The sequence below is a fragment of the Hyalella azteca genome, unplaced genomic scaffold (genome assembly GCF_000764305.2).
Source record: "Hyalella azteca isolate HAZT.00-mixed unplaced genomic scaffold, Hazt_2.0.2 contig13161, whole genome shotgun sequence".
Classification (NCBI taxonomy): Eukaryota; Metazoa; Arthropoda; class Malacostraca; order Amphipoda; family Hyalellidae; genus Hyalella; species Hyalella azteca.
Window position 1 is genome coordinate 183456 of NW_025943092.1, and position 66660 is coordinate 250115.

At 39.3% G+C, this 66660-nt stretch overlaps 1 protein-coding gene across 1 annotated transcript; it reads left to right on the forward strand.

Annotated features, from left to right (window-relative positions):
* Positions 1 to 37616: 37616 nt before the first annotated feature.
* Positions 37617 to 55698, forward strand: LOC108675140 (DNA-directed RNA polymerase II subunit RPB1-like). The gene is made up of 6 exons (XM_018163129.2): positions 37617 to 37962; positions 52801 to 52913; positions 53143 to 54253; positions 54468 to 54573; positions 54901 to 55256; positions 55673 to 55698. Exons 2-6 carry the CDS (start codon positions 52860 to 52862, stop codon positions 55696 to 55698), a joined length of 1653 nt encoding a protein of 550 aa, XP_018018618.1. The 5' UTR covers positions 37617 to 37962; positions 52801 to 52859.
* The last annotated feature ends 10962 nt before the right edge of the window (positions 55699 to 66660 follow it).

Sequence of the window (66660 nt, forward strand, 5' to 3'; positions counted from 1 at the left end):
AAAGCCAAATAAAGGACATAAATTTATGTATAACTTTACACTTTCAATTGAAGCGCAATCGCAATTCTATCTTTTAAATACGAGAAAATAATTTCCGACTATTCTTCCTAAACCGATTGAAGACATCGTTGAGGAAATGGTTATGTTGATGGCATTGAAGACCAAGAACGTCGTGGAGATCGTACACGATCCTATACGACGATTTAATGTTATCATTTAGCGTAATTTGAAATGTTTATTCAAATGAGTAGTCACTTCTGATGAGACGAGTTCTTACGACCAAGAATATATCTTTAGATCGCGTCTCGTTTGTTCGGACCTCCATGTTGACTCTGAGCTCAAAATGAACCACGCGGACCTCGTTTGTATTCATAGGAGGTCGTGTGAGTAGCGCATCACTTAAGAGAAAGTTCCTAAATTAATTAAGTGCATTACTAAAATATCTTTAGTAAGCATATGTACGAATAAATTTCATTGAAAATTTAACGTTTGTACTGCATTTCGTTTACGTTAATCCACATAGAGTACACAACGAAAACACAGCAGCAGCACCTACCATAATATACAGCTACCTGGGTGTACACTATTAAATTTTAATCAATAAATCTAATCTTTACACTATTGTTGACGGCCACAGACCGGCCGTTCTCCGTCATCTGACAATAACGCTACTGAAACGTACAATGAGCACCGTAAAATAGGTCAATGAATACTGAGGTAGGGGATGGGCTGATTGCTGGGATAAGGAATGGGACGATAACCAAGATTGTATTTGGGCCGATGATTACTGAGGTAGAGGATGGGCTGATAACTGGGTAGGATATAGCCAATAACGGGGTAGGATATAGTCTATAACTGAGTAGGATGTAGCCTATAACTGAGTAGAATATTGCCGATAACTGGGTAGGATATAGCCAATAACTGGGTAAGATATAGTCTAAAACTGAATAGGATATAGCCGATAACTGGGGTAGATTATGGGCCGATAACTGGGGTAGATTATGGGCCGATAACTAGGGTAGGTTGAGGGCCGATAACTAAGATAGACAATGGGCTGCTGGGCTACTTGTTGCTGCCTTTAAAATATGTTAGCCAGATTATGGACGGCCACCTATAGGCCAGCTGTGAGGCTGACCATGCAGGACTCATCAAGACAACTCATCATTTGCGCAGATTTAAGCGACACTAAACTCGCCGCATAATCCACCGTTTATTCATTAGCTTCCATTAGACGCTATTTCCTCCCGCAGTCCAGGTCTAATGACACACAACTGCTCCACTTGCCAGTAGGATGGATGACTTGCTCACTAACTTACTCCTAGATGAGCAATAACCTGCATAAATAACCTAACTCGAGCATGAGTAAAGAATTCTCACTCATCATTATTCAAATCGGCGATTCCACGAGAATGGCACTTGAAGTGAGATATACGACATGAAAGAAATTTTAAATTAAGTGCCCAATTAAAAAGCTATTTTTGATTGAAGTAGATATATCTATAATAAACAAAATACACGTCAGAGTTTTCGTCTACCTAATAAGAAGCAGATTACCATTACCTAACAATCTTAATCGGATGGCAATATTGAGATATTGATCTTCGCCTTTATGAAGCTTAACTAATTTACAAGAAGCGACTTTAAATAGGTTAGGTTTGAACGTAGAGATGAATCTCTATTAGAATCTCTGAGGCTGAGCTTTTCTGCTCATTCATGGACTGAATTCTGGGCTAGAGTAAAGTTAGGCAGAGATCTCAGCATCATGCTTGCCTACGACATATCATGTCTCTGCTCACTCATGACCAGAGTTTGGCTCTTTGCACTCCGTATTATAGTTAGAATATTAATAAAAAAATTTCCTGTCTGCGTTCACACTGTGTTGAGAAAATTAATTATGTTTGAAATTAATTGGTAAATCCTGCTTTTGTTCCACAAGAACCGCTGAGAATGAAAATTATCAATTATATCAAATATTCTTAATTATTAATACCTAATATTATTGATTCATTAATGAAAAAGAGATTTAGCAGAACACACTCAGTCAATTATGAATCACATTTCATTCTTAACGTTACCGATGAAAATTATTAACTAACAATTAATATGAATTCTTTGATTATACGTATTAGCAGTCAATTCATATTAAAATTATAATATTATTATATTAATATCATTAATGAAGGGTGAATCACCTTGCCATTAGTAAACACTGAACTGAACCTAACCTAACAACCTAACACTAGACCTAACCTCGAGCTCAGCCGCCATGCAGATAGTGAAGGAACGTCCATGCGTGTTGTGCTTGTTATGCGTTTCATGCGTGTTATGCGTGTCAAGCGGCTCGTGCGTGATGAGTTTTTCTCACGCATGAGGAATGGAATCCCGCCGTCATTCATGCGTGACTGTCGTGCGTAGTCACATGCGTTCTTCCGCAAACTTAGCTACGTGGAAAATTGGCTACGAATTTCATAGCTACTTATAAATACATCAAAATGTCGCACAAAAAAAAGAAAGACTACGGTTAAAATTAATTAGATTGACGAATCATTGACGAAACAAAATTAAAACAGAAGTTTTTCATTTTCTCTTAGTAACATATTCATATTAAATAATTTAATTATCTCCTAAACTAAACGAACTAAAGTTAAACGAATTTCGAATCTAAAATGTCATCAAAATTCTTAAAAATTAACGCAAAAAATTTAATAGCAAACAAGGATTGGGTAACAGAATTTAAAGAACGACTATCATTAACTAGCCTACATCTCGTGTACTTAATACAGAAACATCCTTGGGATTCATAAATACCTATCATCAAATGCGTCAGCGCTATTGGTATGAGTGACGGTGATCTGAAAGATCATTAGGATCTGAAAAAACATATATATATAACGGCCGCCTTTAAGCCAGCCTACATACCCACTCGGGAAGTGTTACTATTTCAAATAGAAATATTTGCTTAATTTGGTACTGCTAACAATTGCAACGCGAATTTCTATTTGCCGTCTCACTTCAGACAGGTAACTTGAAAGGGCTTACCTACATAGAATAATTGGTTGCGAAGATAAAGTAGCAGCAGGACGCTGAACTTCATGTAGAGCGATGCGTGTCATTTGTTTCTCTACCTGTAAACACTTGCCAGGATAAAATGTCTGTTAGAGTCGGCCGACGGGCGTCGGTATATCAGTAACTTCTTTAACGTAATTTATACAGTGGTATATGAACAACGGCATTGAGAGAAGTGCTCGCAGAATTGAAAACATTATTTCAATATTATATATATATATCAATATTATATATATATTTTCAATATTATTTTTATTTCATTGTTATTTCAGGCTCATGGCCGTCACTAGGAGAAATGAATGAGTTTAATTAGCCATATAGTGACACACTAGCTAATTGTAGCACTGTTATGCATTTTTTGCGAGCCAAACTGCGCCAGGATGACACACACACGTACAAGCGCAAAAAGTGCATCCCTATATTTGGACAAAGTCACACTCATTTCTTTGAGACCATGCGACCTATAATCTTCCTGTCATTTTTAACAGAGTTACTTGAACGAAAAAAACGCTTGAGAAACGCCGACCACTAAACGCGTCCCACTGAATCAATTAAATTTTTTATGGACTGAATAAAGCAAGGCTGGACGGAGCGTGTTGATTTTAGCACAGGGAACATCAGCTGTTAGCTTGCAGCTAAGATGTACATGTTGGCTACTCAACGAGGCTGAGTAAACCAGGGGCATGACATATGGGGCTGTGCGAGTTCCGCCGCACGCTTTCTGCTTGAAATTTGAATGACATTAGAGCTTTCTTAATGACGGACATCCACTGGCCCCATATACAACGCGTGTGAATTTGATTAATTATAAAGTTTTCGTGTGACCTCATTCTTTTTGGGCGCAGTTCTGGCCATGAGCGACATTAAATCGAAATATCGGTACTTCGCATGCGTCATCAAAATAATTTTTCCGATATATATGGCTGAACAATTATATTAGCAGCTGATCGTATACCAGCGTCCAGTATATTTTAATTGTATTGAAATGTTCAGCCTTACTGAAGCTTGTGATATGAGGTCGAGTTGTGGGCTTGATTCGACAGTCTCATTTGGCGGGTTAAAAGGCACACTCATCGCAAGCTGCATTGCAGGGCACACTTCGTCAGTGTAGTTTCGTTCATTGTCAGTGCTTCTTTCGTCATCTTTCTTTCATTGTAGTTGAAACTCCGGAAAAAGTAGTCTGCACTGTACACTGAGTCCTTCACACTGCGTAGTTGCCACTGTGTGCAGTGATAATATAATTCCTTAATAGCCTTGATTGATATTGATTTTTGGTAAGATAGAAGTATTCGATTAACACTAAGTTTTCAATGTGAGGTGGCATGCAGAACATCGTACAGTTTTTTTTTGTTGGAGTGATTGGGAAATACAATGCAGTCCCCAACCTGCTCTGTGCGCAGTATAAACGTTGCAGTGTTAACTCTGATGTGCATGCAGTGGGAATGGTGTGCTGTGCTTACTTCTTTACTGAGTGCAGTGAATTCCGGGGACAGAGCACACTGTGCAGTGGTGGGCAGCTAAGTATACTTTGCATTTAAGTAGATTAGTGAGAAGAATTTCCTGTGCAGTGTTCAATGCTCGATCTGCTGTGCAGTGTACAGCGCTCTGCATGTCTGCTGTGCAGTGTGCAGCGCTCTGCATGTCTGCTGTGCAGTGTGCAGCGCTCTGCATGTCTGCTGTGCAGTGTGCAGCGCTCTGCATGTCTGCTGTGCAGTGTACAGCGCTCTGCATGTCAGCTGTGCAGTGTATCGCTCTCGTCTGCTGTAGCTGTCAGCAGCGTTACGCTTGATCAGTTTCTTGTGCGCATCAAAGCTTGCATTTGCTCGCTGTACATTGTAGAATTCCGAATTTCCCAGGCTTCGTAAAATGAGAATATAAAGCAATTGCGGTCATAGTTGTTTATTAACCCCATATCTTATGCTCTGAATTTTGCATGGTTTGCTCCTATTCGTGCAGAATAATAATTTGCCTCCCCTAATTTGTCAGAAGTAACTAAAATAGTCCTGGTAAATATTCAAAAAGTGAAACGTGAAGAGTAACGATATAGAAAGCATTGAAATGGCCAGATGAATTTCTTAAGAATGTTCGAGCAAGGCAAGCCTATCCAGACAACGCACAATGACACTATTATTTAAGTCGATCATTCACGGCATTATGAAAAATACATTTCAATGGATCGTCTTATTTGATAATTATTGTTCTTTATTTGACATTGCACATCCGGCAAATGTTATTTTGTAGGGACAAAAATAAATTCGCATAACGCTACAATATTAATATATGATATTGCCTACCATTTCGGTATAAAATTTCACTGAGTCACTGAGGCGTAAACCATATACACGCTGCGTTAGATGCCCTATGAAGGCCTTTTCTTTTATTCAGATGAAGTCTTGCCTCTCGTCGCATCCCGGCAATTCATGGAAGAAGATTATGTCCACTATGTCAGTTCAGAATGACAAACGTTCACAAGTGCGGTAAGTCGTTAGACTTTTTACCACACTTGATGACTTGAATGGCAGTCAAGACTTGCTCAAGCGTAAGAGCGTGCTGGCATACTCGGAAATAGCTCAGCGCTCAGCAATGGTCGTTATGCCGAATTTAGCACCAAGTCAACATTCAGAATCCCTCTGTACAAAGAATTAGCCGTGTGCTCAAATTTCGCTCTGAGGCAATAACACACACGCTCGTCTAGACAGATGAATGCGGAGTGTCGCTCGCAAAACAATCGAGCGCGTATCCATCTCAACTAAGAGCTTTCTCCTCGCCAGGCACCCAGCCTGATCGCTTTTTCGAAAACGTCCAGGGAGGTTTTCCAAAAGGACCAAAGAGTCTTCACTTGCACTTGGTAAAATTAGAGCTGTATTACGCCGACTGTTGGCCAACCAAAACCATTGGTAATATTTATTCGCATTAAGTGCTAAAAACTGTTAATTTTTTGGCGATACAGCAAGCCCGGGATGAGCCTGTCGGCTATCAAAGATGAAGTGATTGAATTGTCGGCAATGACGAGCGTCTTTCAGGCGACCGATGAACAGATAAATGGCCTGGCGATGGTCAGGTCGCTGGAAGTAACGCTGTAGTAGCACTGAGCAGCGCCGCCATCCATGCGGTCGTGTGGCGTGAGATTTTGAGGTGCGTCAAATGATTAATTAATACTTTTTTGTTCAAGGTACCTTCAATCATTTTCAACTCTTTCTTTCGAAATAAAGGGTGAATGGTACTATAGGCCATACATGATTCAGCCTTAAAACCTCAGCAATTTTTAAGCAGGGCACTTGACGCAATCATGATTTATATGAGGATAATTAGGATAATAGTATAATAAAATTATATCTCTAACGGTTGTCTGCTTTTTATCGTTCACCAAAAAAAGCCTTTGACTGTCTATTGGGTTAATGTTCCTTATACTGCAATTATAAATTCGCCCTGTAATACCAAAGAGAGACATGGATCAGCAATCTTTCTTTTGCAGGGTGGAGAAGCGCCTCGTCTTGCCTGGGCAATTAGCTCACTGTGGCTGGTTTGCACAATGACACGTGATTTACAGGTGTTTGTTCTGCACAGGCAAGTAATTAGGAAGTTCATTAGCACCGACAAAAGCTTCCATGCAGCGGCTCCAGTTACAAAAGCTACACCGAAACACAATCCTAATGCTGCAAAGCCAATGACAAGTGCAGCCACGGTCCCAAACAAGAAGGCGATTTCCAGTTTTGTGGGAAACAGTCTTCTTGTATTTCTTAATAATAAAGATGGCTCTTCTGTAAAAAAAAAAACTAATAGGGCTATCTAAGCCACAAATCCCACACGTTTAAAAATTTGAATGAAAAGTAGTTTTGTAGAATACACGTTAATTCAACGTTGTTTTCAGTGTCATTTGCCTATTGGTTATTGTGTTCATTACCAGTATCATCTTACTGTCGCGTTTGCCCTTAAAAAAATATTAGCAATGTTTTTAGCGATTTCAATTCGGAAACCAAATGCACAATAAAAATGACAAAGAACAATCTTGTGTAAGTTGTCGAATAATAAACGTGAGTAATAACGGTACTGGATATGTTGTTGAAATATTTTTTCTCACCTTTTTCCTGCATAGATATAGCTACCGCTATATAAAGTTGATAGTTGAATATGACCTCTTAAGAAAATATGACTGTTTTATGGCAACTTTTTTATTTCTATATTATTGATTAACCTTTGAGCGTACGGAATACAACAAGAAACTAGTTCCCAAAAGCGCATGACAACGAAACAAATGAAATTGTTATTCAACATCGTCGGTATAACCCACATCGTAAAAGGTCCTGGAGTTTGAATACAAAGGAGATATCAGCAAGGGGTGTGACCTTTAAACAGTTATTCCACAATGACGGATGAAGCCCTCCGAAGGCCTGAGAAAATTACTTTTACTCCCTGCGAATGTTTTAAGTGTGCCATTTCTGCGCGGTCTGTGCTGCTTGCTCGAGCTAATCTCACATATGGTCCTATGGCCCATCCATCTTGTAACTCAAGACCTACGCTTGCCTTAGATCCTCGTGCCTACCATAATATAAGGCGACAATTGCATGATTTTCAAGTTGCATTTCACTAGGGACTTATGAAAGTTTCTCTCGGAAGGTGATTTGTGAACTTGGGTGATTGACAGAATTGTGGTACCTTTGCATTCTGGGATGACTTATTCGGCGTATGTGTTTGTTGACGTTCGGTACAAGAAACGCCTAACGTTTGGGTGTTTTCAGAACAGTTATTGGGTCAAATGTTCAAATTCATAACAAGACCCGAGCTTTATTTAGGTCTTGGCAGTGTTTGCCTCACCGGTCACTGCATGTCAGGAAAGACTTATTGAACTTGCGATTGCTGAGACTCATTAACTCGAGAATTTACGAATGATCCAAATGTTCTAAAGATTTCAAGAAATTCGTTCCTTACTCTTTAACTTCATTATGTTGTTTAGATTATTATTTCAGGCATAATTATAGATTATTTCTGGCTAGAATTACAGGCATGAATGCAGGGTAATTCTCTTTGTTATTATATTTTTAAATAAGATATTAATATCTGCAATGGAAATATTTGTAACTTGTATTTTTTATGCCGTATCGAAAAAATCGAGAGGAATCTCACTCTAAAATAAGAAAAACAAAAATAAATTATCAATAACGGTGACATCAGCGAGGTTTTGATAATTCAGTCCCAGGATGTGGTGTCAGGGCTCTACGAACTTTATAATGAATTCGCTTTAATTTAATCGAGTTTATATTCATGAAGCACGTCGTGAGCAGTGAATTACGTAGCCAGGACCTCTGCCCTCATGCACCTTGGGTCTTTACTAGCCACTGACGCGCTTGCTGATTTCACTTAGTCCTCATTTACGTCATTTGATAAAAGGTAAGTGGAGATGGAGCATAATTGTTGCCCAGTTCAAGTTGAGGAACGACTCGGTGATTTCGCGGGCCGAGTTATGTATATTAGACGAGTTTTGTTCAGTGGAAACATGAGCTGTATCAGCAGCACTGGCCATATTTCGGCCTTGCATAAGCCACCGATGTTTTTTCAATAAGGGATAGTAACACATGGACGATTTCTTTAAGTGATTTGCTCGGGCGTTCGCGGGAAAATGTTTCCCTTGCATGCCGCGAGAAAATACATTTGAGTCGACGTTGACTTATGGCTTTGTAAAAACCCTGCATTTCAAACGCGAGCGTTTATTTACCAATTGCATGGCATGAGTTTAACGATTTTATTCGCATTCAGCATGCGAGTGTAACTTATGTTTTCATCGGTCATTGAGCCAACAAATATTAACGCAGATAATTCAATTAACTATTTTATATTTATAAGGCTCTAGTGCTAATCGCAGTCTGGGTAAAAAACGCATTTTTAATAAATTTTACGTAAAACGTACATGGCCCAATATTTACAAGCAGAAAAAATTAAAAATCCATTAAAATTTAATTGAAATATTAATATTGTAATGGAATTATGGTAAATAAAATTGACATTTTATTTGTTATATACATTTACGGTCCGATATTTGTAGCTTAGATTTTTTATTCAACAACTTTGAACACAAAACATTGCGTTGTACCAGAGAAAGTTAAGAGGAATTTGTTTGTAGGCGTCATTAGTAAATGATGGCGGCGCGAAGAGTCGCACGTAATGTCGGGGTGCAGCGTCCGGGAGGTCAGGACACTGAATTATAAACACACCCTTTTTGCCGACTCTAACTTGAAGAAGAACTGTTATTAGGTTCGGACATTTGCATGCTTATGCTTGCGTGCCACAGAATCACGCAGCCCAAAGATCCCGAGTTTCGTGCCCATGTAAAAATATTCGCGGGGATATCGATGGCCACGGGGAAAAAAACGGCGGTTCGTCCATGACACGACCTTAATTTTTACGTCTGACATCAACCTTGGAATTTAAAGCCGCTCCAGCGCCGGCCGACTGCCAGCCATTCATCAGGCAAACGTCAGAAATTTTTTAAAAAGGAGAAAATGTTAGCGGAATTTCTTTGTGGTGGAACGGAAGAACGATTAGCATGCGAACGTGGGAAACGCCGTAGCAAACTGCATGGAAAGTTTTGGGCAAGTTGGGAGAGACAGCCGTCACAACCTCACGACAATTCCTTTAAAATTAATATTGTTACCACAATTATTTTGGATATTAAAATGAAGAAAACATGTTAAGACCACGAATTTTGACGGTATCTCTAATCAAATTGTGCATTATCGCATTAAATCTTCATTTAACTGAAACATTAACTTACTGTTTTTTTAGCGCATTTTCTCATTTATGGAAAAAATGCACTATTGTGCTCGCCATGTCCGTCTGTCTGTCTGTCTGTCTGTCCGTCCGTCTGTCCGTCTGACCGTCTGTCCGTGACCTCAAGTTTTCGTCGACGAGAAAATGCGCTCTTTGTCACTCACTGCAGTGAGTACTGAGTTATATTTTTTTATATTAAACTCATATGCGGCGTTTTTTTCAAAAATCCGAAGCTTGCTGCCTTAGAGGCATTAGAGTACTCCATCATCAGAGCAAATGTTTGTCGATCCATGCACGTCACCACGGTGACTATCATTGCCTTGCAGAAAACGTTCACATTGTGCCGACTATTCAGCAGACTCCGCAGACAAAAGCAACGGAAACTCCTACTTCATTACTTGCCTCACTCTGTGAAAGAAAAACTCTTTCTTCGTTACCGTTATAATTACTTTAATTTTTACTCAGTTTTACTCCGTGCAAAGGAAACTCTCACTTCATTACTTAGATTAACTTCAGGAACAGGGGCCTTACTTTTAAAACTCGCTAAGTGAACGTAAGTACTTACGCTCTATTTTTTGTCTATGATTGGTGGATTTGGCTTGAAAGGCCGTCAATGATTGGCTGATGAACTTACAATCTCCTGAATTTTTTTGAAAGTATAGGCCCAGGAAACTCATGCTTCATTACTTAGATTAACTTCATGAACAGGAAACTCTCACTTCATTACTTCGATTAACTTCATGAATAAGAAACTTTCACTTTATTGCTTAGATTAACTTTATGAACCGGAAACTCTTGCTCCATTACTTAGATTAACTTCACGCTTATTAACAAAAAACTCTTGCTTCATTACTTAGATTAACTTCACGCTCATATAAACAGAAAACTCTTGCTTCATTACTTAGATTAACTTCATGAACAGGAAACTCTTGCTTCATTTAAGCATAGATATACTCCGTACAAGGGACAGTCATGCTTCATAAGTTGGCAAGCATAATTTCAGACAAAGAAAAATCTCACTTGATTATTTAGCTTTACTTCATGCAAGGGAAACTCTTATATTGCCACTTCAACAAGAAATCTTCTTGGGTGGCCTCACCTCATCAGAGTTAAGAGCCATGAGAAAAAAAGCTTCAGGCATTTGGAGGTACCGCAGGAATAGCCGTTGTTCAGGCAGATGCTATTGACGAACTAATGAAATTAGCATGCGCTGCATATATGAGCTCCGGCATCTTCGTCTTGCGGACTGAAATGTGGACGCGCTGCCTGTCCTTTTTTTAAATCATGGACACATTAAGGGAGGAGGAGGAAAGGCTGTCGTTCCGGCGGCGAAGATTTGCCTTCAATTTTGTGCTGCGGGTCATTTTGCGCTGATGAATCTCCAGACATTTATGCATTTTCTGCTTGTCATTAAATCTCATTAGAAACTCTATACTTGTTACCAACCGACGGTTAATCAGTGGACGCCTAAAGTCGGTAGTATTTTCTTTTTTGTTGTTGTTGTTGCTCCTGGATTCTGAATTTACTATTCGTGCTCTTACGTACTTCAGTGCTGAAGCTTCCTTGTTCACTAAATGATTGCATTCGTTGAAAAATCATAACAAAATTATTGATAAAATCTACGAGTTTGAGTGTGCGAGTGTTCGGCATCAAAATAAATGTATCCGTGCTTCAAAATTTATGTCAAAACCGACCTCAGGTCATTAACTTTTTTTCATGTTATTTTTATGCTATTTTTCAAATAACATAAAAGAAAAAAACATTCCACGTGTCCAAGTATTTAGAAAATACTCTTTAAGAAAGTTTATTGGTCACGATGTCTTTAATTCGCCATTAAAAGGTTGTGTTGTAGTCGTGTCAGAGGAGCGTTTGCCAGACGGCAACTTAGCGTGTATCGTGAAAACCTCGTCCATTGGAGCTGCAGGACGCCCAGTGATTCTGCAGATTAATAACGCGCCGCTCAAGCTTTCCTGGTAAATCATTTTACGAGATTTTTTACAAAAACTGCGATGCAGAATCTGCGTCGTGGGGCGGAACTATACCGAGTGGCATTCAACGCTCTCGCTAACGCATAATTTTAATAAAATTTTAATCGTTTCTTTGTGGTGGGAGGCTCGCTGGAGACAACGAACTTCCTTCGTCGCCTCGCATTCTGCTCAAAATGCTCGTGTAATGATATGGTCCGAATAAATTATATTCAGCGTCGGACGTATTGCTGATAACGTAAGGTTGTATGGGAAGAGATATTCAACTAACATCAAACATCATTTTGATAAAACATTTATGATATGTCAAACGGGGTAATGGAAAAAGTTATTAAACTTATGGAACAAACAAAGTATGGATCAAACAAACTTTCAGCATCGCGCTTGAGAAAAATACCATCAACACCGTGTAAAACTTAATTGTACTTTATTGAAGCCAATCTTTTTGAATATTTTCAGAATTCATGTCTTTCTAGGTGCCCATGCAAACTTGTAAAATAACAACTTATAGAAAACAGGTATTGAATTTTAAGAAATCTTTTTGACCATATTTGTAAAACGTACAATATTTCAAATAAACTGCGTATCCAGAGAATTAAAAACGTGCTTAATACACGTTAATTTAAGAACATGGAAAGCCACGAATGTTAGTCAGGCAGAATATTTCAGTGCCCTCTCAATGCCCGGGAATATGTCCATGTGTTCGGATCTATTCCTGATAATAATACGGAATTATTCAAGTAATAAGGGTGGGTGCATTTAAATTGTCGTCATGCAATTTTGAAGCTTTAATTACACAAAAAGTATCGTGTATTAGGGAACGTGTCTCTGTATAAATACAAACTGAAAATCACGAGCAAACAACTATCTCAGCTTGACCCTCCGACGCAATATATATTAATGTCCCAGCCACAGATTTTTGGCGCCTCCCATTGCTGGCCATCTGCCAAAAGACGATAATTTTTGTACGGAATAAACACTTGAATTACAGAATCCAACATACAATGAAGAAAATGAATTTAAATCGTGATCTCGTGAAAGAGGTGCAGCAGTCGCCGCTGCGTCAGTCACCAAGAAGTCGTGATTGTCTTTAACTTGTCAAGAAATGGAACACGATCGACATCGCTAGAAATGCTCGCACGTGCAATAAATCTCAGAGCTACACGAACAAGACATCAGTGGGCACAAGGTCTCAAATGAAGCCCATTAATATGGATTACAGTCAAGAATTTTTCCTAGCAAACTTTGAATGACCAGTGTCGAAATATCAGTGTTAATGGTTTCCAAAGGCAATTTTTATTATTGAATGCCTCCAAATTTCCTGTTACGCCACAAACCGTGAGCATGAGCATTAACCAGGATAGGGGAAATGTATAAGTTATAAGTCTTTGTTTTAGAATCACGAGAGCTGGTAAAGTCACTCACAGATCTGAACTCAGATTGACAGCACATAACTGCATGCAGACAATCTTCAGAGCATGGGTCGGGACTCTTGGCACTTCATTTATATATTTTAATATATTATTTTTATCAATATTTCTTCAATTTGTCAATTTCTTGTTAATGTTGCTGAAAGCAATGAACTTTTTTAGCTTGTGTGAATATATTATCATGATAGAACTGCAATACAAATAGGTACAGCCATTTATGCCCATACGGAATTATTAAATCAGACGATATTAATTAATTAATATTGAATTATTAATATCAGAAAATATTAATTTCCATCTTCGAGTCCTGTTCAAATGGTCAACTGCAGTTGACCATTTGAACAGGACTCGAAGACGGAAATTAATATTTTCTGATCACATGTTACAACAATTCCAATCAAGATTAAAACATCGGATTATTATATTGAGTGTAGGCTTTCTATAACCAAATTCTAGAAGCCTTGTTTTTTATGATGTATGAACTGACCCAGAATCGGATAGACTAACCACCAGCCATTTGCTGCCACCCATAAATAATATGACAATTCTTGTTAACAGGAAGACCCGTTCAAAAAAACGTAAAGTATAATTAATTTTTGCCCAGGTTCAAATAAATTCAAACATATTGCAATAAATCCGTTGTCATTTCCTGTAGAGTCACTAGATTAATAATCGCTCCAATTTCCAATAGGGTTTCAGTCGCTCTGAGTTATAGTCGTCAGCGAACTGTAAAAATGCGTATATTTCAACTTTAGAGTATAGTACCACATCATCCACAATCCACAATCCACATGTACTAAATAGCAAGTGAGAGAAATAACAAATCTTTTATTGCAGCCAAATTGCAAATGAGGATTATGGAGACAACCTATAAGTACTATCAAAGTACTAGTTCAACCATGAGTTAAAACTGTCATGGTTGAACTATCATTTCAATATGTTTTTACTCATGTTAGATCTTCCAATTATCTCTTCTATGTAGTTATATCTTGTTTGCCTGAGCATATGGCACAACCTCGGATCTTTCCAGCAACCAAATGCAGCAAGAGACACAGGCGTTCACCGTCGGCACACTCACATCAGTGTAAACAGTTCACCGCAAGGCGCTAAATTTCCGTATGAGAGAAAGTTTCAATTGTGCGATATGCCGGTCCCTTTATAACTTGCATTTGATATGTTTGGTTTGAATCCGCAGGTTAGGTTTTCACCAGCAATTGAAAGGTGAATTTTGATTGATATTCAGAAGGTGTTTTACTCACATATTACTAGATTATGTTAACGCGCAATGCCGACATTGATATTGAAACATGTATCCGATATTGTAAAGAAATCATCCGATTGCCGATCAGGCTTGTATAGCCTAGCCCTCACTTTTGTGTTTAGTTTATATCGTGGTAGCCAGACCGACATTTGTCATAAAGTTATATCGTTGTAGCCTGACCGACATTTTTCGTAAAGTTATTTTTATTTGTCGTAAGGTTATATCGTTGAAGCCAGACGTACGTTTGTCGTAAAGTATTATCGTTAGAGCCTGAATTACGTTAGTCGTGAGGCGGTAAAGTTGTCCTTCGCTGTTCTCGTTCCCTGACACAACAAACGTCTTGCACCTCGAGAAAGGAGAGAAGTCTGGAGAGCAGAAATCCCGACGGCTATTGAGCCGAAAGTTTAGCCAGTCCTCGACAAAGTATCCCTATAATCTAAATTTATACACGGACACACCAGCAACATACATTGCACTCCTAGGGAAAATGTGATGATCCTGCAGGATGCCTCCCAGTTTTACGACACTCTTTGTTCCACAGCGGAGGTGCTAAGTGCCTGCGCTGTACGAAGCGTCTTCGGACGTTCCACCAGCTCACCCCTATGGAAAATAGCGGCCAGGCCCAGCGTGACCCACGGTCAGCCATTAATGAATTACCCTTAAAAGACATACTGTATGAAAATTAACTAAAGTCTGACGCTGAAATAACGTTAATTAAACGTTGTTCCTGCAAAATCAACTCATAATCAACGCCGTTTCAACGTAATTTACCTGTAGGTTATGTACCAGCAGTGCGGTGCATCTATATTTTCTTCACAAACGCACCAACCTCGACTCCTTGTGAAGAAGACCAACCTCGACCTGAGAAGTCTAGCCAAGGTATGCGCTTAATTCCATGCATGCCAATTAAAAATTAAAGTCGGATCAGGGAGCTGCCGAAGTCGTTTATTTAACAGCTCCTGATTTAACCTTCATTAAATTTTTATGCCTCCTTAACGGCCGGAAGATCGTTAAACTTATGTGGGCGTTCTTAATTTTGATTACAATATTCTAAATTATATTTGTAATTTCATTAAATAAAAGTTATTATGTCCTATAAAATCCATCGAGAAATCAAGCAAAAATTAATTTACGATTTTTGTGGATCTAGCTTCCGATCGCGAAGAATTTGTTGAATTCAGACTCAATAGCTACACTCTCTTTTGCCATTGTTATGATAATCACGAGGATACAATCATCATTGTATTTATACTTCGCTATGATAACCCAGAGTTTACAATCATCACTCTATTCTTACCTTGTGATGATAACTACTATTTTACAATAATAGTAAATCAAGGTATCGTTTCTAAGACTTGCACAATAAATTTAGATTGACATGTGGGTCATCAGCTGATTGCATGGCGATCAGGTAGGTATTCAACTAAAAGAAATTAATTGAAAATAGTTATACATTTTCGGCAAGTATTTGATCGAAACAATGAATTCGAAACTCAATTTGAAGTTGATAAAAATTTTTTATTGCCCTTTATTATCCATTGATGAAAATGGGGGATGTTCGGCTAGTTTGTATAGAATTAATGGAAATCGAATTAGAGAAACACATTGCTGAGCTAAATAAGCCACACAAATGAAAAATAGTCCCGTTTGCCGTAAATAATGAGAACTTGACTTCATGATATCGTAAAATAACCATGAAATCTATACATTTCCGCGAAACGGTATCAACTCACAGGATTGTTTGATATCAGCCTTAATTTGACTTCCTAATTTCTAAGGCGTAATATTTTGTAAACATTTCTGATAATTCCTATTGAGTGACAGCTCACTAACTGCCATGGACTTATGTTGATGGATATCTCGCCTGTGATTGCAAAAATTAATGAGAAGAGTCACTTCGATTATAAATTGCGTGCCGCAAATGAGTTGTGTCGAGACAACTCCCTTGGTCGTAAATTGATGCGGAACGCATATGTGAGTGGTTAGCTGTGAGATACATGCTTCTTATATTGGGCTGTCATGTAGGATACATCAGAGTGATACATCAGAGCAGAGAACGGGAGTGTCGCATGACACTTCATCGATTATTGCAACGGCAGCGAACAGCGGGAGGTAAGGGCACTTGAAATTAACGCGGTGTTCATGCCGATGAAATTAATAAACGTTACTGCGTGCAGGTGGCTTAGTATACTGAATGCATATATGTAGGTGCCCTTAAATATTGAGGGGGTATTTAAAAAAGCAAGCGGTGTTAAATATAAGCGTGTCTTTAAATGAGGAGGGCCTTCAAAAAGGAAGGGATGCGGGATAGGGCACGTGTATTTAAGGGATGTATTTAAATGGGCGTGTGTGTATTTAAATATGTGTGTATTTAAAGTACGTGTAATTAAATATACGTGTATTTAAATAGGCGTGTGTCTTTAAATAGGCACCCGTCTTTAATAACGATCGTGGGGTCTTCAAAGCAGTAGCTAGGGATCAATAAGTAAATAAGTGTATTTAAACAGGCAAGTGTCTTTGAATCAGGAGGTGACTTCAAAAGTAGATGTCTTTAATTAAGCATGGGTTTTCATGAAGTGAGGAACCTTTTAATAAATATATGTCTTTGAATAACGGGTGTTTTGTAATATGGAGGTATATTTGAATAAGGATGTTTGAATAAGGACTTGTTTTTGAAAAATAATTGTCATATAAGTAATAGCAAAGCAATCATTTCTTGGTTGGCCTATGCTTGCAAATTGAAAGATAAATGGTTTATTTTTTTCAAATTGTTTTCCTTTCCCAAAAAAATTAAATTGGCACCATGCATAATATAAAAAACTTCGAAAAAAAGATTCTTATCATTAACAAACATTAAAATAGCAAAGCAATCATTTCTTGGTTGGCCTATGCTTGCAAATTGAAAGATAAATGGTTTATTTCTTTCAAATTGTTTTCCTTTCCCAAAAAAATTAAATTGGCACCATGCATAATATAAAAAACTTCGAAAAAAAGATTCTTATCATTAACAAACATTAAAATTAGTATAGGCGAATCCATTGTAACGTAGAAGGTAAAAACCTATGATGCGGCACCCTTCCATACCTTCGTTGGCAGTGAAGTCGAAATAATTGGGAATTCTATTGCCATTGCAATCGTGCCCACGACCTCTACCAGGAAAGTTCCTGACCAGCATCGGTGGGCTGAGTACTGTCACCAATTTATTAAATGATTCATTGAGAATGTTGAGGCCTTAAGGCATTCATAAAAGTTAGCAGAGTCTGCCCTCCGCAACGCTGTATGGCGAGTCGTTAGCAAATTATGACGGTCATTAGAGCTGTTCTGGTAATCATGGCTGGCATCCTGCACCTGTGATAGGACTCCAGACCTTCGTAATGGTCCTGAGGATTCCTAATTCCACAGCAGCAAAACGCATTCCTTTGATCAGCGTTGCATCTATGAGCCGAACAGTTGAGCCACGTAGTTAGACCGAACTGTTGGGCTGAACAGTTGGGCCCAACAGTTAAACAAAATGGTTCAGCGGGACAGCCAGGCCGGACAGTTGGACCGAACTGTTGGACTAAACAGTTGGGCCGAACAGTTAAACTGAATTTTTCAGCAGGACAGCTGGGCCGGACAGTTGGACCGAAATGTCGGGCCGAATTAAATGGCCGAACATGAGCCGAACAGTTAAACCGAATGGTTCAGCCGGACAGCTTGGCCGGAGGTTTGGACCGAACAGTCGGGTGGAATAGTTGGGCCGAATATTATGGCCAAAAAAGAGCCCAACAGTTGGGCCGGACAGTTGGGCAGAAGATAAATGTCGAACAAGAACCGAATAGTTGGGCCAGGCAGGTTGGCCGATTTGAAAGGGTGAACAAGAACCGAACAGTTGGGTCGGGCAGTTTGGTCAGGCAGTTGGGCCAATGGAAGGAGCGAACAAGAACTGAACAGTTAGGGGGAACAGTTGGGCCAGGCAGTTGGGCCAAATTGAAGGGGAGAATAAGAACCGAGCAGTTGGGTTTAACAGCTTGGACGAACGATTGAACGATTGAGCCGTACCGAAGCTGCTTGATATTCAACTTGAATATATATAATATTCAATTTGAATATCAGCAGTTGAACAGCGTAGTTGCAGCGCCGGGAGGAATGATCGAGTGTCAATGATACATGACCCGACATTCAGAAGATTTTGCACTTTATATGGCGCCCCACAATAAAATCGCATAATAATGGCCAAAACTGGGATCTTTAAGGTTCTTAAATGGCCCATAACTACGCATCAATTTATATCTCGCTAGAAAGTAGTGGTTCAGTTTTATTTATAGACAAGATCTCTAGCCTATTGAAGGTTTGCGACATGAGTGTTGTAGCGTCGTTAGTGGCATTGAAAGTTGCAAGCACGTTCACAGAATCAAGTGTTGATCTTGAATTTCCCTGCTAAAATATGTACGCTAATATATGCCAATTGATGACGCAAGCATGAATTTTAGTATTGCCAGGTGATAGCCATAGCATCACCCGAGAAGAGAGAAAGGCTGAATGGTTCTTCAACAATGCCTGATTGTATCAACAATCGTTTGAGGAGTAAATTGTTCGCATACTGCATTTGAGCCCAATAAGGGAAACGGGATTCTAAACCTCATGGTATATTTATCCTTTTCAATATTGGGTAAAGCTGCAATTGTTTGCATGATCAGTAATTAAGGAAAAAATTTTAGAGCGTTCAAGTACCGGCCGGGACAATTGCTCACTGAAAATTCTGGAGGTTGCATTGAAATAAAATGAAGTTTTAATAAAGAAAATATGATACTTACCAATCTCATTTGAGCTCTTGTATTTACTGAATGTAACTTCGGGGAATTGAATCGAACCAAAAACAAACTCACCACAGTCAATGTCTCTAATACATTCAACCATCAAGGTAAACTCATGATGATAATCACCAGACAGTATCTGTGATACATTCTTTTATCACCGCAAACTTATGGCTATTACCAGCCAAACAAAGCGAAAGTGTGGCATAAAGCATTTCTGATGACCGAAAACAAGCCTAAAGCTTGAGTAGATCATAGGATCTGTGATGTTTGCTATTAAGAAGCGGCCTAAAAAGCATCGTCAGCGTGTGCCTAGCAGCACATCAATCGCCCACTCATCATTACCTGTCCATTAGAATGTTTGCTTAGTGAGATGCATGTGCATAGACACCATTGCACGCGATAGTTTTACGAAGCCTCTGCGTCTCTCTATCTTATGAGTATTTGTTATGCAAATGGCTTTTGGCTTTAGCAGAAGATTTAAAGTGCCATCGGGTGCAAAAATGACGTATTGTTAGGCAGAGCAAAGCTGCTTCTGAAGAGCCCTGGCACCTGGAACAATAGGTGCTTCATTGCAGACGCGTTGCGACAAAGGAAGCGTCAGGCGGAGTAGCCTGATATTTTTGCTGCGTTTTGTGCGATCTGTCACACGGCCTTGCTGAGCGCCAACGCCCGCGTCATGCGTCACTCAATGCCATGTTATTCCAGTTTACGCGTCATTCCATTGAAACATGTTATTCCATTGTAACGCGCTATTCCATTGAAACATGTTATTCCTGTGTACCGCGCTATTCCAATGAAACCTGTTATTCCATTGTAACGAACCATTCCAGTGAAACGTATTATTCCAGTTTACCGCGCTATTCCATTGAAATGTGTTATTCCATTGTAACGCACTATTCCATTGAAACGCGCTATTCCATTGAAACGTGTTATTCCATAGTGACGCGCTATTTCATTGAAACGTGTTATTCCATTGTAACGCGCTATTTCATTGAAACGTGTTATTCCATTGTAACGCGCTATTTCAGTGTAACGCACTATTCCATTGTACCGCGCTATTTAATTCAGTTTAACGCGCTATTCCATTGAAACACGTTATTCCATTGTAACGCGTTAATTCAGTTTAACGCGCTATTCCATTGAAACACGTTATTCCATTGTAACGCGTTGTTTCAGTTTGTCGTGCTGTTACATTAAAACATGTTATTCCATTGTAACGCGCTATTTCAGTGTTAGGTGCTATTCAAATGAAATATGTTATTCCATTGTTTTGGAATACCCTCATCCATTAATTGTACCCCCATGGAAGAAGCCCATTCGCAACAATGGGGGACTGATATATGAACAACATGTGCTTCACACCGTCTTAAAAGTCATAAATTTTTCCTAATATTACCTGCAATAATAAAATTAATATCGATGGTATTATGTGCTTGGTAGGTTAATTTAGATCAGGAATTGATTGATGTTTGTTTGCTGATTTTTTTCGTGAATCTTTTAGCCGATAAATAAGTTATGTTTAGACTTGATTTAAATGGAAGAAACATGACAGACGATTAATTTCCTTTAACATGCCTAAAACTTTTAACAGGTTATCGCAAGACGAAATATGCACGCAACTCTAACCCAGCAACTATAAATCCTTAAATTCGGTGCTTTGTACCCTTTGAACAGCAACGTAATCGCATTCATAAAAATGAGTGAAAATTTATCCAAATAACAATACTTTTTTAAGGTTTTGCGGGTCCTGATTTATTTTAGCTCAGAGCTATGTACTGTAAATGAGTCACTATCTGGACAATATGATTTATAAATTTTTTGAGAGCGGATCGCCATCCCATCGTCTCAAAAAATTTTTTTTGCCAATAAATTAGACTGCTCTTCTCGCATCAGCACTAAACTTTTCGCACTCAATGTTCCCATTTCCGTTCCTCAATTATAAATTAATTTTCACAAATCGATTGTAATATTTTTAGATTACCTTAATTTAATTGATTAGGCTGTCTTTTTTTTCTACAGGAAAAGTACGAGAAGGCGGCATTTGGATCTGGGCAGCGCGAGTCTGATCGAGGTTCTCACGCCCTCGGCCGGCCTTGCGCAATCCAGCGCCGCGAGAGCGACGGCAGCGAGCCGACCTTGCAGCGCTTGCATGGCTGAAAATCTTCCCTTGTTTTAATGCTGGCGAGTGCACGGCCACCCATACGCCGGCCATGACTCACATGCTGGTAACATTCTCAGAAACGCTCGCTACAGTCCTAAATTCTACGGTACTCTTAAATTTAAGTTTGATGTCAACAATCGGAAGAACAATTTCATAGTAGAGATTTTATTTAACGATTTAGATACTAAAGCGACATTTTCACAGAGTATCTTATCTTTAGTGTTATCTTTAGTTCTGGAGGATTGCTCGTTTTATTGACCAGCTGAAGCAGGAATGCTGATGAAGTAATAAAGCTGGTGTGATAATGTCGTTTGTGAGCATGAAGCATGGTGGGGTATGAATGCTGATGTATAAGGGATGATTGTAGCGAGATTTGTGTAAAATTAGCTTGAATGTAACATGAAATATGATGTGGCAAGAATGCCGTTGTGAAAAAATTTCGTGCTGTAGCAGTGCAGGATGGTGGGAATGCTGTATTTTGTGAAATAAATTGGTTGCTAGTCTGTAGCAATGTTGCCGATGTGAAAAATGTTGTTAAGGCCATATTGATGGTGGTTACTGAATGTAGGCATGCCATATCATTGGAGATGCGGTATAGGCATGTTGAGGCAGTATAAGAAGGCTATTCACATTACCACATCTGTTTAATAAAAGTGCAGCTGCACTGAATTTTTTATCAAAGTATCCATGGCCTCCCATTATAATTTGATGTATTGCTCATTTGACATTAATATTTGTTGCATATTTTATTATGAAATAATATTTGCCTTAATGCTCATTAGACATTAAGATTTGCTTTGCATCCCATTATTCAAGCTAACAAGTTGCCCACAAAAAATCATTATAAAAATAAAGTTTTAGTTTGCTCATCTTTTTGTAATACATTTCTTGAAAAAAAAAACAGACGACGGCATCGCCAGCGCTCGTGACGAGTTTAGCAGGCGAGCGGCTGATCGAGGGACGACAGACGCGAGGCGGGAAATTTCGTGTCGGACATTCGATTTCTCCAAATTATGATTATGCTACAACTTAATGATGATGATGCAAGCCAACGATGATACAAGCAAGGCACGTATCACGGAGTGTCCGATTATGGGTCATTATTTTATATTACATTGATGATTTTGATAACGGGGCACGAGATACGAGCGGCGCGAGTGACGGATGAGAGGTTATATTGAGTGACGGATGAGAGGTTATATTGAGTGACGGATTAAAAGTTATATTGAGTGACGGATTAAAGGTTATATTGAGTGACGGATTAAAGGTTATATTGAGTGACGGATTAAAGGTTATATTGAGTGACGGATTAAAGGTTATATTGAGTGACGGATGAGAAGTTATATTGAGTGACGGATTAAAGGTTATTTTGTCTCACGTGTATGACTGAAGACACAAGCTACGCTATGTGTGTTTGTGTGACTGGCGTTACTGCCAAGCTGCTCGATGGGTGTTTCTGTTACTGGAGCTACTGCAAAGCTAAGTGTGTGTTGTTTATGTGATTTGTGTCCCTGGTCCAAAAGTCAGGCCCATATACCTACGAGAGCATCACTAATACCGACGCGACGTGTATTATTTGTGTGACTTGTGTTACTGCTTTGCTGCGCCGCCACACAAGCGTCGGATTAAGGACGCTGCAAGGGGTGGCCTCGAGATCGTGTTTACACATGCCTGCGACTGCCCTAAGCCACCCGGAACTGCGAGGGCCTTTATTATTAATGACACTCAGACTTATCTCGGGCGGACTTTGTTCAAAAATAAATTAGTCTCCGGAGGTGCAATGAAATGCGCTGCGAGCGATGCGGATGCAACGAGGCCTATCGTAACGAAAGACGCGCTCGTGACGCTGAAATATGGTGATGTCGTCATGGGTGAGTGTCGCTATTCACCGGCTCGACTGAAAATCTGCACGTGAGGAGATGAAATAATAGAAAAGAAAAGTTATATGAATAATTGTTTGACCACACACGATAATTTTTCAATATCAGATATTGTTCTGCCTAATGGCATGCCTTTTATCACCAAAATGAGCAATTCCTGTGCATGATGATGTTATATCTAGCAATAATATGAAATATTCCTCTACTTTATGATTTTATTTATATCAACATTATCAACGATTCAGTAACAAGTATAAGTTCAATCTATCACTTACAGAGTAACAGTCTTCGTGTCATTGACTACCAAAAATTTCCACAATTGGTATCCTGAATGCTTCTCTTGAGGCAAGATGAATAAGTTCGGCTGTACATAAGCACGAGAAATTTGCAAGTCAAGGCGCTCTCTCAAGTAGCAGGTCTTGACTTGGGCGTCTACAACGTCAAGGTAAAAAAGTCTGCTGCTCATTTGTGTTGCACATCAAGCGAGGCTTGCATGCAAAACGTGGGAGGCTTCCATCGACTCCCGCAAACTCGGCAACATGACTCCTAAGAGATGGACACATGTTTAATTAAATCTTGATTTGGTTAATTATCCGTGGCTGATATTTAGCCAATTTGTAACCGTTGATAATTCGATAAACATTTAACAGAAGCGCAAAAAAGTTAAACAAGGCGCACTATCGGCCGTTTGTTAAAGCCAGATATCTTGTTGATTTTTTTTATAAAGAATGAATCGCACGAAGAGAGATCCTATAGCGCGTCTTAAATTCATAGGGAAATGGACCGGTTCCAGGAAAGTGACTCAGCAGTAAATAGAAATCTAGTCATCATATTTTGATGTAGATTTCAAAGGAGCAGGAAAGAACTTCTTCAAATGGAAAGTATGACACGAAAATATTATGTTGGAAAAGCTAGACCTTACGATAAAATTTCGATTTGAGGTTATGAATAAAATTAACGCTTTTCGGAATCATTATTTTAAGAATCATTGTTTATGCTGTTGCTGTCTTCACTATTTGTTCATGGCACTGAAGCGGAACGATGTTGATTTCTGGCGCCCTGGTTTGGAAAATCAAAGCTGGTATATTGGTGCGCTACCAGAGGCCAACGTTAGGCCGACTTTGAAACTCTATATTTTCAGCAGGGTAAGAGATTGCATCGAAAAGTCTGGTTTCCTGCTTGGCTTGTTGATGAATTTCTTACAACGTTAGACTAGCAGAAGCGATTACAAGCTGAGGGATGATCACAAGCAAGAAGTTTGTTTTGAGAAATTCATGAACTTACCCGCTATCGTATGCCAGTCGGGCTTACAAAACGCCATGGGCTGCCTGGCTGAGGTTCATTCACATGTCTTCTTTTGAATTCAGAGTGAATTCTTTTGAATTTTTTCGATAATGTACACATTTCCCCAATCATAGCATTAAAACACGAATAATGACGAAATGAAATCCATTTAAATCATGTAATGCTATCTCTCACACCTTGTCCCTGTCAGCCATCAAAATAAAGCCTCATGTTTGTGTAGTTCCCCCTACGATAACATATAATTTCACCCTGGCTGTATTGTGCAGTAGAGTGTCCGCCAGTGGGCCGAGGATAGGAAGTCGCATCATCACGATTCTCGCTGACCGCATGACTTAACCAAATCAGAAAAAGAAAAATAAATGATGTTATTGGGCAAGTTGCTGTCCTGAGGGGCGTTAGTACGGCGACCCACTCACGACTTTTGATGCTTTTCTCTTGCAGTTGTAGTTTCTTGGGCTTGATAAGCATCTGCAAATCCATTACTTTGCGCTGCACATTGCCACCTGGTCATGATCTTATCTCAGCGATAAGACGTGATCACGAAGAGAACACGAGGTCTTCAGTGAAATTCAGTTCAGAAACACGGAGGAGTCGACACGTTGAATGTTATATGTGGCCGATTAAATATCTTTCAGGTGGTTAAAGTGATAGATTTATGTGAAATTAGGAAAAGAATGCGGCTTTGAGGAATGACACTGAAATCCACGTCAGAGCTCCGGAGTTAGTGCGTTGATAATTAACTAACTTCCTGTAAACCAAATAGAGCGTCATAAGCTTCTGAAGTTTATTAAAATAATCGATTAGCTTGCAGTTATTGGCATGGACTATCTTATCTATTCAAGGCTTCAATTCATTTCAGATTTTAATTGATTTTTTCCATAGCTTCTTTGGATGTGTTTTCGCCGTAGTACGGCATAAGTTGCATTTTGATTTGCCAATAAAAAAAAAATTTAGAATTTTTTTGCAATGACCGTACGGAGAATTTTTTTTCGCAGGGGGGGCTGGAGGTCAACATGCGGGAGGGGCAGGAGGTCAACATGCGGGAGGGGCAGGAGGTCAACATGCGGGAGGGGCAGGAGGTCAACATACGGGAGAGGCAGGAGGTCAACATGCGGGAGGGGCGCGGGATCAGCGCGTGATGGGAAGGTCACGCGCGACGCGTGGGAAGCTCGCCGTTCCAAGGCTGCCGGAAGGGCCGCTGTTGCTGCTGCTGTAATCCTGCGCATCCGCGTCTGGAATAACAGGATCCTGGAGCCAGGATACCGCAGCCATTGGGACGAGCCTCGCCCCAGGATGTCGCAATTATTCAGTGAATCATCGGTACACGAGACTGAAGCTATTCATGATGCAGGGTGGCATATAATACAGCTATCATTATGCAGCCATAGAGAAACACATGTGTATCCTGCTGCGGAACTCTGCAGTTTGCATTCAGACGTATTGAACTACAGCTTCTTTGCTTTGTTATTGATATGTAACACGTACGTTTTCAGCTACACATTGCAATACTAAACATTAATATCATCGCGCCATTTCTAATCCGATGAACCATGTCCTTTGAACTAGTAGCGCTTATACCATAGATATATTAATAATATCCTGATGCTTGATATGTAAGAGGTCGTTATCGCCGGATAGAGGAGGGAAGTCGTTTTCTCCTGATCATTCGATGGGTGTATTGTTATTTCTAACTCTATCGCATTATAAATAATTTTAAAAATATCAGCAGAGGCTAATACTCGACTATCGTTTACTCAGGCATCAACTAAAATCTAATATTGTAAGGGTGTAAATGAAGTTCTAGAAGGCACTGAATGGGAGGCAGCAACAGTAGGAACCGACCGCGACATGTCAGTTGCAAGTCAGTAGTAACGTTTACAGTTAGTGAACAATTAACAACATTGTTAACTTGCTGTAGCCTACCTTAGTAACTTTATCATAACTGACAAGCACTGCCTTTATTAGTGAGTTATGCCACCAATTTATTCTTCGAACTCAGTATTGAATCAAATGATTGGTTATAATTGGCATGAATTAGAAGTCAGTTCATCAGCTGTGATTGTCATTGTGTATTTGCCAAACAAACTGGCCATTCTTGGAATGTTATTTGTTTAACGTGTAAGGATGCAGAACTGAAATTCGTGTTGTGCTGCTGGAGAGCGGATCTAATGCCAGATTGAAGTCCGTTTAAAGAACTCGTCTGAGGTGCTCTCGTGTCAGGGAGGTATCCGGATCACATAATTTCCGAGGCGATGAAGCCGTGATTAGGATTGGGCATCCCTTTTACCAAGTGTAGATGTGTAGTATTCAATTTATTATGTTCCATTGTTTAACTGTGGTAACTCTTTCCATCTGTTATATAAACCTTTACTGGTTGATTGGAGCGTTTCAATTAAGAAAGTTACCGCACACGAGTAAGAAACAATCCGAGGAAGCAACCAGCTACAAAACAAATATACAAAGATTGCATGGCTGTTTTTTTAGAATATTACGTGCCTAGAGTGTCTCAGTTTTGTTTTCTGTCATCGTTCATCAACAAAAGTTTGTGTCTAATTAAAAAAACATATAGAAGTGAATGATGACTGTAGGTAGAGAGGTGCATAATGTTATTTATGAAATTGAAGTTGAGAAGTTGAAGTGAATGAAAATATTTTGATGGTGAGATGTAGTCTATATTGGTGCGGCTTTCGTTGACTTCATCGTTCACTCGACTATTTAGTTTTCAGTCCTCTTCTACACGGTTGTGTAGTAAACTGCTATTTTATTTTTCATTGAGCCGGATTTTAGGGAATACATAAATAAGGAATTATTTAATAAGGCTAGAACTTGGAATTATATGCCGGACTTTTCTTCATTTATTGGCCACCTGTAGGTCGCGGAAATTTTTGCGCTGCGCCAGCCGTCCCAATTGTACATTTCCGTTACATGTGAATGGAGGCTGCATTACATCTGACCATTGTAATTCTTTCATCTTTTCCCCATCTAATGTTGTTTATTGCGATCAATGCTTGTACTTATAGAATAGATTTCAAGCTTCGCGTATTCGCATGAAAATAAAAATATTTTCTAGATTGATCGTACCCGAACACGGCTGACCTCGGCCGTGCTCTACGGACCACAGCTTTCAGACTCCGTAGCGCGTGAAGGAACTCAATGAGAGGCCGTTAGATGCGCGATAAATGAGTCGTTCGCAGACACTGACCCGAGGAATTCTATTTTCGCGCAAAACTCACTCACGATTGTGCGACTTATTTCGATAACATTTAGAAACTTTCAATGGTTTTCAGTTTCGTTGTGAAGGCCACACGCGAGTGTTTATACCTTGTAGGGGGCAGTAGATTTACTGATTAGAGTGACTATATTACTTTTTGAGTGAGGTCTCTCAATTATATGTTGTATGAGGATGCTGATATTGTGACTGAAGTGACATATATCAGTTTTTGAGTTTAGTCTCTTAATTATATGTCTTTTGAGGAACCTGATCATGTGACTGGAGTGACTTTTATCGCTCATTGAGTTAACTATCTCACTACCATGAGTCATATAAGACATCTAAACTTATGACAGTACTGTTGGCTTATACTCCGTGAGTGGAGTTTCTTACTTGAGTGATGAGAGGCAGCTGATCTGTAATAGAGTGACATCTTTAACTCTTTGAGGGAAGTCTTCTACTAATATTTTAATTAATAATGCTTATCTTCTGACAGAGATGACTTCCATCATTTTTTGAGCGAAGTTTCTCACTTATTGGGTGTAGTGAAGGGTTATTTGAGTACACCTTGCACTGAGAACTGCTGGTCCAGGTTCAGGCCCGAGACGCCTTGTGTCTCGTGTGGCGGTGAACTTCAGGGGCAAGACACTTGCATGTACAAGTCGATATTTATCAATGAATTCGTAATTACTGAGTAGATAAGCTAGTCGACCTCGGCTCCTTTACGTTGTGAAATCATCGAACCAAACTTGGCACAGGGAGGAATATACGTAAGATGATATGGAGCTTGGCGGTACTGCTGCATAATCAATACATGGCATTACCTTTGTCTGGGTGTAATCAGAGTAGCTCAGAGCTATAAGGATAAAGCTTAATAGGTGTTTGTGGCCAACTAGATGCTTATTCCCATCTCTTACATGAGGCGGCATGGAAATGTCGCCCAGTGATGCTCCCAAGATATTCTCAGGCTTTTTCACGAAGACCGTTCAAAACAAAGATTGTGTTTGGATAAATATCATATTAAGAGCGGAAAACATTTATGAGTCTTATCTGAACTATTACATATAGTTTGAACTCAATCTTTACTCTGCAGATATCCCATACTCACCACAAGCGCGTTTTTCGCTTCAACTTCAGCTATGTTTTTCATAGAAGTACTTCATTTCTATCAGTACTTAATTTCTTCTTCATTTTCATTGACCGTGGGTTCAAGCAAGTTACTAGTCTTATAAAAGAGAATAAAATTACAATATAATTACTAAGAATATTATTTACATTTGGCAGCAACAAAATGTCGGAGGATTATCATCGGACTTGTTAATCCTTAGCGAATTTATGCACCGCATTTTATGCTGTTTGGCATGTAGGAAACAGCGTAAAGTGAAAGAAAATCAGACTTGTCATAAATTTTTTGTTTGTTTGGTAATACGGTATCTTCCATTTATACATTTTTCTTAGATGAAAAGTTGTCCATTCCCTTAGCATAGGTTGAATTTATCAAACAAGTGAAATTTGCTGTTTTAGGTAAGAGAGAGACTCTCAGCGAATTAATTATAATGCTTGTATCTCACAAGTAGATTAACAAAACAGGCGAAAATTAATTCATTAATTATTCACAATCAAATTATTTGCATTCGAGGTCTTAAAATGTTACTCTCCTTTAATTAATCTGATTTTTTTCCGACATATGTGCAGACATACTCAGAAATTAGTTTCTGATATACTCGTATCATTCATAAACATCATGAAAAAATATACATAATATTTATATAAACAATTACAAGAATATCAAATGCGCTTGCTAATTTTCTTAGCGTCTTCACAAATGCAGAAATTTCATCAAATACACGGTAATATCGAGCGCTTCGAGCTGATTTTGCTTTCTCCCAAACCTACCTCACTGGCGCTGCCAAACAGCACCAGCAACAACAGTTTCCTATCGGCCCCGGTCATTTAGCGTCTTGTTGAGAACCATGACTGCAATCATGACAATCATAATAATAATGAGTGCGCAATAGCGGCGTGAGCTGCAGTCCAGTTTTTGTGGCGTCTTATTTTAGACAGGGAGCCGCGCAGCACGCAACCATTTCAACTGCAAACGCCACTTGTGCGCCAAAAAACCTGCGCATAACCGTACGCTTGCATGGCGCTACCGCCTCGACTTCTTGTGCGAACGCGTTACGTTCTGCACACTAACATCGATGACGTTACCGTTACTGGCGTTGTTATGACATTTAAGTCCTGATGCTTGAGTTTATTTTAGCTAAAAATAAATTTGTCCAAGGAAGTGTATTAGTTTTCAATTAGAAAAAAAAATTTCATTGACATCCGACCTCCATGCGTCGGGCTCTGTCGACTGATATATTACGTGGTGCACCAAAATAAATACACTGCAGTTGGTTTTCCTCAATAAAATTAATAACATTTATTTTAATCATTTAAAAATTTAATAATAATAATTATAATAATAATTTAATAATAAATTTAATAATAATCGGAGCAACATTGGTTGTATTAATGCAATCTGTTCAAATGATGGCCCATGCTTGTGCAGAGCAAAATTCTCCGGACACCCACACAAAAACACAACACAGTAAAGACAGTGAATAATAGCAGTCGGTTGTGCTGCTGGTGATGAAGAAAGAATGTTGACGATTCTGATGTCCACACATAGCACAATAGTGACGGACCTTCCAGCTGTTGCATCAGCCGAGGCATCGCATAAAGACCTAAAATGATCGTTCGTATTTGCGCTGACTGAATAGCGAATCTGTAACTAAAAAAAATTGTCAAAAGGCACTTGTAGACATTCCAATGCAATAACTTTATTCAGGGAGCTGGTGGACAAACAATGATACAAGATGGCACCGATTGATACCAGTTGACACAGACGTACAATTTGAAAGTCCACCGTATTTTATGTCCAACGTATTATACAAGCATTCTGTATAAAAATTACCAATTAATTATTGGACTTTTTAGGACTGTCTAACGTAAATTTATTGGCAATCACTTAACAAGACTAAACTTATCAAATCACGGGCTATTTGTATTCTCAAGCACTCAGTGCCACGTCTCTCCTCCAACTAACTTCTTCAGCTTCATCTCATTGACCTACGATTAGCGTTTACTGGCTTGACCCTTCAGAATAAGTCCAGATTATAAAACATTTTACAACACTATTTACTATGGGTAGATGAATATTATAGGTCTAACACATCCTTGTATAATGTAACTGGAGGTGGCTATATGGAAGTTGGCCCATATGGATAGATACAAAACTATAGGTAGATATACAAAGAGGAAGCTACACGAAGATATAGGCGCCAAACGATACATATAAACAACATTTAAGCTATCACAAACTACGTAGCTACTCTTGTTGATTTACTGCTGCAGAATAAAAACAGAAATTTTTGAGGGGAGATTTTGATTTGAGCATTCAATCTTATTTCCTCGGACAGCTTCAAGGTTTATTACTGGTGCTTGGAGAGCTTCAAATAAATCCTTATGCGAGTTACGACGTAAAAGTTTGTATTTGTGCAGTCGTTTTAAGATGGACCAAGATAAAGGTAGCTCGAGGAGCGCACTTGTTAGTATTCTTCGTTTGAGCAAATGCAGTGGGAATAATTGTTGCCGATGATTTGTGGAGGGACATAAAGAAATGTACGGAACTGTGTTTAGCAGCCACGCCGTCTCACTTATCACCTCTGGCATCAGTGCAGAACCCTATTGCAAACAAAGGATGAATCAAGGACTGCTGAGGACCGGCCAGTCAACGACATATGAGGATTATGCCATTTCAGAATGCTGGCGTAGTGAGCAGTTCTCAAGAAAGGAGTGGGCATTAACTTTCAGAATGCTGGCGTAGTGAGCAGTTCTCAGGAGAGGAGTGGGCCCTTAACTTTCAGAATGCTGGCGTAGTGAGCAGTTCTCAAGAAAGGAGTGNATACACATCTAGATGTGTATAAGAGACAGGTTCTCAAAAGTGGATTATGCCTTAACTCTCAGAATGCTGGCGTAGTGACCAGTTCTCAAAAGTGGATTATGCCTTAACTCTCAGAATGCTGGCGCAGTGAGCAGTTCTCAAGAGAGGATTATACCTTAACTCTCAGAATGCTGGCGTAGTGAGCAGTTCTCAAGACAGGATTATACCTTAACTCTCAGAATGCTGGCGTAGTGACCAGTTCTCAAAAGAGGATTATGCCTTAACTCTCAGAATGCTGGCGCAGTGAGCAGTTCTCAAGACAGGATTATACCTTAACTCTCAGAATGCTGGCGTAGTGAGCAGTTCTCATGAGAGAAGTGTGCCCTAACTTTCAAATGGGCTAGCGCTGTGTGCAGCTCTCAGGAGCTGCGGCTAACGTCCCCCTGTTTCTCAGTGAATTTGGGCATCTTTGCTGAATGGACGCTCTCATCGATGGCTGATTTATTTGCCGATTCTCGGTGTCTGATGACCAATTTTGGTGCGTCTTGTGTGCGCTTCAATGTCCGATTGTTGTTGAATACTCGATGCCTGATCTCATGCCAGAGCTAGTCTTGGTCTTCCTAAAAAAAGGGAGTAAATGCGATCTTTTATTTTACAAAATTCTTGCCAATTTATGATTTTTGATAAAAAAATTCTATCAAGAAGAAAAAACGTAAACGTGATCGTTATTTTAGTTCTCTTGTTGATTATCTTGTTTGTCAAGGGTGTCAGTACGACTAAAATCCGCACTATTTTTGACCTATGGAAATTCTTTTTAATAAAGAAAAAAAAAAAGATAAACCGTGAAACCGTTCAAAACGAATACCCATACATAAGGAATGCGACCGATGATTTTCTGTTTATCTTCGCACAGCTTGATTACTTTTAAAATCCAGGTAAGGATAACAGAATCAAATAAAAAGATTTTATTTATATTACACACTAAGATAAACAAATGAGACTTTGACCAAATAGTAATTTTTGCCATTGTGTTGGTAATCTGAACAAGATTTTCAAAAGTATTTATCAGTGCCTGCTCGTGCTGTGGTTGAGCAAGTGTGTCGCTATTAGGACAACATGACATATTCATTCTTCTGAGTGTAGGGTTACGAGGCGTGTCATGTTTTCCCAGCCCTGATTGACGTTATCGGAGGGAGCGGCGCAGGTACTTAACAATAAATGACACAGCATATAAATCAAGTTCAGAGGGCCTCATATTGGAACTTCATTAGATTCAGATAACAGAGATAATATATACTTCCTCTGCATACGCCACATGCAATCGAAGGAAACTACTTGATATGATATCATATTTACATTCTGAGACAACTCAATCTCACTCAATGGTTGTCAATATTCTGATATAACTTTCACGTAGATATCGAACTCATGTTGACTTTGTTTTTATGGCGAGAAACTCATATTTTTGCAACGCATCAACCAATCTAATAATTACTACGAAAGTTACCCTTTCAAAACTTCCATTGCAGCGTTGATCATAAAGCATACATGGGTTTTATGGAGTAGGGAGGAGGGCAATTCCTGCATGCTAATGACAGGCTTCTTATACTCCGTCATGCAAGGCAACTGCATTCCGCTACCAGCCATAACTCACGGCCTCCAGAGCAGGGCGGTCACATGTCATCTAGTTACCGAACTCTCCTAAATCCTAATTCCTTATTAACTAGTCCTGACATTACACTTCAGATTTACATAGAACGAAATCGGACGAGGCCTCACACACCCAGCCCGACAAACACGCTTGACAAATCGTGTATCAGACGCTTAGCATGAGCACCGCCCAACGCACGCTGCCATCAGCTTTTTGCTTCTCTGATAAACAGTTGCCGCTGAGTTAACGATAATTAGACTGGAATTTCATTGAAAGTATCAATGATTTTGTTCGACGAAGTAAACATTAAGTATTTTTATTTCATCGCCATAGGTATAAAAAACTTTTCTAATCACGTTACAATTCTCAATTTCTGCTTTGTGAGCCAAACTTTTTTGCTTAACGAAGTAAAACCGTAATTTTTAGGGACCGAGGAACATTTTTCATCCTGTTCCGAAAGTTTTGTAGCAAGACGTGTGCGAAATGTGTTGGTTTGCTCACGATGTCGAACTATCGCTCACAGGCGCTATAGTGCCGCGCGGAGATTGACGTGCATTGTGGCGAAAGCTTGCGTTGCGCCCGCGAATTGCCGAGTCCTTTTATTCATGTGCCACGAAAGGCACTTGGCAGGCATCATCTTCCTCTCTGTCTCTGAATGAAGCGATGCGGACGCGTGAGCTCGATACCGCAAATCGCTCGTAAAAACGTGAAAAGAAACCATGAAACTGAAGATGCAGTGACGCGCGCGGCTGACTGGCTTTTCGTCGTCCCACAATAGAACAGAGCTGAAATGAAGGGTTCACACCCGCCCAATTCCTGCACACCTAACTTGACAACTGGCAGTACAACTGCACTGTACACCTAACTATACAACTGTGAGTACGACTGTACTGTACACCTAACTAGACAACTGTGAGTACGACTGTACTGTACACTGAACTAAACAACTGTGAGTACAACTGCACTGTTCACCTAACTAGACAACACTGTGAGTACAACTGTCCGGTACATCTAGCTAGACAACTACGCACAGTGCATATTCCTGCGTGTGCACCGCTGCACTAAAAGCCCGAGCCTTGTGATTGCATGACTAATTTTTCGTTTAGGCTTTGATTGTTGAGATTATTTGCTTAATCATGATTAGTATAAAGAAATTCTCAAGTACTATACAGTATATTTGTGTTGAGAAAATCATATCACCTGAATTTATTTATGCTGAAAAAAATAAATAATTTACGAATTTATACATCCACATGCATATTTTGTTTCATAAATCATCAACTCACCATTCATCAAATAGATAATGATTGGTTTCAATTCAAGGAGATTCTGATTCTTTCTGCGATTATTTAGAAAGTAAAGAGTCTGAAGTCAACAATTATTCATTTAAATATTTTCATTAGATGAAAAGTGACAATCAATTTGTTATTCGCTAACAAACTGCCACATTAAAATCTATTGCAATGACAAGATACTTGCACTTGGAGCAAAGCCTATCATTATCCTCCTTGTATTCATTTGAACAAACCTGTCTAGACAACTATAACTAATATAATATAAACGTTTAAATCATAGCTATTGAATTAGTTCATGTTTAACACCGCAGTTTTCAATAGCGCCTATTGAGCGGCAACCATTACGGCAATTGCTTCCTCGCTTTAGACACGCGTTGGTAGGCGAGTCTTGACGCAGACATTCGCACTGCGAATGTCTGCGTAAAATATTCGTATTTTACGCATATATATACAAGCTCCCCAGCACATGTTTGTATTATACACACCACCTTTGCTTGTAGGTGAGGTACACGAAATATACGCATGCATGTTAAACATTTTTTTTGGCGCTGGTATTGATGCAATCTAGATTGATATACATTTACATATCTGGACAAATATGACGCACTTCATTCGGAGCTTTTGGTTGAGGTCGTGTTGTTATAATATGAAATTTGGGCAATTAATGGATACAATAAAACTTTAAAACTCATTTCAATGGAATTTATCGAGTCTATAAAACTATGTATAATGATGACAATCTACTTGCTAAAAATAATCTTGGATGGAGAACGCAGTAATAAAATTGAGATAAACTAGCCATGGTCATGTAAGGAGATGATAATTAGAAGATCACTGCAAAGTGTTAAGTCTGTTAAAAGATTCTAATGGCTAGCAATTAAGAATTAATGCTCTATATATGGGCTACCTTGTACATGATGTGACTTAATAAGTCTGGCACAGAAACCCTGTTGCTGCAGCTCATGGATCGAACAAATTGACAACAAATGTTTTTCTGGAATCATTCGGTCCACTGGAATGTAAATACGATTTGTTCACAATTTAAGTTGATGTTATCACCTTAATAGAAATTTGATCGGTATAAGTCAACAATATTAACAAGTATTTAGATCCACAATTATTGAAGGTAGCGTGAAGAGAACTCCCGTATGCAAAAAAATACAATATTTTTGGGTTTGAGCATGTCTTGTTGCTTAATATTGTACTCAATAACAATTATATATATGGAGAAAACTATACGCTGATTGCATTCGAAACATCAATGAAGCATTCGATTGCATTCACATCAATAAAGCGAAGATAGCATAGAGAATTCAACGTCGCCCAGGTAGTTATCCTGACACCAATAGTGGGAGTCTTAATTATTGTCGATAATTTTTGCTTCAAATTTAAGCACCCAAGATTACAACTGAAACCAAATCGAATAAATCGCATTACATGTTAAAATAAAGGTGCGTTAATAATTAATTCGTTCGAAACCTGAATCACTTGTTCAAGAACTGCTCTATCCGAATTCGAGCGAAGTCGCATTTTTGAATTTCGATTAACCTCGTTTTGGCATTTCCATCATCACCGTTGAGATTTTTCGTGTAGAGCTTAAATCAGCAATAGGCTGCTTTGTTTAATTGCCTTTCATCAAATGTGAATGCATAAAAACACAAAGATACGTCGTTATTTTCTAACTGCGCCAAACTATCAACTAGCCCTCTCAGATAAAATTTACATATACTGACTAAAATGTCTAATTTAAACTTTGGATTAAGCCCTTATTTCCTAATTTTGCTGTTCCAAAATATATTAAATAAAATCACAAGTACAGATACATGCATGGTTTATAATATATGATTATATCCCAAACGGTTAGTATGTATCGTGGATACGCGCCAGTTCTACCCCTTGAGTTACCATGTTAGCCCGACCTTGCCCACAGGATCAAGAATATAGTCACTGTAATGTTTTATTCAATTTCCCAAATACTGGTAATAAGAAAGTAATTTGTGCTAATTAATGTAACCTGTTCAGACACATGCTTCACATGGAGAATATAACTTCTATCTGTCTCCATTTGAAAAATGTGGAAAATTTGTGATCTGTCATCTACACTAAAATTTTATTTTTGGTCCTGTAATTCTTTCCAGTTTTGCGAGGCCTTACTATCATCTTTTTATAAATAAATATTCATTTCCAGGTAATATCCCGAAACGATAAGTATCGAGGATATATGCGGTCCCAAAATTCAAACACGCAACTCACCCACATAAACAAACTTTGTTCAATATTTCAGACATTTTTCAATGCAATTTATGAGTTGAGAATCTGCCAGGGAAGACTCGGAAGTGCTTTATTCTCATAAATTGTCTGATCCAATCGACCTTCCCTCTCCGCGCGAGCTGACCTCGCTCACCAGCGCCCAGGGTAATAGGCTTTAAGTAGGCTTCTTGCATTTTAAATAGGCTTGTATGTTTGTAAATACATGCAATATCAAATGATTCTTGAGTTGTCAACCACGATTAGAATGAATCAGTAAACTTACGTATGTCCAATATTATTTAGGACATCGGTAATCTAACAGTAAATAATATTATGATTTAGAAAAAAATTATAATTCTGACTGCAGATCCCGGATGCCGATCATCGCTGAAATGGAAATTTTCGTCATCACTCATTTTTCCCAATTAAGCATTCGGCCTCTACTGCCTGACACACGAAACAAAGATTTTTGTGTAAGTTGAAGCACCCAATGAGAGGAGACATAAGCGAGTGCATAAGGTGTGCCCCGACCAATCAGGAGACAGGCTGAGGGTGCGGCAACAGCTGACGAGGCATCATCGTTGCCATAGCTGTTGTGGTCCAGGGACGTGCCATTGCCGCGGCACCGACGCTCTCGTGGTCGCCGACTCCAGTCAGTGCTGGTCCAGCCGTTGCAGGGTGTGTGTGTCGTGCTGCGCGCTCCCGTGTGACAGTCTAGCACCTCGCGAGCCAAGTACTAACTATCTTATTTCAGTAATACTGCTGCTCTCAAGTGAACAAAATAATTTTTAAATAAAACTACTATGAAATTAGATAACGTGATGTTGTTCAAATAAAATTATCATGGAAAACTTGTCGGTGACAGAATATTTAAACTTTCAGTAATTCAAGTGAGCAAAGACACAGTCTCCTGTGACGGGCTTTAGTGAGGCCCATCTTCTGCCTAGGAATATTTGCCAAGGGAATCCGTCAGAGGTGAGGCCATCGCAAACTTCTGCATGCGCCTGCCGTGGTTGCCGGGCGTGCGCGGTATGTCAAGTGAAGGATCGTGTGTCCACAGTTAATAAAATTCAATTTTCATGCCTACATATTCTCAAGTCTTTCATCAATAGAAATTTCGGTTGCGGGTCGTATAAGTGGAAGATAAGAATAATGATTTTATATTTAATTTGTATCTTCGTTCATTGCCTGAAACGCAATAATATGATTGGAAAATTGGGCTGAAGGATGGTAAGTGCTGCACCAACAGGATCATCACTAAAGCAATACAAAAATAAAAATTTTCTTTGAGTTAACGGAAATGATTCGTATAGAAATTAAAAAATATATCTTAGAAAAATGTGACTTCCTTTGAAGTTTCTAGGTACGCGTAAAAATATTTTTTGCTCCGTATATTTTCATACTATACAAATACGCGTAAATTCCACAGCGAATCCTCTGCATTGACACATTCTTAGTTTTTCACTACTACAGAGGAAATTTAAAAAATCGTTCGAAAATGTAGAAAGCGGGACTAAAAGATCTTCAACCAAAAAGTTTCGTGTAAGATCTTTCCCTTTAATTTTTTCCATTTAGAAATTATGTACTAAAGTTATTGCACCTCTATATTAATGGCATCAAAAACTTGCCAAGTTCTTGAAAACGTTCAGCTCACAGAGTCACGCATCAGGGCTTGCGTAATCCAGCTCACCTTTGTTAATTTATAAATTCTTCAGAAAGCTAAATTACGAGCATTCTAGGATATTTATAATAATTTACAGCTCTTTAAATTATTCGTTTCGAGTTTATTATGTTTTTTAGCCCGTATTGCAAGTCACTCTGCAGCAACTCCAAGTACTTCTGCATAGTGTTTGCTCGACTACTGTGTGCTGATGCAGCACACAGCAGTCGATGTGTGTGTGTGCTGATGCAGCACTGTTTTTACGCTGATAATAAGACAGTTATCTTAGACCTTCGGCAAAAAAACCTAATCATCAGTAAAAATCTGAATTACATCATCATGCATTTATTTTCAAAATTTGAATCGAAGTGAGTTGACGATTTTTTATAATGATCAAGTCTGGAATGTTCACGAGTAGCGAAGATTCCAATTATTTAAAATTATATAAAATTTCCTGTACGGAACAGATGAACTAGAATTATTGATGTTTCATGAACACTCATGACGCTTAAGTGAGTAACACGAAGCGAACATTTATGAGATGCAAACAGTTCTCATTTGCGAACAGTTCTCAGATGCGAACAGTTCTCAGATCGAACAGTTCTCAGATGCGAACAGTACTCAGATGCGAACAGTTCTCCGATGCGAACAGTTCTCCGATGCGAACAGTTCTCAGATGCGAACAGTTCTCAGATGCGAACAGTTCTCAGATGCGAACAGTTCACAGATGCGAACAGTTCTCAGATGCAAACAGTTCTAAGATGCGAACAGTTCACAGATGCAAACAGTTCTCATTTGCGAACAGTTCTCAGATGCGAACAGTTCTAAGACTAACAGTTCTAAGATGCGAACAGTTCTCAGATGCGAACAGTTCTAAGACTAACAGTTCTAAGATGCGAACAGTTCTCAGATGCAAACAGTTCTAAGACTAACAGTTCTCAGATGCGAACAGTTCTCAGTTTACCCAACCCCTAGAGTACGAAATCTATTATGGGTATCACTTTTGCCCGAGAGGTTGTTGCTGTTGCTGTGCGCTAATGTCTTGGACTGCAAGGCATATTATATTATGATCATATAATTAACTAATTACCGAGTTAGGTCATGTTTAGCGCTACTACTAATCTGCTCGTTTATCAAGACTAATTACCCGGGCACGGCCTAGACAGCCGAGATAGCTTCCTGAGCAGCATTCAAGTCACTCTCAGAGTTTATTCCTTCATTATAAGATAGTTTAAATCAAATGTGAAGTGCAAGTGATACACATGATTTAGTTTAACACGTTTATTCAGCAATTTTACTTTAATACAAGTGCATAGTCAACAGTATTACGAAGAAATTTCCTCGTGTTGAATGTTATGAATATGGTGCTCTTGAGAAATTGTGGGAAGAACATTTTGGACAAGCAAGAAAATTTTAAAATTTCATTAAATCAAATGATGTCCAGAGAAACTTTTAAGGTTAACTTTGATTTAGAAGAAATAAACTCCATAGTTTATACAGAAACTAATGCTCATTGTTTTTTTTTTGAGGGAACTGTGGCTGGAATGGATTTTTATAATTGTAATCAACTAACGTTTTGTTTTAGTTACAATGTTACATTCTGCATCTCCATCTTTCTCACTCATTGAGACAGTAAAAAGAAACTGATTCATGTGTTAATTTTCTTTAAGCAATTATGAGTGCTTAATAATGTTGAATATGCTGCTTCATATTCAACATATTTATGAAACTCAGAACTCATATGTATGTTGGCTTTATTATCAGAAGTGGATGCTTTTTATTTTATTTTTATTTATTATTAACAAACTATCTTGAACGTGATATTATTAGGGGAAGAGTCAAGATATATATCGAACGATTATAATGATTAATATTCGGGGTTTTACATTGTTGTTAAGGTCGTATAAGATCTGCAATAATGTTGACAAGTTTTTTCAGAGTTTCTTCTTTTACAAATTGGAGAGATTTTTTTAAAGTTACTTTCAATTAATTGTTTAAAATACTTGGCTTCCATCAATTCCGTATTCAGACATTTATTTTCATCTGGCGGTGAGAATCAAATTTTCATTATGCATTTGATGAGCCTAAAAATTATCTGCTTCAGAAATGCATTAAAAAATTGCAGCGGGGTTCGAAGTTAATTTCTTTGCTTGCTTAAAGCGATTCGAAAAAGGAACTGAAATTCAGTCAGAAATCAGAGGTGAATTTTCGTAATGCAAATTTCACATATTGCCGTAGTTCGCTTCCTTTGGATTGAGAGCCCCTGAAAAAGAGTTCAAAGGTCCCGCATTACACACAATGTTCGGTCACGATACGATCGGAATATCGTATCGCTGTATAGATAACGCTCATGGCCGCCAAATTTGCATAATTACGCGTATGGTGTCATAAAATTGCGCGCCCAGTCCACGGCTTCCTTCACTGCATGCACGCATGCGCAGTGGGCGCTTGAAAAAAAAAAATTAAATGCGCGCCGTGAAGGAAGCCTTAAGAATTTTCCAAACTCACTCGTTAAGGCCTGCCAAGCAAGACCAAGTGGCAATATATGCTAATTCGAGATTTATAGGCGGGGAAAATTCTGAGTTATCGATTGGAAAAGAGGAAAATTTAGGAGACGTAAAATGCTGGTGCTTTAAGGGAATTGTGACGCAATTCTGAGTGTGGTTTTATAAATGTTTCAGTGCACAAAAATAAAATAGATTAGAAGCTGGCAATTTACATTCACAATGCTGTTAGAACATCTTTTATTCATTTGATCACTTGTTAGCTTGTTGTAACTCTACGGGATAACGTTTGAACACTTCATGCATGACGATATTATATTCCATTTCCTTCCAATATGTTGTTTCATTTACTGGTAATTAGCTAATCTAAACAGCTAGTGGAATTTGATAATTCATCAAAAATTCACTGCATAAAAATCCAATGCAGCTACTCTTCCCTCCCCTTTTTCGCCTTACAATTTGATATATTCCAACTTTCGCCGAGGTCATATATTTATCAATTAAATCAATCTTGAATGATTCAATTTCAACTACGGCATATTTGCATAACTTAATCCTTGACTAAAATAATATCTGATTCGTTCAAGTGCCTATTATAGAGCCTCGATTAACTCACACGACTTGCCGTTTTTCAAAGCAGGAACAGAAATCAATTCAATGGCAAATATAAGTCGGGCCAGAGCGCCCCCTTTTATTGCAGTAATATCGAGATGGTGGCCACGCAGACCATATAATGCGCTATAACGAATTCAGGACTCTAAATCTTAAGCCAGGATCCTAATTGACCCTAAAGAAGCCATTGGCATTACGCGGATCATAAGTAAGACTGTGTGACTCTAGAGTCTTCCAGTCATTTTATGAGACTTGACCGATGCTGACTTTGGCTGTTCAGGCACGTATAGGAACCATTGTTATTTTAAGCGTCTTGACGAAATCGTCATTTGTTATTTTTTTCGTTTATCAAATGGGGCCAAGTAACGAAACGAATTATGCTGAAGTACAGTTTTTCCTGTGGAGTTCAAAACCACAAGGACCTTTCAAAGAACACAAATGGATATACCACGTGTTTCCTCATGTCCTTCAGTGTGCCAAAGCTTGAACTCGAAAAGTATTTGCAAATTTCAGAGAGTCACGCAACAAGTTCCATGTCGTCTCTCAGGTCACAAGTCGTGGGAATGTCGTCCGGGTTGAAGGTCCCGCTGTGCATTATGGCAGGGATGCTCCTAGTAATGATGTGAAGAACTGCGCTTCTTCTTCGCTGCTTCTTTCCTTAATAGCTGAGGTTGCCGTTAAATGAGCGATAACATTAAAGACTGACGGTAGGGCTAGATTGCCGGCCTCGCTAAAGCGGTCCTTAAATAAGGCAGACGCGGGACGTGTCTGTAGCGATCGTGACATTCAAAGGCCGCGAGATGGCGGCAACGTTTGTCTTGTTGAAAGTTTCACAAGTGTTATGGTGATAAAACTTCGGCCGACGATGATCCAGCGATAATTTGAAACTCTGCGGCAGGTGTGAACGCAATGAGTTCTTACTGGCGAGTATGAGGCTCGAGGCAAACGTGATGCAATGTTATTTTGCTTGAGCTCGCCACCGAAAATATTCTCATAAATGAAAAGTTTTATAATTTAGGATTTACTTTGTAATTCACTTTTCAAAATTATTTGGCTAACATTCAGCAATCTTTGGAACTTAAATCGATTCATTTCTTACGGACCACGAGACAAAGGAGCCCTGATCTAACTCTGCTTGGTATCGAAAAGAAAGCGTGGAAAGCTAACTAATCACACACGCTCATAATTTGTTAACTCTCATGCACAGAGAAGCATTTCTCTGAATTAATTTAGTGCAGGAGCGTGCAGACTTCATTTATTACTAGCGGGAGTTCATGTAAATTGTCAGAATTCTTAGCGTTAAATAGTCTTGACTTTGTTTAGAGCGGGCCATGCTTGAGCAGTCTCGTTTAGGCTTGTCAACAAGGAGGCAATTCTTAGGTGCCTTCAGACTTCCCTTCAAAGAGTTACTTTGTTCTCAGAAGCCTACGATGAACGTTTCCTGCGTACTTCATATCTCCTGACATGTTTATCTTAGTGTTGGCATTTTTATCTTATCGTCGGACTAAATTATAATGGCTTTCCATTATTAAAATACAAGTTGATAAGCGTAAAGGTTTCAGCTATGCCTGGCATTCCGGTACCTATCATGCTGCTATTGAATCCACTTTTGAAAGCAGGGTCATAAATTCTAGAAGAAGAATTCTAATGCGTCGTCTGTCAGAATGCCAAGTACAATTATAAACCTTAACATATCGCTCATTTAGTCTAACTAATGATACGACGCCATGGTTCTGTACATTTTTTATGCTCCTTCACAAAACAAAATTTTCAATTATTTGTCGTTGATGAATTTTTTGTTCACATAATGTTCTGTTTTTTTTTTTTTTTTGTGAGCCTTGTTTCGAGTTAAATAAACTTTCCAAACAGAGAGAAATTAATTTCTTTCACCGGTTCATGTAGTCATTGCCCTTTAACATTTGAGCAGGTTTGTTTTCATACTAAATTCTACAAATCACAGCAATTTCAAATTTTTTATGTACGCAATGAATGCATGGTAACAAAATTAATTCTAAAAATTTTTTTTGCACGTTTTTATCATCACTTAAATTGCTTTCTGAAGCGAGAATTCTAACCTCGTGCCCAAAAGTTGCGTTGAAGGTTTGCCCCGTGAAACTCCCATGCACATCGACATTCAAATGAAGCTGTAGCTTAGCGATAAAAAGCCGAGAGTTCTCGCCATTCTGCCACTGCTATTGTATGCAAATTTTTAAGCTTTTCTGGCTGGCGAGACACGAGGTTTTTGGCTCGCAGTCTGAGTATTGCACTTTTACCGTTTGTGTTTGCCTAAGAGAGGGCATGCGAATCTCTTCTCATTACTTGCACTGGAAAGATGGAAGAAGAAGAAGTCCTTCGGAAGCCTCTTGAGGGGGCGTGGGACTGGAGATCTATTGTGGAGACGAGGTCATTTTTACGTTCCATCACATCACCAACGGACGTCGCGCCGCCCATACAGACTGGAGGAAAAATTTAGGGTGGGTCAAATGTCCGTCATGAAGCTTCCGAATAATTATGAGCCTGTTCTACCTGTTGACTCACTTGAAATACGCCGACCCTCTCCCACATCTTAAGGGACCAAAGCGAGAGTGAGGACATTGGACCTGCCATCCTTGGTTTCCCGAACTGCAAGGGCTTTAATCCCGAACGATGTGTACATATTGACTTCGAAACGAAGGACAATTCCAGCTTCTCACAATTTAGACGAACAAATGTTTCCACCCAAACGAGATTGGTTTCTACGGTAAATTTCATAAATGATCATTCCTCTTCATAGAAACCCCAACCAATCCATTGCGCCCTTTGATAAGACCATATACAAGCCCCGACCATTCCACTGCGCCATCTGACACGATCATATATGCAAGCACCGACCATTCCACTGCGCCATCTGATAAGATCGCATTCAAGCCCCGATCATTCCACTACGCCATCTGACACGACCATGTGAAAGCCCCGACCATTCATTCAACTGCGCCATCTGACACAACCATGTGTAAGCCCCGACCATTCCACTGCGCCATCTGGCACGACCCTATGCAAGCTCCGACCATTCCACTGCGCCATCTGATACGACCATATGCAAGCTCCGACCATTCCACTGCGCCATCTGATACGACCATATGCAAGCTGCAAGCACCGACCATTCCACTGCGCCATCTGATAAGATCGCATTCAAGCCCCGATCATTCCACTACGCCATCTGACACGACCATGTGAAAGCCCGGACCATTCATTCAACTGCGCCATCTGACACAACCATGTGTAAGCCCCGACCATTCCACTGCGCCATCTGGCACGACCCTATGCAAGCTCCGACCATTCCACTGCGCCATCTGATACGACCATATGCAAGCTCCGACCATTCCACTGCGCCATCTGATACGACCATATGCAATTTTTTCGCGGCTTTCAATTCAGTGATGGCTCACCGCGCCTCGCAGGAGGATGATCCTGCAGCAGCATGACGAGGCATGACGAAGGCATGTCTCCGTGAGCATCACGTCGCCTAACACAACACATCAACGCACCCGTGGGAGCGTTCGTAGCGTGCACATACTAACGCATACTGATGTTGTATCGCATGCCAACGCGCGCCCTCGCATACTGATAATGTAACGCGTACCAACGCACGCTCACTCACCTCACGCATGCAGATACCGCGACTAGCGCATACCAGCGCATATTCACGAAGTCTGATCGATGTGTGTTGCAACGCATTTCCTCCAGGGACCTCGCGCAGTTATTTAAGTACGTATCATCAGGATGAGTATCATGAGTACGTATCTGTAGGCGCCCGCTGATTTCACCCTGCATTCCATTTTATGACCAGCATGTCATGGCTCCCTCGACGCTTCTTAATCATGCCCCTTCCAGTGTTTCGATTCGTAGTACAGTAGCGCTCGTTGTCCGTAGAGGGTTTCGGGAGCAGAAATCCCGCAGAGGCTGTCGGGATTTCAATGCGATTCCAACGCCTGCATGTGGTTAGCCCCGTCGCCTCCGCGCATGTGGACGTCAGAACAAACAAGCTAGCTGTAGGCATTCGGTCAGCGCCTGCGTTCGCGGAATCTTGACTATTTATTTTGGTACTACACACACATGGGCTGCTAACCAGCCAGCCTTCATCATTCCGTCCTCGTATTATTTTTAATAAGTACATATAGACCGTCACCTATTCCAATAAAAAAAAGCTTTTAGATTAGTCTAGCGTGATTAGCACGATAAAGCTTAATTATCGTGACTAATCATAATTAGTCACGATAATTAAAAAAGCTTTTAAATTATTCCTCACATCGTGAGTGAGGTAAAGATTCTGTCATTGACCAAGCCCATATAGCATGTTCGAGCCAACCGCCAACGCGTCTGCCTTGGCGATAAGAATTGCGAAGATGTCACAATCATCGGGTCGCAATACGATACCAGGAATGTTTTTGAGTATGGCATACTCAATACGTCATTCTTACAAGCATTGCACTGTGCCGAGTTTCTTGTCTCAGAAACGATGTCCAGGAGTGCAGGATTTTTGAGTGCAGGATTTTTGAGTGCAGGACTCCATACGGCAACCAGTAAGAATTGCTCCGTGACAAGCATGGAATCGGCAATACGATGCCAAAAAAAAATCGAGTGATTGACCCCATACGGCAATCCGTTAAGCTAAGCATGCGGTCGTCCCTAAGCACAAGAAAGACAATCGCCGACAGGGGGCAGAAGGAACGCCGTATCTGCGTGATGGAGTGCGAGCTTCAACGTCATTTGTACGACGCGTTTAAGACTTCAAAAGAACAGAGACCGGACTGTCGGGCCGCCGTGGGTGACCAGTCTCTTCATGCACTGACTCATGAGTAACATTAGTCTTGCTTGTGCTTCATGTCCTGCCTCATTCTCTCTCTGCTGTTCATGCAGATATTTATTTGCTCACGCATCTTTTATCATCGTCCATAAAGCCTTTCATCGCTCAAGCCCATGTCCCGTCACTATCGCAATTTTTCCTAACTCCGGTTTCTCGTAATAAATCCAACTACTTCTCTTTATTATTGACGAGAGTTTTGTTAGTCTTTGATTCTATTGCTTTTAATTTTTTACAACTTCTTGATAAAAAGTAATCAGTGAGCTCGACACATATATTTTATCAGCTTGGTGCTGCTGAACTATGCATTCTGTTGCCTTCACACAAACGACGAGCTATAAGAACAAAACACAACTTGGCTCTGTGTTGCTTGTGAAGAAAATGTTTGAAGAGATAAGTAGCCATGCAGAACCCTGTAATTGAGAGACGAAACTTTCTTCCCTGGTTGCAGAAATTTTTGTAACGGAACGAGCGGCATTCGGCGGATTGGGCCCGATAATTACGACCGATGAAGCGCATCAAAATGCCGTCATTATGGAGGAATTAGTTCGTGATTTGGGACTGATCTATTGATTTTATGAGCCCAATGCAAGCGGCTGCATTAAAAATGGAAGTAATTACTGAGGAATGTCACCTAATAAATTATTTTGTGAAAGGTTAAACGCTTACTCTGTCGTTAATCATCCTGATTGGATTTATTTGCAAGTGACTTAGACAGATAAAATCGCTTCGACTACATTAATTTCGTGGGATAATTTCAATTCATATCTATTGTTTCGAAGAAATTTTACAAGAATTCAATAAAAAATTTTTGTTCTTCTATATATTTAATTATCATTAGCCGGTAACTCCGGTTTCCGATAGATTATGCACAGCATAGATATCGGAAAATAACACAATTTGTTTTCCTTATTTTCTATAATTAAAAAAATACGTTTTGAGCCGCCAAAATTCTTACACTTCAAAATAATTGAACCTTTCTATGTGCGTTGTAAGATAATTTCTGAGAGATATCTTGTATCTCGATTGCAGTCTCCCGTATACCTGAGCTTTCGTTGTATTCCGTCTTAGAGCCCTCGGGGCGTCTTGCGTCTTGTATTTCAATCCCGTATTTATTTATGACGGAATCTTTGCGTATAGAGTCACGTACAATCAGAAAGTTGGGAACCACCATCAAAATTCCTCGGCCTCGTGACGTGCTCATGTCCTCCCTTGATGCCTCGAAGCTTTGATCATTTTCCTGTGCGTCCATCAATCGTTTGTGTAGAAAAACTAAAACCGGAAACCTGGAGACGACTTGCAGGACCGGTTGAGACGTCGGGCGTTCGGTGGGAATTCTGAGAACCGCGGCTCTACTCTTCATAGAATTTTCTTAGTGTGTTTGTTGGCACATGTTTGGCCTGAGGTTGGCCGCCAATTGGACGCATTAAGAATCTTCAAGTCTTTAGCAGGGCCTATAGCAATGAGCATTACGTCAGCAACTGCTTAAACCGGTGAAACGTTCACGCAAAATGCTACTACCACTTCCAGGACTTGAAAAACAAGGTAAAGTTACCACTATTTTGATTTTCGTCAATTGCATAGGTGCCTTGTGCAAGTCTTTTCGGAGACCGGATGCTCATAGATTCTAGATGCTCACATTTGATGGCTGAATGATCTTGAAGACATCCGTTTAGCAGCTGATGTTGTAAATGTTATTAATTAATTGAAGTAATTCAGGAAGAATGCTACGAATTGGATTCCTAGCAGAGTACTTTTATACGTTAACAATTAGCGTGAATAGTAAACTAGCTCCGAATAAATTGCCATGAAGATGCAAAAATGAACAATTACTGGAATTAATTAAAAAATCCCATTTCATTGATAGTTTGAATTACAGAATCATGACATTTTTAATCAAATCTTTGTTAGCAGTATAATATATCCGAACGACCAGCAATCAACAATCGGATGCCGCTCTACAATCAGTGCCGTATATGATCGCTGATCGGCCACGAACAAATTATCCATCGATGATTTTTAACAAAGGTATTGAGGAGGAGATGAATTACCGCCAGTTTCTATTTATAGTCTCGGATGTTAAGGAATATTTCCAGCCCTCGCTAGCTTTGCCTGTCCCACACAAGCAGGTTTCCTAATGGCAACGAGCAAAGAATAAAAAAGAAATGTTCAGCCACACAAGTCTTACGACTTAGGGCAAGGCACTTCTTTGCCAAATGACTTGGGTAATTTTTGCTGACAAGCTGCCTGGCTAATGACAAACAAATCAAATAAAGCTAAAATTCATTCCTTAATTGCCATTACACACACGTCTTACATTCAGATTCTTACAACTGCTTCGTAGTTCGAATGGTAAAAGCATATTGAATATATTCATGTACTAGAAGTTTTCATCCTTAATTTACATTACCCGACCCGCACGTTTAAAATATTTAGTTTAGCTGCTGCGTACTTTGCTGTGGACAAACATATCAAAATACTGTAAATTGTAATCCCGAATTGGTGTTACACGTGCCATAAAATTTTGCATGAGCGATGTTGAAGTTTAACGCAGGCGATTTATGTATAGAAAGTTGAGTACTCTAATGACACGGCATGTGACTTGGCTAATTGTAATGCGCATCTGAAGTAGGAGGTCCAGGTCTTTAGTAAACATCATAGGCGTATTATGGGTGGCTGATGGTCGGCCATGGTTGATGTGCCTTGAATGCTCAATAGAGACGAGCGTGCAGAAGACATCGCGCTTTGACTGATGGGCTGAGCTCGTGAGGCGGGGATCATGAGAGTTGGTCCAGCAGCTCCTAGGCTTGCCTTGTTCCATGCTTGATCCTCTCCTCAAGAACTCCCGACTGCCCTAAAATACTTACCGTATTATAACTTTGGCTGGTTAATTCGTCACCCGACTATGCTCATTGTGGTGGGTAAAATCTTTTATTTTTTCAGATTTAAAAGTCAAAATTCTATTTATCCTTGAAACAAATGCATTAGATTCTCAATTCATCTCAAGATTCAACAAATTGAATTGCAGCCCCAATGAATGAGTTGCCCCTAACATGAATCGCAGCGATGGTACACAGCACGGCCACCCAGTACTGGCCGCGCTCCGTAAATAGAAAAGAAATTAAACTTACTCGGAACTGAGCTACATTATCTCCACGCTGTGTTTGCCCCCGATAAAATTCTTCATAGGTCGTCAAGATTCTCAACTCTCATGAGTTCATCAATTTTTACGACCACTTCTCGAGTCACAACAGAGTTTGTTGTAATTACCGAACACGATGGTTCGAGTGCAGATTTTAGATCAGTAAACTCAAAGCAAAATGAAGTGAGCCAAATTCTACAACATTCATTAACTGTGTTCGAAATTACTGGAGGCAGCAGTAGAGTGGTGGAGCCAGCTTTCAACAGCTGACAAAAAAATACTTTGTTTCAAGTTTCTCAAAACGTCAACGTTCTCGTACTACCTCTTTCATTAGAGCTCCAAATCAGCGTTCTTTGACGAATTAGTAATGTAATCGCGTGTATTCTACAAAGGTAATATCAAACCGAGTGAAATTTAGGCTATTGCGACAGGTGAAGTTGCTTTAATTGAATCTAGAAATTAGGTGTCGTATCATAATATAATATCTCCTGGAAAAAGTCTTTATAACATTTGCTTAGAACGTTGCCTTGGTATATGTTTTACTTTGTAAATATGGAAATTTATACGACTGTTCTCTGTGCATTCTACTGAAACGACACGTTTTGCGAATGTAGTAGAATTGCAAGTGAAGTTACGATCTAGTATTTATTTCTTTCTCTCAATACATATTTTACGAACGAAATATTGTTTGCTATGTATTTGTCTCCCATTTTTCCGAGCCTCATCTAACTCACCAGGCAAATGACACTAAAACTACGTTTAATTAACGTTGATTTAACGAAGGTGTCGTATCGTAATATAATATTTTATAGAAAAAATCCTTTTAACATTTGCTTAGAACGTTGCCTTGGTATATATTATACTTTGTAAATGTCGAAATTTATACGACTGCTCTCTGTGCATTCTACTGAAACCATGCGTTCTGCGAATGTAGTAGAATTGCAAGTGAAGTTACGATGTAGCATTTATTTCTTTCTCTCAATACATTTTTTCAACAAAATATTGTTCGCTATGTATTTGTTTCCCCTTTTTACCAAGCCTCATCTAACCCACCAGGCAAATGACACTATAACTACATTTGATTAACGTTGATTTAACGATAGATCGTTTAATTCAACTTTGATTCAACTGGAGGGATGATATCAGCGTTGTCGCATTTACAACTCTGACCGGCGTCAGGCAGTAAGGCTTCGAAAGGTTCCATCTCTTCCCTTCCGTTTACCTCATTTTGATTTTTATGTTCTTGGGATCATCGAAGGGAGATCGTTTGTTATAAATAAGTGAAAACTTCATCGCGTTTCTTCATTCATGACAAAGAATCAATTTTCCACCATGGCAATGATTCCAGGAAGCTAATCGTTCAGTCATTACAGAATTCCATGAATCAAAAATCTGATTCAATGGAGTAATGATGTTTCGTCGTGAAGCAAAAGTAGACTTTGCCGTAATTGCATTTTCCGTTCGGCAAAAAATCCAGCTTCGCAGTAACGATGTCGACTGTGAAGAAAAAGTCTGATCGTTCAAATTGATCAACGGAGGGCATTGTCACGCTGGGCCGCTCAATATCCTTGCGCCAAATCGGGGCCGTGTCACGGTCGGCCGTTCGACCGTCGGCCTTTCGTAGCGCTGATATAAAACTGTTTAAATTTCCAGGGAGGGAAGAGCGTTTCGTATGGTGATTGAAGGCAGCACCGTGAGGCCCTGCCTACCGAAATAACCTATAATTCGTAGTGGGTATTCCTGCTCTATTTTTCAGCGGAAAGAAGCTTGTTTAAATTCTTATGGTATCAAAGCTATTTTTACTTTAAAAAGAATTGCCAATTATGGCTTAATAAATTTATACTCTTTAGGACAGAAATTCGCATAAAAAATTATGTCAATTGAGTTGAAGAAGGCTAACGGGTCTCCTACGGTGCGAAATGATTCAAGCATAAAAGATGAAATCATCCCTTATTATAGCGTACTATTAATGTACATCCCACCGGCAATGACTGGACGTTAATTTACATCCAACTTACGATGGGTGTAGGCTAATTTACAACTTGAGATATCTATACCCTAATTTACATCTCACCTGCAACACAGAAATTCGTTAATTCATAACCAACTAACGACGACTCTTTGTATTAAATGTATTCTTCAATATAATTTTTAGAGCAATATCTGCATCAAACTTTTTATTATTATTTGAAGCAAAATGGCATCCGAATGAAGGTTGGAAGCATTATCGGTCACTTAAAAGCCAATATAATAGTGAAGACGGTCGCGCACATCACCTACAGGATGACCAGCTCGGGTCGTGACCGTAGCCGCAGTTTTGGCGCACTGGGCCTAATGAGAGTTAGCTTCCTCTCGTGAAATTAGCAGGTCTGTGATGTGTACCATGGAGGCCTTATAAGTGGACCGCCTTACGAGCCATTCCGTACTTAATGAACTCTAATGATGGATCAATAATTGAACGAAGAGCATCAACACGCATGCTGGACCATGACCGATCAAACGCTAATGGGACGCTTCTGAAAAGAACAGGTTTTTGCGGCATTAGCGCCGCCCGAGTGAGGCGGCTGATCGATATCTCATGGGCGTTGATAAGCTGCAGGGAGCTGCTCACAGCTCCAATTCCTAATTTAAATTGCCTAACACTCTAAAATGAACTCCAAATGTAAGCAGGGAGCTGCTGACAGCTCCAATTCCTAATTTATATTGCCCCCACACTCTAAAATGAACTTTAAATATAAGCAGGCTGTTTTAAATCAAAAGGTGAAAGTGCATAAAAGAAATGTAAAGAGTTACTAAACCTTTAACTCAGCATCAGCACTATTTTCTTCGTAGCCTGTCAAGTGGAAATTCAGTTCACACAGTAAACATTTATATTGACATATTTAGAATTTTAATTAAGAATCATCTGTGCAGCCCACGTTTGAGCTCAACCCAGCATATTTTTTTCCGGCTGCGTGACAGATTGATCTTTACTTATGCAGACCAAAATTATTCAGTTGAATTTATGTTCTTAGAGATTATGTAAACAAAGTTGTATTGTTTTTCACTTCAGGATCAGAGAGTTGTTCCCCGGCAGCGTTGGGGCTCCTGAGCCCCCCAACTCCCCGCCCCATGGTGCCCGAAGTCTTCTCCGTCTCCATGCACTCGTGTACCATGACAAAGGAGGTTCGTATGCCAACCATGAAATAATAGTAATAATATTTAATTAATTTTAATTTAACTGTATTTAAAATAAATGATTATTATTTAATTAATTCAAATAGTAATATTTAATAATAATAATAAATAAATTTAAATTTCTGTTAACACCAAATATGAAATTGTTATCTTCTTGTCTTCATATTTCCGTTGGTGCTTATGCTGTGCTAAACATTTTCCTGCTGCCCCGCTACAGGCGGAGCTGCCACCCGAACAAGTAGAGCCCGTAGACTTGAGCGTGAAGATCAAAGTCGAATGTTTTGTCCGTCACGACCTCCCAAAAACTGACCGCAATGAACAGAAGCCATCAGAAGTGCCAACCTCCAAGAGTCCTCTCCCCCACATACCCTTCTATCTTCCCCACACTCCCGACACTCCCAAACATCCATTTCAAATTCCCCAATTGCCGCAAACGATTAATCTCCCTCTTTCCCCAATGCATTTACCGCATTCAAGTGATTCGCCGATTCATCCGTATTTCAAAGCATCATTTCTTTATGAAGCAAACAATAATTTCAGCGGCAAGACGCCGGTCAGTAAAAAAGATCAATCGAATATTCCTCCTTTAATTATAGCTTCTCCCTCGTGTCCAATCCCTATTCGCATTCCCTCAACGTCGGGACACATGGATGTTCTGACTCCCCACTCTAGTCACTTCAATTTTAACGCCTCAAGTAGCAGGTGTATGCAATATGGAGGGTTACAGATTTTCCCCAGCACGAGCTTTAGCCCCAATTCCCCACCTCAGTCCCCGACAACGAGCTCGCATTCCTCAGCTAGTACGAAACCTTCACACACAGTTGTACCTTCATCCCCCTCTCCTAGTATATCGACCACAGTTGCCAATAAGTCTACATCGCCACGAGATAAGAAAATAGAAAATACTTCGCCCGCTCCAAATACATCTAAGTCCAAGAAAGCGAAGCTTGAATCCACGTTTCCTGCGTCTCTGACATCCGTGGCTGTGTCTTCAGCTGCCTCGAGCGCATCCACTCAAACCAGCGCCGGATCCGCGGCGAGTGACGCTAGGGACCAACGAGATGACAAATTCGGCTCTAAAAAATCTCTTGCTTTGGAAGTGTCTTCCGAGTCTAAGTTGGAGACAAGTGCAAGCGACACGTTGGTGATCACTCCAGTTGCCACGGCGTCGCTGCCATCGCACCTTGCCCTGCCACAACACTTCTCACAGGAGACCATCGCTCAGTTTATCAAGGAGCACCAAACACATCCACACTTCCCGCTATCCTTGCCTCACTTTGCTACCGGGCTTCTACCTCCCTTGCCATTCAGCACCACGAGAGAACATGGTAAGAAACAAAGGATCACAAATCTACCAGTATTCGCAGTGATATTAAATATACCTTTTTAAACTCGAAGAATTTTCTTAGATTTTCATCAGAGTTCAGGACAGTCAAAAATCACGAAGATAGTCGAAAATTTATTATGTTCACATAACAAAATTATAAAGTTGGCAGTTCTTAGAGATGATTTTACTGACGGTATAATTTTGTCTTTGTTTAGAAATGCATCTAGGGAGTCTAGAGCCTCTAGACCTGCAGATAGAGAACGCGCTGAGAGGAGGAGCGTCGTCGCTACTCTCCTTGCAGCGCATCCGCGAAGCGTCATTGTAAGTGCATCCAAATATTCAATAAATAAAACTTTGTTTGTTTAGAGGCAAAATATTATAGAAGTGAAAAGAAAATAATGTTCACAATCAATTAAGTACTTTAAAAAATTAACTTAATTTATGCGACGAAAAGATATTATTGGTTTGATAATGAAGTTTTATGATTTTATGACCCAGCAGAACTGGCTGGTATAGTAGGTGTATTTAATATAGTTTCTTACTCGAGATTGATTGAAAATCATTGAGTCTTATATCTTTAATGATGAAGTATGCAAAAAAATAATGCTTGTAAAAATGAAATAATTTTTGTCTATTGTTTTCGTACAGAGCGTTTTACGCCCCACCTAGGCCGCTGAACAGAAGCCCTTCTCCCCCTCCCCCTACAACGCCATCCCGAGGCTCCCCATCCACCGCACCCAGCCTATCGGTGGTGGGTGGAACATCAGCTCCCTCTTCCCCATCAGTCACCCACTCGACACCCCCCACGATTCCCTCACCGCCTTCATCATCCCCGAGTTCCCCAACAGCCACAGGTTCACGACCCTCAGTCAGACCCCCACCCTCACATGCCGACTACAGCGACGCCCTCAGGAGAAGAAAAGTCCACAAATGTGACTTCGTAGGCTGCACTAAAGTCTACACCAAGAGCTCCCACCTCAAAGCCCACAAAAGGACTCACACAGGTGAGGAGCTTGCTAACTAACCTACCGCCTCACTTCCTCGTGAAATGAGTGAACGGTTCTCAGTTATAATTGGTCATCTTGATAATTATCGTTATTGAGTTATGGAATAGTGCAAAATGTGAGGGGCAAAGCAATGGTTGAGAAATGGGATAATATGTGACCTTATTTATCACCCCAACTAAAAAGATAGTATCCGGTGTAATAATGGATGTTTATACATCAATTATAACACTTATTTACTTCACTTTTCAGGCGAGAAGCCCTACAAGTGCACATGGGAAGACGACCGGTGTTAATTACGTCCACTATAACGCTTGTTTATTTCACTGTACAGGCGAGAAGCCTTACCAGTGCACATGGGAAGGCTGTCTGTTTCAATTACATGCATTATAACGCTTATTTACTTCACTTTACAGGCGAGAAGCCCTACCAGTGCACATAATATATGTCTACAGTTGACATTTTATCTACGTTAACAGTTGACAATTGTGCAATATTATTGCTGCAATATTATTTATTTAGGATTTTCAGTGATGGTTTAATTTTACATTACAGGAATCGATGCGCAAGTATGAATTTTTAATGACTATTCAATGTTAAAATTAATTACTGATTTGACTTGCAGTTTGTTCACTTTCTGCATCCCAAGTATTTACTTCTGACACATAATATCCCTAACGTATCTAGAGTTCTATATAACTCTCTGAAAATAGACATGAAAAATTTTTTTCTTCCTTCGTTTATCATTGAATTTACGGAAACCTCATGGAGGTGTTCACAGAAGCTTCAGGGCTGTATATTCAAAAATTATGAAGTTGATCGTGTCTTCAGCAATCATTTTAATATTTTATTCGGCTTCCACGAACACGCCTATAATTGAAAAATTACAGTTCGGCCAATAAATGTCACTTGTGTTTTTGGATTTGCGATCTGTGACGATTTTTGAACATGCGGCCCTGAGTGCTTCATTGCTGGTGCTGTACGAGCTCCAGGATCTGCCATATCTATCGCGTAAGAAACGTTATGCCAATAACGCTTATTTCTCCAGAGTATTTTTACAGAGTTTGTACATACTTTTTATAGTTTAATGGTTAATATATGAGATATCGTTATTTTAATTGTTACTGACTTTGTGAAATATTATTACGGGTTCGAACGTATAGATGGTTTATTTCAGATCATTAACTACGGTTTCGAGCATTTAGATCTTTTATTTTATTTAATTTACAATGGTTGCTATAACCTAGGTCTAGATTTATCAGATCGTGCTCTGATATCAACACGGATCGAATTTCCAGATGATGTTTGTTGGAACTCGTTCAACAAATATGAAACCCTTTTCACGGTAGTTTGCGTAGTATAGAAAATTGATCAGGGTTTCACCGGTTTTTCTTGGAAAAGATCTCTGACATGAATAAATTCGTTAATGTTTTAGAGAAGTGATCTCTGACATAAGCAGTTCCGTTAGTGTGTCTGAGAAGATATCTCCACCGTAGAGGGTTTTGCTAGTGTTTTTTAGGACGAGATCTCTTACATCAAGGGATTTGCCAGTGTTTTTTTAAAAGGACATCTCTGTCAAAAAAATTTTGCCAGTGTTTTTTCAGGAAGAGATCTCAGACATCAAGGCTTTGTTAAAGTTTCCTATGAGGAGGTCTCTGAAATGAAAAGTTTTGCAATTTTTTATTTTAGGAACAGTTATTTCTTTTACAAAAGATTTTGCCTATGTTTCTTCTAGGAAGAAATATCTGATATGAAAGGTTTTTGCCTGTGTGAATATATCTTTACATCTGCGTCATCAACTCAAACGCAGCCGCCCCCTAAACTCTATAAAAAATTACTAAATTTTATGGACGTGAGAACTTCTCTCAATTTATAATCCTGGATGCGTTTCGTGTTTCAATTAGAGTTTGTAGCGACTTCCGTTTTCGTTTCATTCCGAAATATTTCTTTTAATTGCAAATTTGTTAATGCAGGTAACAGCTTATTCATATCATTGGATTTATTTGACGTTGGATAATAATATTATCTATTAGACATGTCGATATTCATGCAATATTTCAATTATTGGTCCATGTTTAAATTGATAGTAGTTGCTTGGATCCCATCAATTAAAAATTTGTTCGCTTTTTCCACATTATTATCAATCAAAATATTTTGCTGGTTTGCGGTTCTTCATCATCGGTGAGTACAAATTTCATGAAGTGAACAACACAGGATGCCCGAGTCTCAAAGTTGAGCTGTCGAGCGTCCATATCTTTCAGTTCTTGTGGAACTGCAAGAAATCCCATAATAAAATATCACAATTTTCGAACGTTTTATTATCCAAATTCTATACGTGTTATGGATACCAAGCCGACCTACTTGGACGTAGATAATTCCTGATTCATATTACAAAGCTTAAATTAAAACGTCGTCACATACGTGCATGGTTTTCAAAAGGGAACGCTGACAAAATCACAAGACAAAAAATTCAGTAATGTTATTCATCCCACGATGATTTCATTAACTTCTGTTTCATCTTCAGCTCTTTAATAAGCAGGTATTCTGCACGTTAAGTAATTGACTTTTGGGTATACGAGTTTGCAAGTTATTCGGTGCATATAGCAACAAGCATTTGATGCTGAACATGGCGATGGAGCCTAAGATGATTTCAACAAAAACGTGTTGAGGTGTTCGCTCATGAGAGTTGTTGAATTATTTAGGCGAATTATAGTTGGCCGCGCTTCAGCAAAACACATTACACATCATTAAATTTCGGTCACATTTACAACGAAATCGAATGCTGCATATACTGTATTGAACCGTATGCGATTCTGAGGAGGCGCTTGCAACTATCAACTGAATAAAATCTTGTAAATCGCGGATCACAGCTCTAAAATGACACAAACTTTCTCGAAAATTAGCGTCGATTAAGAATTGACCAGTATATATACTGAGTTATTATTTGAATAAATGTTGCCAATAGTTTTATAAAGGAAGAATGTAAGGTTAAATTTTGAAAAAAGTCCCAGGCTATGAAAACAGAGAAAATATATCAGGCTATGAAAATAGATCGCAAAAAGAATTATTTACAAGCAATTCTCAACGAAATTGAAAGAAGCAGCATCCACGATTCCGCACTCCACAGACAATCACTCCTGAAAAATCTGTAGAATCAACAATATTACATTTTACGGGAATGGTAAAAGCAAGCCCAAATGTAAATTTGAATTTCCACTTTGACTTGAAACAAACAAGAATGTATCCAAGAAACTGACCGTGAATGATGAAATGACAGCTTACTAGGATTGACTATCACTGCTAACCCTATGGAAGTTGCAGGTGACAGTGAATTCAATAGTCCCGGACCAAACGAATTATCATATATCTAATGCTAACAATTCAACTTACTCAATATATGATCGGAATCATTTGATCGGAAGTAGAAATGCACTATAGATAATGAAATAATTCACTGCTAAATGTAGCATTCAATTTGTTGAAGCTTTGTTTACCCATAAATAGCTGGGTCAGATCCAATTCAGTTTTTTCAGTAAAGTGATTTATCTTTAAATTTCAAAAAGCGCAAATGAAATAAAAAAGCGTAAATGTAAAGATGTTAAACAGGAACAGCCTGCTCTCACTTAGGGTTGGAAAATACAGCACTCTAGCATTTTCCTGTATCATCAGCAAATTTTCCAGAAAATGACTTGCAAATATAGAAATGAATCGTATTTTTCCAAAACCAGAGATTTAGTCCATAACAGACTTTTTAATCGGTCATTCTTCATAAATAAAACTATAATTTCTTCCTCATTTTTGCCCTGCTAAGAGGTGTAATAAAATTCTCGCGTGTAGGATTCTAGCACGACAACTTGTCTAAACTGGCCTTTAAACGCTGGCCTTTGTTGACCAGAAACCGGCCACATGCACGCCACGAAGTTCTGTGTTCGCTATGGTTCCGCGGATCATGCTTTCACCGCGCGACTATGTCACGATTCTTTCTACAGATAATGATAATCAAGTATAACTAAGTAATTAAATGTGTCTCTGCAGTTAGGTATGTTCGGAATGTGAAGAGCAGCCATATTTGATGTGATTACATCAAAATACATTCGTTTAGTTCTAAGATAATTAGAAAAACAATTATTCTCTAGACATTCAGAGTCGTATATTGAGTTTTTTTATTTGTGTTTTTAAATACTTGATTTCCAAATTGACTTTGCAAGAAAAATGCTTTGTCATTCATCCCGGTACATTTCGCCTGCCTGTGGATAAGCATGCATGTATCACTAAATGCCTAAAAGCTCATAAAGTGTGGCACAAAATGATTCTCTCATCAGAAAGAAAAAAAATTCATAACTTTCAGCCATCGCCAAAAATCTGCTAGGATATTAATTCGTCTTTTAATGGGTGCAAGTGCAGCTGAAAGCAGCGAGTTAGGACCCGGCTGGCCGGCGCTGACAAGCGTTAATGATCTTCGTGAAGTCGTTAGGGAAAATCACGACACGCTTTTGGAAGAGCCAGGGATCTCCTGCGGAAAAACCTCACTTAGATTCGTAACTATATTGGTCCGTAACTATGGGCCCGTAACTATGGGCCCGTAACTATGGCTCCGTAGCTATGGCCTCGTAACTATGGAGCAGTTACTTTGGGCCCGTAACTATGCGCCCGTAACTATGGGTCCGTAACTATGACACGTAACTATGCGCCCGCAACTATGGGCCCGTAACTATGGGCCCGTAACTGTGGGCCTGTAACTATGGCCCCGTAGCTATGGCCTCGTAACTATGGAGCAGTTACTTTGGGCCCGTAACTATGGGACCGTAACTATGAGCCCGTAATCATGTACCCGTAGCTCTGGGCCCGTGTGAATGGGCCCGCCGGGTATCCATGGGGCCGTCGCTATTGCCTTAGGCCCATCGGCATAGCCATAGGCCCGTAACTATATGGGCTGAAATCGGTACGTTGATACGATTCAATAATAATTTGCTTGTTCGGAATTCAATTTTATTCACTTTGGACGTTCCCTTGAGAAGATTCACGCTGCATTTGTTTGCTCCGGGAAAGACCAATGTTGATTTTCATAAGATAAGCTACAGGCAACTGCCTGTAGCTTCTTCTCTTATTGTAGCTGCCTGTAGTCAATAAGACAATTTGCACGTTTAGCGAGCCAGAAATCAATTAATGAAGCACATGATTTTCAGTCAATTAAAAAAAATCATGAAATCGCGAGAAACAAAAGAATTTATTGTAGATTATGGAAGATTGACAGAACCTATTTATTTTCGATAGTTTTATTTCCACAAATAAATTGAAAATTTTCTAGACAAATTATGTAAATTTACAGTTATTTTTCATACTCGACAGTTACCCGACAAATAAGTATTTACCGTAAAATAATATTGTTCGATATACCTTCAAAATTATTTACCGATCGTCAAAATTAATCACCACGGAATGGCCTGATAAATCGGAAAATTCCTTTACAATATTTTTCTATCTATATGAGATAATAATGCTAATTAAATAAAGAACTTTTCAAGCCACCACCTTATATAGAATAGAATCTGTGCACTGTGGCTAATGGATGGACCTATATGGTCACTTGGCTGAATAATGCAGGGACGAAGATGGCTTTGTTTTTCCTTTTTGTTGGAGTGCGTCCCTAGCAATATGACTCTAGTTTCAAAATAAAAAAAAAATAATTCGTTTCAAATTAAACTAATAAGCACAAGTTCAAAATTAAAATCAAATTTCAATTTTTGGTTCAATACCCCACTACCAGTTTTCCAATGGCTCTGCATAAATTTTAAGGTTCCGATAGTTACCTAACTTGAAAAGTATCTAAGATACGTGTCCCAACAGAACCTATACATTTTTTTGTGCCAAGCTTCAAACGCACACAAACAAACTATTGCCAATGTATAAGTAAGATGACATGATAAAGTCATAAATTCTCCTATATCCATGTGATGTTTCAGCGTCCTAAGCTAACCACTGGAGCAATTTCATATTATTTTCAAATTGATGAAATATTTTTGTTTTAGTTTCCTGCGTTTTATTCTTACAGTTCATGTGTTGGCCGCAAGGAAGCCCTCGCTCAAGGCCGCGGCCACTCAATTCTCGATGGCCAGACCAATTCCGTCAATGAGAGCTCATCGATACACGTCTTGTTGATCCCCATTACAATTACCAACTCAGACGAGTACAGATGGAATACTACGACATATATACGTTTTCAGAAGAGTTAATAGTGGCACAGTTGTTAACGCTAGCGAACTATAACAAGAAATGCTAATAATGTCATTATTAAGAGCATTATTACAATGTTCAATTATATAATTTCTAACGATAATAGCTATAAATATATGTGGTAGTCTAAAACTGTTAGAATTGTTTCAAATTTTCATTGTCTTATGAACACGTATTAAATAAACGGCAGGCTCTGAAGGAAGCTACCACGCCCTCCATCTGTCAGACGTATTGCTCTTCAATCATGTCTGTTCCTAGAAAGAAACGATAATTATAATTGATTGTTAAAGGTTATATTTAAGGTAGTTAGTTTTTTTATCAAAGTTCTTAATCGCATAAATGCGTCGTTAAGCCTCGAGAGTTGATGCGCGCGTCACGACCCCTGTTGGCGATGAGCAGGCAAAATCTGGGCTTCAGGCTTCAGTGATATTCGTACGATGCTTAGGAATGTTGGGAACTATTATGTGCTACGCCACCCTGTGTACCCAGTTACTATATATTATACATCAACCCACTATATATTGTTATATATTGTTCACTATATATTGTTTGAACAGAAATATTACTCCTAAATATTTAAGCCATCCATATCGCTACCGAGGCTATTAATATATTATTAATAGGCCATCCCTTACGACTACCAAACACTGTAGACAACATGGCGCAGATTGTTAACATTTAGATTCAAACCACATTACTGCTACCAAATAAATTTGAGATTCAAACACCATTACTGCCACCAAATAAAAAATTCTTATACCATGCACCACTCAATATCCAATACATATTTGACGCTATATGCTCCTCAATATTGCTACTTAATAGTCAATATTGTATCATTTATGGAAAACATTTTTACAATATTATCTCGTATTACGACGTAATTTTAAAAGGGCTAACACTCTGTTGCAATCGCCAGACAATGTTAGTTTTATACTTGTTTATTCTGAATCTTTCTTTATTACCTTATTTAATTTATTTTTTCTTCATAAATTTTCGGCAGCCTGGTGAACTGAACAAATGTTTTTTTTCTTTACCACTTTTCGTCAGGATTTTGATACGTCAGTTGGTGGAATGTATGCTGTCATATGTACAAGTTTCCGCAGTTTATGGTGGGAAAAATACGCCATTTAGAAGTATGTGCGCTGCCACATGTGCATGTTCCGCAATTTATGGTCGTCAAAATACTTTTCTTCATCCATTGCGTACTGCCCAAATTATACGATCGGAATTTTCACGGTTTCCCTTTACCTCGTTTTACTGCCAGTTTGAAAGTTTTCCCTGTGATGGACCTGTCTGAATACAACTCAACAACTATGCGATCCCATATGGCTAATATGTAGAGTGGACGCCACGCTGAAGCTGCTGTAGCGCATGTGCAACGATATCATTTGGTGGCGTGACTATATTTGCCTGCAGTGAGAGTTCAATGACAGTGCCAGTGTTAGTTACAGCTCCAGTGGACAATCATACCAGAACACAGTGTAATTTATTTGTTATTCACTAACGGTCCTTTTACTATTCATTCATAGTATTGCATCACCCATATCAGTGTCCTTAATTTTCCATCGACATTCTTACGTGCCTTTCATCGTCATGGCGGAGGCCTTTGACATGAATCAGACTGCATGCGGTGAAAAAGATAGTATATTAGAGAACTTGAACCACGTTGATAAATTCATGGCAACAGTAAAAACATGAACGTAAAGTCTTACGACTAAAGCTAGAGGCAAGCTGTATACTGCTGCTTAAAGTAAACTTTGAAATGGGCAGTAAGGGAAATGGAAGAGGAACAGAAGATGGAAATGAAATGAAAATGGGCAGTAGTGGCAGTAGAACAGGACCAGGAAGATGAAAGTAAAATGTGAAGTGGAACGAGTAACCAAGGCCCAAAGGAACTATCCTCAAGAATTAGAAATATGCAATAAGACAACAGTAAGTTTACAAAACATGGACACCGAATCCAGCAACCGAATTGAAGCGAAAAGTGAAACTACAATTGCAGCATAGATGACATAGCTATCAAGAAAACCCCTACCTAAGATCAAGGATCGCTTGCGAAATGACACTTCACGCAACTGATCGAAGCAAAGAGCACACTTGCTATGAGGAAATCACCATAGCATTCTGTAGCTTTGATGAAGATGCAGGAATAAGCTTGAAAGATCATCTTAAAATTCTCGAGACCACACCATAGCATTCTGTAGCTTTGATGAAGATGCAGGAATGAGCTTGAAAGATCATCTTAAAATTCTCGAGACCTACAGTCGAGAGAATTTTGTTTTGGATTTGTGAGCTGGAAGCCAAATTACACGGAGAGACGCTCCGAGCATTCAAAGCAATTAGGTTTGTCGACGGAACTTATAACAGAATAATTCGGGAATTAGTGAAGTGGTGCAGCAACAAGAAGTTGGCAAGAAACAAGACCGCAGCTTGGTATAAGCTAAGTAGCTACAGTAAGCTAAGTTATCATTTCCATGAATTAGATGTGTATTATCATCGCATGATAAGTCGTGTAATCCAACCATAAACAAAAATTTATTGACTTAATTTTCGATTAACTAAGCTAAATTAACCTAATTCTGAGTAAATAAAATGATTGAAATATTTGAATTCGAAACTCAAAATGAGCGCATACATGAAAGTGTTTCAAACCCATGAAGCACAAATATTGACAGCCAATTGCACCTTTATATTGCAGTCAAATTTTGAGAACCTTTTCATTTAATTTTAATCTTACAAGTTTTGCTTAAAAGGCTTCTTGCCAATAGGAATAATATTGAAAGTTAATTTCTATAAATCTCATTAATGTTTCCATTGGAACCAGCATTTCGAATTTTTAAAAGAGATCGTTCACAATCGACGACTTTTCAATCTCACAGCTGCTTATCGATCAATCAGTCACACTGCTGCTTGTCGATCATTCAGTCACACTGCTGCTTGTCGATCATTCAGTCACACTGCTGCTTGTCGATCATTCAGTCGCACTTCTGTTTGTCGATCAATCAGTCACACTGCTGCTTGTCGATCATTCAGTCGCACAAACTCCAAAATCTCATATGACGTCAAAGTTAACCCTTTAAATTAAAATGCATCCTCACCTGGCAAATGGCGTTAGAACGAAATTGATTAGAAGTAGAGGTCGCAGGAGAACATTTAATCAACATTGTTTTTTACGTTAGATTCCTGGTGCGTTACTTACCATTAATTTTGTTCCTGACTCTCCTCATCTCACGGCAAAGTGATATGAGCAGCGAGTGAGACAGGCGTTTCTGATCGTCAATGCTAATACAAGCAATTTACGAGCTGGGGAATTCATCAGCCAATTATCCAGATGGGGGAACCTGATCCGTTAAATGGAGTTCAGAGCGAGCCTCCCACCGAGAACCCAGGTCTTGAAGTCAGCCCAAAGAATTTCGAAGCTTCGTGCTAGGATTAGCCTCTCTGTTACCAGTGTAATGATTAGACTTTGTAAGCCTTGTCTAGTGATTAGCCTAAGCCTCGTCTCGAGACAAAAGCAGTGCCTTACTGTGTTCTGCAAACGAACGCCTTCGAGAAACTCAAGAACATCTGTGCGCGAGACAATTTTCTCTGGGTACTTACCAACAATTAGGTCCAGCCCACCCGAGGAATATTAAATGGTCTTTTTAGCTTGGCCAGTCTTGTTGTGAGGTCTTCGTTAGAAATTAACTTACATAGGCGTGTATTGGCCAGGTACTTGAGTCTTGAGATATACTTCGAGCCTTGATGAATGCAAGACGTACGATCTCTCCGCAACAGCCATGGTGGTTACCTCCTCAACACTTCCTGTTCCATTTAAAAATCTGTGGCGGTTCATCAGCGGCCGAACGTCGGCATTTTACGGCCACCAATAAAGTACCCTAAAATTCTACTAGGAATCTTCTTGAACGGTTGTCCATGGCCAATAAGTTAAAAAATATTCTGCTTGCTTTAACCAGGATTAGTAGCAAAAAATTAGAAACTTCTTCTATTTTAAGGATGTATGAAATATTGTAGTTATTCCAATCCTGCAACCATGAATCACGTGCTCATGAGGTCCCCATTACCAGCAAAGTTGTTCATTATTTTCTTGAAGAAATTCAAGAGTTCAGAGCTTATCATTTATGATCAGGTATTTGCATGTCTGACGTGAACGAAAGACACGAATATGTGGTCGTAATTAAATATATATTAGCAGATGATAGGCAAAAAATAGAATAGGCAAAATTTTTACCTCAAGTGAACGGTGCGAACTGTAATAACCCGCAAGAAATAACGAAATCACATAGATAACGCATTGATAACTGAGAGATCGCATAGATAACACGTTGATAACTATAAGATCACATAGAAAACGCATTGAAAACTGCGAGAACTCATAGATAACGCATTGATAAATGCGAGATTCGCATAGATAACGCATTGATCAATGCAAAAAAAAATTCAAAATTCTGTACAGTTCATTGTATATTTGTAACACCAGTAATTTCTGGGCTTTATTCGTTGAGAATTAGTACATGCTGGCCTCTCGTTTTCGAGATTTTCAAGAATTAGTTGAAAAGATTGCACCAAATAAGTTAAATTTATAATTCAATAAACTCTAATGGATGCGATTATTATGTAAAGGCTGTTAGTGTTTAAACTTTGACTCTTACCTTTGTATGTTTTCTTGTGTGCATGTGTAGAGTTGACAGTATCACAGCAGCAGTGTTCAATTTACATGTATGATCTGAACACACTTCGGCTCAACGTAAACTATCCACGCTTCCATGCCCCGTAACCTAAGCGCAATTACGGCTCACAAATTGGGCACAATTCCATCCTCCGTAAATTGAGTACACTTCCATCCCCCGTAAACTGGTCACACTTCCGTCCCCCGCAAACTGAGCATACTTCCGTCCCCCGTAAACTGAGCATACTTCCGTCCCCCGTAAACAGAGCATACTTCCGTTCCCCGTAAACTGGTCTCACTTCCGTCCCCCGTAAACTGGTCACACTTCCGTCCTCCGTAAACCGGTCACACTTCCGTTCTCCGTAAACTGGTTACACTTCCGCCCTCCGTAAACTGGTCACACTTCCGTCCCCCGTAAACTGGTCACACTTCCGTCCCCCGTAAACTGGTCACACTTCCGTCCGTCGTGAACTGAGCATACTTCCGTCCCCCGTAAAC

What these genes read in the sequence shown, in the direction of transcription:
- LOC108675140 (XM_018163129.2), top strand. Translation starts at nt 52,860, where the DNA reads ATGGTGCCCGAAGTCTTCTCCGTCTCCATGCACTCGTGTACCATGACA. An exon ending in CGTGTACCATGACAAAGGAG is followed by an intron (nt 52,914 to 53,142) that starts GTTCGTATGCCA and finishes GCCCCGCTACAG; the next exon opens with GCGGAGCTGCCACCCGAACA. An exon ending in CAGCACCACGAGAGAACATG is followed by an intron (nt 54,254 to 54,467) that starts GTAAGAAACAAA and finishes GTCTTTGTTTAG; the next exon opens with AAATGCATCTAGGGAGTCTA.